Source organism: Heptranchias perlo, chromosome 29 (genome assembly GCF_035084215.1).
Source record: "Heptranchias perlo isolate sHepPer1 chromosome 29, sHepPer1.hap1, whole genome shotgun sequence".
Taxonomy (NCBI): domain Eukaryota; kingdom Metazoa; phylum Chordata; class Chondrichthyes; order Hexanchiformes; family Hexanchidae; genus Heptranchias; species Heptranchias perlo.
Window position 1 is genome coordinate 6221744 of NC_090353.1, and position 72089 is coordinate 6293832.

The 72089-nt window shown below is 43.9% G+C and overlaps 1 protein-coding gene across 2 annotated transcripts; it reads left to right on the top strand.

Annotated features, from left to right (window-relative positions):
* The first annotated feature begins 11017 nt into the window (after positions 1-11017).
* rad23ab (RAD23 homolog A, nucleotide excision repair protein b) lies at positions 11018-49718 on the top strand. 2 transcript variants are annotated; one of them, XM_067968025.1, is made up of 10 exons: positions 11018-11272; positions 22385-22466; positions 24868-24947; positions 28246-28592; positions 30168-30223; positions 32076-32197; positions 36651-36744; positions 37061-37188; positions 41563-41706; positions 45616-49718. In XM_067968025.1, exons 1-10 carry the CDS (start codon positions 11207-11209, stop codon positions 45727-45729), a joined length of 1233 nt encoding a protein of 410 aa, XP_067824126.1. In that variant the 5' UTR covers positions 11018-11206; the 3' UTR covers positions 45730-49718. The 2 variants fall into 2 exon arrangements, with proteins under 2 accessions (XP_067824126.1, XP_067824125.1); XM_067968024.1 differs by having other exon boundaries at positions 11020-11272; positions 32070-32197.
* Positions 49719-72089: the final 22371 nt, after the last annotated feature.

The following is a 72089-nucleotide window of genomic DNA, read 5'->3' on the forward strand; positions in this document are numbered from 1 at the left end:
ATGTGGGCCACTGAGAACCAATCAACGAAGTAGTTTTGAAGTGTAGTCTCTGTTGTAATGTAGGAAACATGGCAGCCAAATTTGCACACATCAAGGTCCCACAAACAGCAATAAAATAAATGACCAGGTTATCTGTTTTAGATGTTGGTTGAGGGATAAATATTGTCCAAGACAGTGGGTAGAACTCCCCTACTCTTCAAAATAGTGCCATGGGATCTTTTATATCCAAGAGGGCAGATGGGGCCTTGGTTTAATGTTTTATCCAAAAAAAGGCACCTCCAACAGTGCAGTACTCACTCAGTACTGCACTGGAGTGTCAGCCTAGATTTTTTTTTGCTCAAGCCTTTAGTGGAGTTTGAACTGCCTAAGTGCTACCACTGAGCCATGGCTGACACTGCACTAGGTTCTGGGGAAACAAAGTGCTGAGTGCACACATGAAGATGTTGCAAAAGGGCAGAGCCACAGTGATCTTTGCCCTGGGAGTTGCCAATTTGTGGGGACAGGAACTGCAGCATTTTGGATGACTGCTGAGGAAAGGAAGGCAGATGAGAGCCTCAAGGTGATGAAAGTATAGAGGAGGAGAGGCTGGATGGAAGTGAGCAATGTTGGAGAGGTGGAAGAAAGCCAACTTGGTAACAGAAATGTGGAAGAGGACACTGAACTCCAGGCTGAGCAGTACACCAAGGTTCAGTACCTCCTGACTCAGTGGGACGTGACAGCCAGGGAGCTTGATGGAGTTGAGATGAAAGGCATACAGACAGTAGCCAAGAAGGAATGGATTTAGTTTGGAGGAAATTTTGGCCCTTCTTGCTTACGCTGATTTAATCTCTTGGGGCTCATTTTATACTGTTCCATTTTCCTGCTTTCTTCTATACCCTTTTATATTATTTAATATCCAGTACAGGGTCATAGAATCATATCTTAGAAAGTTACAGCACAGAAGGAGGCCATTCGGCCCACCTTGTCCATGCAGGCCGAAAAAGAGCTATCCAGCTTAATCCCACTTTCCAGCACTTGGTCTGTAGTCCTGTAGGTTACTTCAAATGCACATCCAAGTACTTTTAAATGAGTTGAGGGTTTCTGCCTCCACCACCCTTTCAGGCAGTCAGTTCCAGACCCTCACCATCCTCTGAGTGAAAATATTTCTCAGCTCCCGTCTAATCCTACCAATTACTTTAAATCTATGCCCCCTGGTCACTGACCCCTCTGCAAAGGGAAATAGGTCCTCCCTATCTGCTCTATTTAGTCCCGTCATAATTTTATATACCTCAATTAAATCTCCCCAAGCGTCCTTTGCTCCAAAGCAAACAACCCCATCTTTTCTCATAGCTAAAATTCTCCAGCCCTGGCAACATCCTCGTAAATTTCCTCTGTAGTCTCTCCAGTGCAGGTCATTGTGACCTCTTTGCTTTTGTATTCAATCCCTATCAATTAAAGCCAAAAATCCTATTTGCCTTCTTAATAGCTTTTTTAAAAAAACCTGTCCCCACCCATTTTTAAGGATTTACATGTTTGGTCCTTTTACTCCTCAATTGCAAGCAGTAATTTACCATTTAAGCTCTATTTCCTTTTATTCTTGTTCCTAAAATGTACTACCTTACATTTTTTAGTATTAAACTGTAACTGCCACTCATCTGCCCACTCCCCTAGCCTGTTCATGTCCTCATGCATTCTGCATTCTTCCTGACAGTTTGCTACTCCTCCCAGTTTGGTATCTTCAGCAAATTTTGATATTCAGCCCTTAATGTCTAAGTGCAGATGATTTGTATATGGAGACCAAAGGTGGCGCCAACACTAATCTCCAGGCTACTACACGAGATACCACCTGCCTGTCTGTGCAACATCCATTTACTACAACACTTTTCGTCTGTCTTTCAGCCACTCTCTATCCACACTGCCATTTTAACTTTTATGTCGTGGGCCTTAATTTTCTTAACCAATTTCTTATGCAGCACTTTATCTGGACTCCTAGAAAGCATTTGATAAACGACATCCACCACATTACCCCATTTATACTTTCAGTTCTTCTCTCCAAAATGTTAGTCAAATACTCACTTCACAAATCCATGTTGCCTAACTCTGATCAGTTTGTACCCTTCTAAATACTTTGGTTCCTGTTAATTTTCTCACCACTGATATAAAGCTAAACACTCAATAGTTGCCTTTGACGTTTTTTGAACAGACATATCTAGACGTCCAGACATAGACGTCTCTAATGAATTTTGAAAAATCATAGTCAGTCCCTCTGTCATTTCCTCACTAACATCTTTCGATATCCTGGGATGCATACCATAAAACAGGTGCATGAATAATACTGAATACAGACAGTGGGTTTACAGTAAACACAGACTAATCTACCCAGAATGAGAACAAAGGTGCTTCTCCTCCCCTAACTGTCATCATAAAATTAACCCTTGAAAAATGGCTGCTTGCTTGTGTGTGATGGGCATCCCCAATCTGCTATGACAGCATTCTCTGATTATCTCTATCGCTACTGACTTCAGACTGGCTGCTGTCTGGTTACAAGGTTACATAAGAACATAAGAAATAGGAGCAGGAGCAGGCCAATCGGCCCCTCGAGCCTGCTCCGCCATTCAATAAGATCATGGCTGATCTGATCCTAACCTCAAATCTAAATTCATGTCCAATTTCCTGCCTGCTCCCCGTAACCCCTAATTCCCTTTACTTCTAGTAAAGTTTAGCTACTAAATTCGATTGAACATATCCCAGACCAAACGAAATTTAAAACTGTACTTCTCTCATCTACATTTAGCTGGTTGGATGTTCATAGGATACAAAATGGTGCCTGCTTACACAGATACAGCTTCCTGTACTATGATGTGGAGATGCCGGTGATGGACTGGGGTGGACAAATGTAAGGAATCTTACAACACCAGGTTGGACTATAACCTGGTGTTGTAAGATTCCTTACATCCTGTACTGTGATCAGCCCTGCAGGATGCTTGTAATTGTATGGTATGGCTTGACTCCTTCCTAGGAAACCCACTGACCTGTTAAACACATTTTGATTTTTAAAAATCCCTCCATGACCTCGCTCCTCCCTATTTCTGTAAGCTCCTCTAGCCCTACAGCCCTCTAAGATCTCTGCGCTCTTCCATTTCTAGCCTCTTGGACATCCCTGATTATCAATGCTCCATATTAGTGGCCATTCCTTCAGGTGCCTAGGCCCTAAGCTCTGAAGTTCCCTCCCTGAACATGTCCGCCTCTCTATCTCTCTCTCCTCCTTTAAGATGCTCCTTAAAACCTACATCACCTGTCCTAATATCTTCTTATGTGGCTCGGTGTCAAATTTTGTTTGATAATGCTCCTGTGAAGTGCCTTGGGATGTTTTATTGTGTTAAAGGTGCTATATAAAGGCAAATTGTTGTCGAATGGCCTGTTACCATTATAGGGCAATGGCAGCATTTAAGGCCTTCCTGAACTATGTGTTGCCTCTGTCTTAGTCTGAGGTGTATATATAGGCCAAACTGGGCCATACAAAGGTGAACTTGGGTTCTAACACTCAGTACATATTACGACCAGCAAGAAAGAATCCAATAAATGATGCATCATTGACATGAATGCTTCATTTCTCTCACAGCACCTTTCAATCAGGTACTAACTGATAGCATATACAAGGCTGCAACACAGATCATTCATCACATATTTACTAAACATTAATGCCTAGAGTTAAGATCTGTCCTGACAGCTGGTGTTAAGCCTCCTATGCAGGCCCCACCCTCCCCTCCTAAATTGTCCTACTTCGTCATGTTCCTATGGCACAGGGCGGAAGCAGAATTATGGGTACACATCCTCTATAAAGCATGATTGCATCCTTCCATCGCAGCAGGCCTTGGGGAGGGGGTTAGTGTTAAGTGATAGTTTGTGTCAGTTTAGCATCGGGTCAAACAAACTGGCACAATGGCGCAGGCTCTGGACCTTTATACCCCGTGCCAGTAGGAGTCCACAAGAAGTCTTTTTTTTATTCATTCATGGGGTGTGGGTGTCGCTGGCAAGGCCAGTATTTATTACCCATCCCTAATTGCCCATGAAAAGGTGAGCCACCTTCTTGAACCGCTGCAGTCCGTGTGGTGAAGGTTCTCCCACAGTGCTGTTAGGTAGAGTTCCAGGATTTTGACTCAGTGACGATGAAGGAACAGCGATATATTTCCCAGTCAGGATGGTGTGTGACCTGGAGGGGAACACAGCGATATATTTCCCAGTCAGGATGGTGTGTGACCTGGAGGGGAACGTGCAGGTGGTGGTGTTCCCATGCGCCTGTTGTCCTTGTCCTTCTAGGTGGTAGAAGTTGCGGGTTTGGGAGGTGCTGTTGAAGAAGCCTTGGCGAGTTGCTGCAGTGCATCTTGTAGATGGTACAAACTGCAGCCACGGTGGTGGAGGTAGTGAATGTTTAAGGTGGTGGATGGGGTGCCAATCAAGTGGGCTGCTTTGTCCTGGATGGTGTTGAGCTTCTTGTTGCAGCTGCACTCATCCAGGCAAGTGGAGAATATTCCATCACACTCCTGATTTGTGCCTTGTAGATGGTGGAAAGGCTTTGGGGAGTCAGGAGGTGAGTCACTTGCCACAGAATACCCAGCCTCTGACCTGCTCTTGTAGCCATAGTATTAATATGGCTGGTCCAGTTTAGTTTCTGGTCAATGGGATGTTGATGGTGGGGATTTGGCGATGATAATGCCGTTGAATGTCCAGGGGAAGTGGTTAAGACTTTCTCTTATTGGAGATGGTCATTGCCTGGCACTTGTCTGACGCGAATGTTACTTGCCACTTATCATCCCAAGCATGGATGTTGTCCAGGTCTTGCTACATGCGGGCACAGACTGCTTCATTATCTGAGGGTTGCGAATGGAACTGAACACTGTGCAATCATCAGCGCACATCCCCATTTCTGACCTTATGATGGAGGGAAGGTCATTGTTGAAGCAGCTGAAGATGGTTGGGCCTAGGACACTGCCCTGAGGAACTCCTGCAGCAATGTCCTGGAGCTGAGATGATTGGCCTCCAACAACCACTACCATCTTCCTTTGTGCTAAGTATGACTCCAGCCCTCGATTCCCATTGACTTCAATTTTACTAGGGCTCCTTGATGCCACACTCGGTCAAATGCTGCCTTGATGTCAAGGGCATCACTCTCACCTCACCTCTGGAATTCAGCTCTTTAGTCCATGTTTGGACTATAGCTGTAATGAGGTCTGGAGCCGAGTGGTGCTGGCAGAACCCAAACCAAGCATCGGTAATCAGGTTATTGGTAAGTGCACTTGATAGCTATGTCGACGACACCTTCCATCACTTTGCTGATGATTAAGAGTAGACTGATGGGGTGGTAATTGGCCAGATTGGATTTGTCCTGTTTTTTGTGGACACGACACATCTGGGCAATTTTCCATATTGTCGGGTAGACACCAGTGTTGTACCTGTATTGGAACAGTTTGGCTAGAAGCCCGGCTAGTTCTGGAGCTCAAGTCTTCAGCGCTACAGCCGGGTTGTTGTCGGGGCCCATTGCCTTTGCTGTATCCAGTGCATTCAGCCGTTTCTTGATATCATGTGGAGTGAATCGAATTGGCTGAAGACTAGCTTCTGTGATGGTGGGAACTTCGGGAGGAGGCCGAGATGGATGATCCACTCGGCACTTCTAGCTGAAGATGGTTGCAAACGCTTCAGCCTTGTCTTTTGCACTCACGTGCTGGGCTCCGCCATCATTGAGGATGGGGATGCCCACGGAGCCTCCTCCTCCCGTTAGTTGTTTAATTGTCCACCACCATTGACGACTGGATGTGGCAGGACTGCGGAGCTTTGATCTGATCCATTGGTTGTGGAATCGCTTAGCTCTGTCTATAGCATGTTGCTTCCACTGTTAACATGCATGTAGTCCTGTGTTGTAGCTTCACCAGGTTGCCACCTCATTTTTAGGTACACCTGGTGCTGCTCCTGGCGTGCTCTTCTACACTCCTCATTGAACCACGGTTGATCCCCTGGCTTATTGGTAATGGTAGAGTGAAGGATATGCCAGGCCATAAGGTTACAGATTGTGGTGGAATACAATTCTGCTGCTGCTGTTGGCCCACAGCGCCTCATGGTTGCCCAGTTTTGAGCTGCTAGATCTGTTCTGAATCTATCCCATTTAGCACGGTGGTAGTGCCACACAACACGATGGACGGTGTCCTCAGTGTGAAGACGGGACTTCGTCTCAACAAGGACTGCACATTGAAGTCCCCCACCCAGAGTACATTCTGTGCCCTTGCTATCCTCAGTGCTTCCTCCAAGTGGTGCTCAATATGGAGCAGTACTGATTCATCAGCTGAGGGAGGGCGGTAGGTGGTAATCAGCAGGAGGTTTCCTTGCCCATGTTTGACCTGATGCCATGAGGTTTCATGGGGTCCCGAGTCAATGTTGAGGACTCCCAGGGCCACTGCCTCCTGACTGTATACCTACCCTAAGGTAGCATAGTGGTTATGTTACTGGACTAGTAATCATGTACAGCATCATGACACCATTGTTACCTGCATATATAGTTTCCCCACTAGACCATACTCCTATAGTATATGGAGGATCATATTGTTCAAAGAATGAAGACCACCTTACCGATCAGGCATTTTTTTTCTTTTCTTATGGTATCAGCAGGATGGGAAGCAGAGTGCTGATGTTTCACAATTTTTTTTTATTCGTTCATGGAATGTGGGTGTCGCTGGCGAGGTCGGCATTTATTGCCCATCCCTAATTGCACTTGAGAAGGTGATGGTGAGCTGCCTTCTTGAACCGCTGCAGTCCGTGTGGTGAAGGTTCTCCCACAGTGCTGTTAGGTAGGGAGTTCTATGATTTTGACCCAGCGACTGTGAAGGAACAGCGATATATTTCCAAGTTGGGATGGTGTGTGCCTTGGAGGGGAACGTGCAGGTGGTGTTGTTCCCATGTGCCTCCTGCCCTTGTCTTTCTAGGTGGTAGAGATCGCGGGTTTGGGAGGTGCTGCCAAAGAAACCTTGGCGAGTTGCTGCAGTGCATCCTGTGGATGGTACACACTGCAGCCATGGTGCGCCGGTGGTGAAGGGAGTGAATGTTTACGGTGGTGGATGGGGTGCCAATCAAGCGGGCTGCTTTGTCCTGGATGATGTCGAGCTTCTTGAATGTTGCTGGAGCTGCACTCATCCAGGCAAGTGGAAAGTATTCCACTACGCTCCCGACTTCTGCCTTGTAGATGGTGGAAAGGCTTTGGGGAGTCAGGAGGTGAGTCACTCGCCGCAGAATACCCAGCCTCTGACCTCTTGTAGCCACAGTATTAATGTGGCTGGTCCAGTTAAGTTTCTGGTCAATGGTGACCTCCAGGATGTTGATGGTGGGGGATTTGGCGATGGTAGTGCCGTTGAATATCAAGGGGAGGTGGTTATACTCTCTCTTGTTTGAGATGGTCATTGCCTGGCACTTGTCTGGCGCGAATGTTACTTGCCACATACCGTGAACCAAACAGCTGAATACCGATTATACCATTTATATAACGGGTAGTGGCTATGCCATTATAATGCTGAGTTCCCTGTATGCTCTTTAGTTGGAGCATCAACTGGTTTTAAAGAATGGAATTGCACTGTTCACCATTAACTACTCTGCTGATTTTCATTATTAATCCTCTATGTCTATTACTGATGGCATTTTTGGGAATAATTCCTGACATTTCCTAGAATGTTTGCAAAGTAAAATTTTAGCCCACAGTTAGTGTACCTAAAACCTTTAAAGCTCTAGATTTGGATAGTGATGTGTCATTTGGGTACCTATGGGTATGGTGGTATAATTCACTAAGTGTGAATTATTTTTTAAACAACAGGGCCGGAATGGCCTCAGGAATCTGTGGACAGCCCATGGCTTCTACCAATCTCTTTGGAGCAGGAATTTCAGGCAGGTAACAGTCTGGATTATTTCAGATTGAATCAGTTATACTGTGCTTGACGCAGGAGACAATAAACCATGAAAAATACAAATCTTAAATTTGCAATAAGAGTATTTTTAAAAATTTTGCTTCTTTTTGGATTTCTCAAGTTTGGATTGACGAATACAACACAGTTCCCTTTTAAAGTCTCAATCGCAAATTCACTCCAATTCCGCAGCAATACGGACTTCCATTTCCCACAGCAGCCATCCTTGCAGTCTCCCTGATAATGTTTGCAATTTAATGACTATTTGTACCTAGTTGTGAGCAGTTTTTGTCTTGTGGGTCTAGGAACTAGATTGAAATTTGCCTAATCTCATTTTGTTTGTGAGTGAGAAGACCAGGCTACTTGTCTGATTTTTCATTATTGATCCTCTATGTCCATTTCTGATGTCATTTTTGGAACAATTCCTGACATTTTCTGGAGTCTGAGGCTGTAAGTAAAATAACATTTTAGCCAAAAGTTATTGTGCCTGACATCTTTAAACCATTTGAGCTCTCGATTTGATGGTGATCTGTCATTTGGGTACCTTTGGGTGTGATAATATAATTTGTCTCTAAGTGCGATTCCTTTTTTAAATTACAGGGCTGCAATGGCCTTCAGGAATCTGTAGACAGCCCACTGTGGGTTCTAAGCATTCGGGCAGTACCTTTCATGAGTACCTTGGACAATCCTGTCACATTGGATAGCTTAACATTTGAAAATTTGTATTCTCAATATCTCCCCTACTTTCTTGAAGGTACTGAATCTTGCTGGATTGCAGCTCTGTGGGAATCAGCTTCTCTGGTACCTTGAACAAGTGACTATTGGTACTACGTGAGCCTAGATAGTGAGTCACAAGAGGCTATTCAACCTCAAAGGGCATCGCAGTCATACTCGATCCTGTCCTTGTCTGAGGTTCATGCATGCACTTTTGAACAAGAGTCAGGGGATTGTCTAGGGTTTCATTTTAAAATAAAAGCGATTCTTAACATTTCAAAAACAGCACTGGCATTGCAATACAAACAGCCTAAGTCAGAGGAGGTGGTAATGAAATTTTATAGATGTTATCTTTGACTTAATGTTAGCACCCATGCCTCTAAGTTGAAAGGTTGCGGTTTCAAGCCATATCCCAGGGACTTAAATAGTTAATCTAGGCTAATATTTCAATGCAGTACTGAGGGAATGTTGCATTGTCAGTTTGCTGTCTTTTGGACAAGGTGTTAAATCAAGGCCCTCTCAAGTGGATGTAAAAAAATATTGTGGCACTACTGTATTTGAAAAAGAGCAGGGGAGTTTTCGTAGTGTTCTGTCAAACATTTATCCTTCAACCAACATCACTAGAAGCAGATTATCTGATCAATTATGGTGTGCTGTTCATGGGACCTTGCTGTGTGCAAAACTGGCTGCTCAATTTGCTACATTACAACAGTAAATATGCTTCAAAAGTACTTCATTGGCATTGAAGTGCTTTGGAATGTTGTGAGAGGTGCTGTATAAATGCAAGTTATATTTTATAGTGCTCTAGTCACCTTGAGTATGTCTAGTTCTGAATTTTCAGACACACAGGAGACTATTCAAGTGCGGGAGGCAGTGCAAGGAAGAGCCATGAGTTTGATCCTAATGTCAGGGGTCTGGGTTTTGAGCAAAGACTGGAAAAACAGACTTTTCAGCCAAGAAAGGAGCCATCGGAGAGGTGATCTTACAGAGGTATATAAGCATATGGAAAAAATAAACCCAGAATGTTACTTTAAATTAAATTATAGTGTAGGTCAAGTTCAAACTAGTAAAAAGGTCATCAACCTGAAACTTTAACTCTTTTTTTTCTCCACAAATGCTGCCTGACTTGCTGAGTATTTGCGGCATTTTCTGTTTATATTTCAGAATTCTAGCATTTGCGGTATTTTGCTTTTGATTTACTAAAAAGGTAATTTTAGTACGTTTTTCTTCAACCAATAAATGATTAACACATGGAATGGACTTCCAGATGGAGTAATGGAATTATTTAAGAATGTGATTGCACTAGAGAGGGTTCAGAGGAGATTTACGAGGATGTTGCCAAGACTGGAGAATTTTAGCTTTGAGGAAAGATTGGATAGGATGAGGTTGTTCTCTTTGGAACAGAGGAGGCTGAGGGGAGATTTAATTGAGGTGTACAAAATTATGAGGAGCCTAGATAGAGTGGACGGGAAGGACCTATTTCCCTTAGCAGAGGCCAATAACCAGGCAGCATAGATTTAAAGTGATTGATAGAAGTTGAGGAGAAATGTTTTCACCCAGAGGTTGGGAACTCACTGCCTGAAAGGGTGGTACAGGCAGAAACCCTCAACGCATTTAAAGAGTATTTAGATGTGCGGTGTTGCAACCTACAAGGCTACGGACCAAGAGCTGGAAAGTGGGATTAGGCTGGATAGCTCTTTTGTGGCCACTGCCGGCACAGGCACGATGGGCTGAATGGCCTCCTTCTGTGCTGTAAATTTCTACGATTCTATGATGAATCAATTGGATGCTGCAATGGGGACAAATTAAGCCTAGCCAAATAGCTTGCCTCATCTGTAATTACCTTGTGATAGTCCAGCACTCCAGCTCCACATACAGTACTGATGGCATGCGGGCGACGAGACACTTGGCATAACCAGCGTCTGCAGCCCAATGACGTCAGCTCAGCCCCAGGTGATCTCATGCCTACATGACGTCACACATAGACGTGACGTCACGCCAGCCGCCCGCGTACAGGCGGCGGTGAACGTGCCGAGAGAAAATGGCCGAGAGAGTGTTGTCGAGTTCGTTTAACGGCTGAAGCTGCCATTCCTGGTGGTGGAAAGAGCGGCCGGTGCTGATTCCCTCAACACGGTTTAAAAACACCGCGTTTAATTCACGCGGGCGGACGGGCGCGCCACAAACACTCTCTCCGTCACCAATATGGCGGCGGCGGCGGCGGCGCGGCGATCACGTGCTTCACCCAGTCTGAGGAGAGGCGGGTTGGGCCGCTCGGTCTGCGTCTCGAAGCCGCCGTTGCTTCTGGCGGAGGTGGAGCCTCGCACACCTAAAAGGTCTTATCGTGCTACGGCCGCTTCGCCTGCGTGCGAGGAGTGCGTACCCTTGCTCGCTTCGCGTGGACGGCAGGAGGCTCTCGTGGCGACGGGAGGCGGTTCACGCAGCGGCGCGAGGGCCGAGCGTGATGACGTAGAACTTTAGGCGCGAGGACGCGTGGACGCACCGGGGGCGCGCACGTTGACACACTGAGTGACTGAGCGGCTGTAAGGGGTTAGACGGACCGAGAGCGGGAGACGATGCAGATCACGCTGAAGACCCTCCAGCAGCAAACCTTCCGCATAGACATCGACTCCGACCAGACGGTGAGTCTGTGCGGCCGCGCTAGGCCCAGCCGGTTCGGCCTTCAGACACTAGGGAGGAGGAGGAGGAGAGGGAGGGGGGTGGGCAGGCAAGGAGAAAAGAGAGACCGCGGTGCATTCGGACCAGGCCGCGGGAGCAGAAAGGAGAGCGGCGATGTAGGCCCAGGCCCTGGAGCAGAAGCCGAACCCTAACCCTGAAGGAGAAGCCTGCTCGCGCCGTGCTGGGCGAGGTGGGCTAAAAGTGGGCCTTCGCTATTCCTCGGGATCAGGTCGGCTTCGGTCGCGCTGTGGCCCTAGGAAACCCCGGGGATCCTGGCGGCATTAGGCCGCCGATAGCCAGTCAACAGGGACGTATTTGCCCTGCCCCCATCCGCTGGTGTTAGTGGCTCCACGGGACGTTCCCACTCGGCCCTCGCCGCCTTTGGAACCGATTATTTACCTCCCTCCCCCCCCAAAAAAAATACCCGCTGGGCTCACCGTCGGGGCAGCCCAGCTCCCGCTGAGCGGCTGATGACTACACGGAATGGCCTTTAATCGGAGGGAGAGAACTTTCCATGTTTGGTCGGTTTAGTAAACCCCTTTCTATGTGGCGCTGGCCGAGGCCTCGGCACAGAGGACAGTGGCTAGGAGGACCGGGCATGATGCATCAAATTAGAAAGAGTAACGTAAAACCTGCACTGGGAGCAGACCCAAAACAACCATGACACAGCAGTGCTATAATACAGTTGTCAGTGAGAAGTGTGCAGGGGCAGTGCTGCTGAAGACTGCGATGTTAAATTTGCGTGAGAAGTGCTCTCCATTCAGAAGCCTCCCCCCCCCCCCCCCCCCCCAAAAAAAAATCTTCTGGAGAGCTAAGTTCAGCTTCTGCTCAAATCATCATAGTTTTAAAAAAATTGTAATGCACGCATACTCTTGTGAAAACCTTCAAGGCTGGCATTTTCCCTTTATATCGAGAAGTTTGTTGTCCCTTTATCAAGTATCGTCTTCAGCTGCTTTTTTTTTTGCGGGGGTGGGGGGCGCTGGTCCTACAAGACTGCCCTCCAGGGCAACCGTGTTCCTGAGAGGCCATTTTTTATAAATTTACTTTGATGCTAACGAGTCATAAAGCTGCTCAAATGCTTTATTAATGTAGTGGAGTAACTTATTGTAATATTTGCAAAGTAAAAAAAATGATTCTAAGTAGAAATAAATTGTAAGGAGAGGAAGTGTGTGCTTAGATGAGTAAAGCAGTTTGTGGCATGCTAAGGGTACAAACTGGCCAGATGTCGTTGCCATGGGGGGAGGGGAACTGGTGTTTCAAGAAATTTTGGATTATTTACATAAAAGTCTGTCTTAAAAGCAAAATTGCAAATGGTACAAATCTGAAACAAGTCAGAAAATGGTGGAAACACTCAACAGGCCTGTCAGCATCTGTAAAGATGCCTTGCTGTCCTGAAGGAGTGAGAATGGGCATGGGGAACATGGGGGAAATCAAAACCAATTACAAAAGTTTGAGTTGGAGCCAGGTGAAACAAGCCAAGCTTGGAAGCACCTTAGCCTTATTTTCTGCCAATAACCTGTTCAGTACAGATGAGCTCCAAGTTCCAAATCTGACGTTTTGTCTTTGATACTGTAACAAGCACTAACTACAGTAATACTGAACTTACTGAGTATTGTGGGGATTAGCTGTTGTATAATGCAAACGTGGTTATGCATAGTCTGTAAATGGATGAATGATCGAAGGTAATGGCTACTGATATTCTCTAACAATTAATGGAAAATTGACAGTTGTAAGTTGTTTGTAAAATGCTGTTTTTAGCTCTCCCGGTTGCTTAGTTGATAGACAGACCATGGACCATATTGAGCCATTCAGAGCAGACACTCTCCTGTAGTTTAATCCTGAGCCTGTGCTTTAGCTAATCTGAGCCAGAGCAGCATTTGGGGTCCTATTATTGATCTCAGCCACTTGGGGCTAGGGAGGAGAAAACTTGAGCCAGGGTTCTGCTTGATTGCTGTTCATTGACCCCTGCTGGAAAGTGTGCATCTGTGAACAGGTTTGTGCTCAGCTCTGGTGTAGGTTTGACTCACTATGCAAGCTCGTGAGATGAAGAATGACCATTTCAGCAAGGTACTGGGGGGTCTCTGGTGACCATGGATTCATATCTCAGCAACAGTTGATGCCTGGCACCTGTGAAACTAAGCCCCAGCAAGAGACAGCACTTTCAAGAAAAATGGGACATGTTTTAGTTTCTAATGCTGCCTCATTGTATTTGTGTATTGCTCTTTGTCCGTTGACTCTGTGCACCTTCTGTAAAATATGTAAAATAAAAATTCTCCATCTTTGACTAGTTTGTACACTATGACCTGGAGAGTGGGGTAGTCTGGGTCAGAGATTTCTCCAGCAAAGAGTATTATCCAGGCTCTTTGAGGTTATTCTTTTATATTTCTTCTACCTGAGGTTGACAACCATGCTTGGTCTAGTGAATGAAAGCCCTGTGGCTTGAATTCTTTATATTTTATGCCTGGTAGTCACTGTGACGCTCTTGAATCTTGAGTTAGTAGGGATAGAGAGGTGTGTATTTTTATTTAAACTGTTCCCCTTGTATCACACACTTACCCATTACTAAGTGGATGCACAGGTAATCTCTTTGTGGGTTTGTTAACCATGTCACCTTTGTCTTAATTTAGGGCAGGATATATGTGAGTGATATATCTTTCCCTGTTGGGTAGGGTCTGGCTGCTAATGTGTGCACTCAGGCATAGTAACAAGTTAGCTTTTTAAATACACTAACTCCAGGGTAGCTAGCATGTTTACATAGTGGAGTCTAGAATATGTTTCCCTTTTTCACTGTCCAGAGCAGTTGAAGAGGTAGCTACATCTTCATTCAGACTTAAAGCTGGCTTCAACTGCTCGTGTGTGTGCAATCAGGTTGTCAGAGTGTATGTACATACACTTTCAGGTTACCCCAGAGGAGATCTAATCTCAGTAGTCCAATCTAGTGAATGTGGAGGCCAGATGTGCCTTGTAATTACTTGTTGGCCTTCAGAGAGGGAGCATCTTAGAGGGGATTTATCTTGCTTGTGCAAGATGTAGTCCACCATTTTTAAAAGACTGTGTAGACAACTCACTTTTTTTGCTGAAAAGGAAGAAAATGTATGCTTTTTGCTTTGGTCACTTACTGAATCCCTTTGAAATTAAGAGATTTTCAGGTTGATTGTACAGATGCAACAGCAATAGCGTGAATGCTTGGGGATGAGTTACAGGTAGTAAGTAATCTGAGGGATCTGGATGATTTTATATATAGAAAGAAAGATCTTGCACTTATATAGCGTCTTTCACGACCTCAGGATGTCCCAAAGTGCATTACAGGCAATTAAGTACTTTTGAAGTGTAGTTACAGTTGTAATGTAGGAAATATAGATAAGTGTGAGGTGGTGCATTTTGGTAGGAAGAATAAGGAGGCCACATATGGCTTGGGTGAAATGGGGCAGAGGAGCAAATGGATCTAGGGTATAGATACACAAATCACTAAAAGTAGCGACACAGGTTAATAAGGCTGTAAGAAAAGCAAACCATGCGCTGGGGTTCATTTCTAGAGCGATAGAATTTAAAAGCAGAGAAGTTATGTTAAACTTATATAGAACCTTGGTTAGACCACACTTGGAGTACTGTGCACAGTTCTAGTCTCCATATTATAAAAAGGCTATAGAGACACTGGAGAAGGTGCAAAAATGATTCAGAACTGAGGATATGCTTATCTGGAAAGACTAAACAGGCTGGGGCTCTTTTCTCTAGAAAAGGGAAGGATGACCTGATAGAGGTCTTTAAGATAATGAAAATGTTTGATTATAGTAGATGTAGAGAAAATGTTTCCATTTGTGGGGAGTCCAAAACTAGAGGTCATAAATATAAGATAGTCACAAATAAATCCAATAGGAAATTCAGGGGAAACTTCTTTCCCAAAGAGTGGTAAGAATGTGGAACATGCCACCACAAGGAGTAGTTGAGGCAAATAGCATAGATGCATTTAAGGGAAAACTAGATAAGCACACAAAGGAGAAAGGAATAGAAGGGCATGCTGATAGGGTTAGATGAGGGAGGAGGCTCGTGTGGAGTTTAAACATTGGCATAGACCAGTTGGGCTGAATGGCCTGTTTCTGTGCTGTAGATTCGATGAAACATGGCACCCAAGTTGCGCACAGCCAGGTCCCACAAACAACAATGAGATGATGACCAGATAATCTGTTTTTAATGCTGTTGGTTGAGGGATAAATATACAAAATAATGGATACCCAGGGGTGAATTACAGGCTAGAATCTAATCGAGAGGTTCAGAATTTGTATATATAGAATAATGGACACCTGGGAGTGATTGCAAGCATGAATCTGAGGGGATTCCAATGTTGTAAACTGCATTCTTTGGTTTTCAAGTGCTGGCTGAACCTTCAGATCGGGTTACAGCCTTGTGATTACTCCTTGGCATTTTTAACGCATGCTATTTCTGTACTAATAGAGGCTGCTGAAACTGCTGTCATTGCACTTCGCTGAAGAAGATTGATGATTCCTACATTATTGCAGATTTATCAGTAAATTGCAATATTGATGTGGGAAATTGTAAATATAGCCTGTGTTGCTACTTTCTGCACTACGTAGTTTCACAGGGTCCACAAGTTTGTCCGCTCATTAGTACAGCTGATGGATTTTTCTTTTTAATAAACATTGTTCCAGTCAGTAATGTTTCCCAAAAGTGCCATAATTAATTGAAATGCTACAGGATATTTGTCGTCCTGTTCATACTATCTGCATTCTGATTCAGAACCATTTTTGCTAGTGACATTGACCTATTAGAAAAGTTAAATTCAAGATCTTTAATGGTACCATGTGTTGGTTTGGTGCCATGGAATGGGTAGTGCTATCAATTGTACGGAAGGTATGTCTACTTTTTGAGAGCCATTGGGGGAGATTCGACAGCAGGCTGCTCAGTATCTTGGCTGAAAATGGTGTATGGAGTGGAGAAATAGTGAAGTGAGAGGAAAATACCTCTTGGGAGGAGCAAGTCCCGCCCTCTGGGGGTTTGAAATTCCTTTTGCTAGCATAGCTGAGGGGACAGTTGGCAGCTGGAAGGGAAAATGTAGGGTAGTGGCAGTAGGAGCATGTTCTGTGTTCTCCTTTTGCATGGAACTGCCCTGGAAGCAAGATAGTTCAATGAATGAAATTGCCCAAAAACACAGAAAAAGGGGGAAAGAAAAGAGGTTTAAATAGCTTTTAAATTTTCTGCGGAACAACCTTGCAGGAAAAAGTCAATTGACCAGCAGAACATGCCCTGGATTTGTGCATTTTTGGCACATAAGGCAATGATGTTTTAGTTTTCCAATCTGTTCCTGCTGAGGAAGAACAGGAATTTTTACTCTAAAATAGCAGGAGTGTTGCAGAGCGGCACATCTTTTTGTGAAAGAAGTAGGTGTGCTGTTAATGAAAATCATTGGAATTTTACAGCACAGAATGAAGCCATTCACCCCATTGTATCTATGTCAGCTCTTTGAAGGAGCTATCCCCTGCCCTTTCCTCATACCTTTTTAAAATTTTACTTTTTAATATAATTATCCACTTTCCTTTTAAAAGCTTTCTGGAATCTGTTTATACCACTGTTTTTGGTAGGGAATTCCAAGTTCCAATTACCCCCTGCTTAAAATAATTCTCCTAACCTCTTTGTTCTTTGTTACTAACATTTTAATTATTTAAGGAGTATATTACACATTTGTTCTTCTGCAGCGACCCTTTCGATTTCAGAAAATTAAACATTTTGATTAGAGGTGCTCCAACAGACCTCTGTCCCTGCTGCTCTCAAGATCAGCCAGAGTATAAAAAAGGCACCGAGCCCTTTGTATCTGTTGGTGTCTAGGGAGCAGAGTTGGTTTGCAGATGGATGGGGGTGTACAGTTGCAGCATGCCCATGATAATATGGGACTCTGGTAGGAGGTACTTGATGTTAGCTGATTTTAGATGGAACAGCAGCTGCGTGCTGCATTTGGCCTCTGCACCCTTGGGTTACAAGTGGAGCAAATCCGATAGCGCTTCTGCTCCTTATAGCTATCCAGTGACCGCTGCTAGAAGTGCATGTGTGCTGACATCAGGTGAGGACAAGATTGAGCCTGTCTGATTCCTCTGCATTCGAATGGTCTGCTGACACTGGCTAGGTGCTCAAATGTGTGGCTCCAGTAAAACTGCACTGCAGCAAAGAGTCAGTATCTTCAGGGGAGCTAAGAAAGGAAAAAATTCAGTTGGTAGTTTCGGGGTTTGCAAGCTTACAAACTGTCGCTGGATGTAAGGAACCGGTTGATTGTTGGAATTTAAATAATGTTATAGGGTCTGGGTGTTTTTTTTTGATAATTCAATATCTACTCAAATAGTTGCAGTAAAGTTGCAATCTTTCCAGGGAGCAGGCACTACAATGAGAATGATTCCAAAGGCACCTATGTTGACTGCGTTTTGATTAAGTCCATTCCTTTCAGTCCAATTTCTGCCCTGCCCCAAAGCACAGACTGCCCTTGTCAAAAGTCACCAATAAGATCCTCTGATTGTGATACATTATCCCTTTCTGTCCTCTTTGACCCCTCTCGCATTCAGTATGGTCAATCTCACCATTCTTCTTTACCACTTCATTGGGACGGTTTCATTCCTAATGCAGCCTGTGCATTTATAACAACTGTTTCCCCTCTAATTGTGGCATTGCTTACCTTAGAAGTATCCATTCATGGCCCTTTTCTCTTCCTTATCTACATGTTGTTCTTTGGTGACATCGTCAGCAGACATTGGATCAGCTTCCACGTACATGCTAATGACACCCACCTCTACCTCCGTCTCCCTCGTGCTGTCAGACTGCCTGCCTGATATTGTCATGGATAAATCAGAATTTCCTTCAATTGAACATTAGGAAGACTGAAACTATTGTTTTTGGCCCCCGCCAAAAATTTTGTGCTCTTGCCATTTATTGCATTCCCCTTCCTCGCTGTTCCTTCAAGACTAAGGCAGACCGCATGTAACCTCACCATTTTATTTGACCTACCCACCTTCAAGACCACTTGCTTCCAACATTGTCCACCACAACAGTGCTACCTTTATCACTACTAGACTCGACTTCTCAAAAGTGCATCTAGCTGACCTTCCATGTTCCACATCCATAAACTCCTAACTCTCCAACACTCTGCCACTCATCTTATCCCACAGTAAGCCCTGCTGACACATCATACCACCCTCACTGGTCTTCATCGACTTGATGTCTCCCAACAGATTGACTTTAAACCTCTCATCTGCAAATTCCTCCACAGCCATCTCTGCAACCTTGCATCCCCTTCTGTGTCCATGAGTGCTCTTGTTCTGGCCTTTGGTTTATTCTCACTCTCCTCCACACCCCCCCCCCCCCCCCCCCACCCCAATACCTTCGGTGGGGATCCTTCAGCCATCTCGGTCCAACTGTTTTGAACTCTGTCCCTATTCTACCCTTTCTACCTCCATTCCCACCTTTAAAAGCTATCTTGGGTCTTTTCAGCCTGGTCACCTCACCTAACATTTCTGCAAAAATTTGTTGTGCCTGTGCCACTTCTCCTGTGAAGTGCTTGGGATGTTAAAGGTGCTATATAAATGTAAGTTAATTTCTCATTAGTTTGAATATTGACTCAGCCACTGTACTTGCTGTATGTTGAATGGTAAAGTCTCATGGGGCATTGGTGAATAATTGGTGTCACTCCATTGACACATGATTCAGTTGCAAGGGACCGGCTAGGCAGAAATGAGGAGCTTCCCCACAGGGAGATAAAATTGGAGGACTACTTTTGTCCACCTTGTGATTGGTAAGAGTGGAAGACAGCCTGGACTAAGTAACTCTTCTTCCTTGCTTGCTTAAGCAAGGAATGCAGTGTAACAATGTGCATTTGCTGACATGGTGATCCCACTGCAGCTGTTTCCTTAGTGCACCAGATTTGTCACAAGCTGCAACCTTTTTTTGTAGCTTGTCTAGCCAGGGTAGGAATATTTATGTGAATATGATCTGCTAGTGTCAGGAATTCTGTAATAGGAGGGGCGGGGAAGAAAAGGAACGTAGTGGGTGTAGCGTTTCTTGATGCTTTTCTGGTGAAAGCAATGCTAATGCCCACTGGATCTTTTTCGCTGTGTCACTATAGCTTTCTGTAGTATGGACAGATTGCTTAGCATGTGGTTGGTGTTAGTTATTATATCCATGGTAGGTGGGAGATTGTCATCCTATCAGTTTGAACCTCGAGGTGAAAGCACAGTGCTGTAACCCACTGCGCTGCCCTGTCTTCAGCATAAAAATCATTTTGAAAAATAAATCTCCAGCTCGCAGAGGTAAGTATTTGACTAACAACTTCCTCTTTTCAGACTTATCTAAAGCCCTGAGGTATTGATTGAAGTTTTTTTGCCCCAAATGTAGATTGCATGTACTCGCTTGGGATAGACACACAATGGTGTCTTATTGTCAGTTCTTATGAAAACTGTAAGATATTGCACTAGTCATGAGTGAGTATGCTGTTTGTTAAAGTTCACATGTACATTTATCTCCTGTATGTGGACACTTGATTTCTTGGAGACAGGGCACATCTAATGCAAAGTACCAATGTAGCCAATTGTACAGCAATATGATGTTGCTCAAAGTTGGTCGGTAAATTTCAGGTGGTCTTGTGAAACACCGATTGCACGGCCCATTTTGTGCTTTAAACTGGCCTGGAAGAAACATTGAAAGGTCACAACTGAGTGAGATACATTTTTCACTAACCAAAAGCTATCTTTTTAACAAGAGAAGAAAAACAGCAAGAAGTTGTTAAATACATTAATATGGGCAAGGAGGTGGTCAGCAGATCAGTGCTGCTGCAGCAGGTCACAAAGGATCAATGGCAACAAGGAAGCAGGGAAACAATATGAAGGATTAGGTCCAGTGAAGAAAGAATGAAGTGTTGGTTGATTCAATATTTGTACAGGAGCCTAATGGTTCTGCTACTAGACTAGTAACCCAGATGTCGTGAGTTCAAATCCTGCCAAAGCAAGTTGTGAAATTGTATTCAGTAAATCTGGTAATTTGTGGACTGGCACCAGAAAAATGACTCTGAAAGCTGCTGGATTGTTGTAAAAACCCAACTGCTTCAGTAATGCCTTCTGGAAAGGGAGGGAACCTGCTACATCTACCTGGTCTGGCCTACATGTGACTCCAGTCCCATACTGTGTAATTGAATCTTAGTGCCCTCAGGGCACCTAGAGATGGGCAGTAAAGAATGACTTGCCAGTATTGCCCACATCCTGAAAACACATTTTGAAATAAAGATATTTGTAATTATAGACCAGTTCATGCTGCACCACACATTGCCATAATGGTTGATACTTTGTCTGATCTCCTTAAATTCGATTGAATGTTGGCCTGCTTTTTCTGTTTGTTAGAGAGATAAATCATTAATGAAGAAAAAAGATAGTAAAGGATTGGCGATGTCAGGATAGATGTTCCAGGTACCTTGACTAATTGTTTTGTTTGTAAAAAGCAAAATACTGAAGGTGCTGGAAATCTGAAACAAAAACATACCTGCTGTGCGTTTCCAGTTTGTTAAGTCTGCATCAGTGGAGAAAACAGGCATTCGATACTTAGGGTGGTTACCATTCGCCAGCAGTGACCTCGGTTCTGATGAAGGGTATATACCCGAAATGCCAACAGTCTGTTCCCTTCACAAATGTTGACCTGCTATAAATTGCTTTCTCTGCTCCTCAGAATAAAGTAGTAGCTCATGCCAGGCTAGTTGACAAGTGCAGTTTTTAGGCCTATGTATAAAATGCTGTTAAATACTTCGTTTGCAAGTCATATTTTCTTAGCTTGGTCTGTTGTGAGCAGTATTGTGAGGGACATGGACTTGAAGGCGCCCACTTTAGGGTCTGGCAACTTGCTGTATTTTAAATTCATGGTGCATGACTTAAAAGTTGAGGTATTGGGGAAACTTTCTCTTGTAATCAAAATAAACTAACAGTTCCAAGGTGCTAAGCCTAGTTTTAAGTGGTGAGCAGCATTCAGAAGAAACTTTACATAAAAATGCTGTTATCAAAGGCTTCTGGGTGAGAGTATGCTTGAGGTATGTATGGTCGTGGTATACATGTATCAGGGAGGGTGAAAGGGGTAAATCTATTCCTAAATAAAGACGTGAGCTTCTCTAGGTTTTTTCTGCCATTTATTCCTGTTCCGATTGTCATACCACCCCAGGCGGCCTAAATGTTTTTCAGTAGTCATTGGGTAGAACTGGCTGGACTTGGGTTGGATTTCTCAATTGATCCAGAGGCTCTGAAGCTGATGTGATTTTGCAGCTATCCTGTGTTCTGGGTTGACGTGCCAGTGGTGTTGGCAGTACAGTGTTGCGTAGTACAGTGCTATCTGATGAAAGCGTGCGATTGACGCATGAGAGAGTGGGAAGAGGTTAATCTGTAAACGGTTTGAGTTGGTATTTGCATCATTAGTGTAATCATTCAGATGATATTTCTGAAAAGCATTAAACTGAACCATAAAACACCTGAATCTTGATGGAAAGTGTAACTATTTCCTGCAAATCTTATGATCGTTGGATCCATTGCTGGTTTTGGCTTATTGGAGTAGTTGTAGTTTCAAGCCTTATCGCGTCTTTGGAAGATATGATAGGATTGGCATTGTTTTGCATAGTACCAGTTGAGTGTGCTGGGCCGAATTTTCCCCTGATTCACACCAAGGCAGGGTACTATGATTGTATTGTTGAAAGGCATTTCTGTATAACACAATAGCCACAGTGTCTTCTCTCTCTTATCCAGTGAGCACCGGTAATGAGAGATTAACTTCCATTCAAAGAACCACAAATATGATATAAAAAGAATGTATGAGCTACTGACTTTGGCATGGGGTAGTTGGCAAAAGGCCCAGAGCAGTATGTACAGTGGCGGGATCTCCCTCTCTGGCTGTAACACATGGTGGGCCTGTAGTGTTGGTTTTATAAATCAAAACCATGTTTCTAACTGACTGCTGAAATCAAAATGAACTAATCCATTACTGTACAGTTATCTTGGAAGTTAGAAGCAGCAAAGAAACTCGCAGGCTGACCTCTTCTGTTATTTATCCTTCAGGTAAAGGCGCTGAAGGAAAAGATTGAAGCAGAGAAAGGAAGTGATGCTTTTCCAGCTGCTGGGCAAAAGCTAATATATGCAGGTAAGGTGCAACTTGTCTAGTTTGTCGAAGCATAGTGTGCACCAAGGCTCGAGCTATTTAGGCGTTCATGGGATGCATTCACATTAGTGACAAACTGACATGCGAGTGAAGTTGTACTGAATCCAGGAATCTCGCCGATGTTTACACATAAGGTGTGTGTGTGTGTGGTCTGTCATGCCAAGAGCCCCTAGTGCTCTACATTTGTTTTTTTTAAAAAACATGGGAATATCTCTCTACTGTATTTATCTCGTTTCCCATCCCCCAAATAGATTTCCCTGTTGTAATTGTATTGGAAGAAATACATCTTGCCTCAATACCAAGTGTTTGGAGTCCAAGTTGTCAGTTGGCACCAGTCTTCACATCACCATTAATGTGCAGTTCATTAAACCTCATGCATTTCACACCTTCTGGAATTGACCTGCAGGTGGTGTGAAATACACATAGGATATGTAACTTCATTAATTTTTAGCTACTTAATCAGCTGGTTTTGCAGAAACTCGTGTCCAGTTTAGCAAGTGTGAAAGTATGAGTATTAATGAGCTGCAAATCAATGGGAATTCGAAGATTGAGGATGATCAACTGACTCCAAACAATTTTGGTGGTGGTTATGTGCCACTTAAGTGAAAAGTCAGGTGAGACAATTTGGTGTTAAGTGATAATGTGAGTTAACTATAGTAAATTGCTCTTAAAGAATTTAAAATGCACAATTTTTCCAAAATAAAGCCATCGCTTTGATGCTGTTTTTAACTCTATTTTAAAAGCTAATTATATTGAGATGTCCCCCAAGCACTGGCCAGGCTTATCCCAGAATCTGTCTATCTTTTGCCACAGAATTGGTCTTGAGTTGTTGTTGAATTCTAGGAGCTCAGCCTTAACAATACTCCTGGTTGTAGCTTGGTCAAAGTTCACCTCTTAAGACCTGTTGAAGGCTGACACGGACAGCAGTTACTGAACTGTGGCTATGATTTATTTTTGTGTGTATAGAGCATGTAGTATTTGTTTCTACTTTCCTGACTGAGGGCAGGTTGTTTGCTCCCTTAATTTTGTGTGGTGTGACTTTTTTTTACTCTTCTCTGAGGAAGTGTCTAGCTTCCTTTGTGCCTTTATTTCCTCTGGATAGTAAAACAGACATTGGAGCTCCATGCACAGGAATCATTGTCACAGCTCTGTGTCTTATCATTCCTGTAACTTTGAACATTTGTCAAGTTATATGGTAACCTGGGAGAATGCTTTCTGTCCATATGGAAATGGCCCGGGTCCCGTGACTGCCTGGAGGAGTTGCATGCCTTCATTTTGTCATCCATCTGCTGGATGAAACGATTGCTATGACGAAGCACACTATTTCAAGGAGGGATAATTTCAACCATTGCACTTTGCAAGATAACATGGGTTGTCACACTGCAAGAGTCAGTGGTCAAGTCCCATTGCTTTAGTGACTGAGGAAGGCTACGTTGTGCCTATTTAGGTGGAGATGGTTCTAATGTACAAATAGATTCTCAATATAGGTGAAAGAGGGAGGAGTAGATAACAGACCAACACTGACCTGGAAGAAAAAAAACTTGCAATCCTTGTTCTGTGTTTGTGTCTTAGGATCTGTCCTTTTCTCAGCAATTTCTGTTTGAACAATGCAATTTATCTTTGAGACTAAGCCGAATGCAGACAAACAGTAAAATCTCACCAGAGCTCCCAGGGCAATTCTTATGATGGTTCACATGATAAATTTCTAAAATGCATGGGAGCTATGCCAGAGCTTGCTGGCTGTAATTGCCAAAGTTCCTCTTGTCCTCCACAGCAGTGCTTGCACAGGCATGACCACATGTTGCTTACTGACCTTATGGGATCATATCAATTTTATTAAAGATTGGCAGCTGTGCATTATCATCATTTTTGCCCCTCTTGCCATCAATTGCTGAGACCAATTGTAGTGCTTCCACCACTTCCCTAGGTAACTCCACAAGAGCCTTCCTGATCTGTACAATCTCTTTTATCTATATACTTCCTCCTATGAAGGACATCAGTGAAGCAGTTGGGGTTTTATGACAATCCAGCAGCTTTCATGGTCATTTTTCTTGTGCCAGCCCACAAGTTACTGGATTTATTGAATTCAGTTTAATTTGCCATGGTGGTATTTGAACTCATGGCCTCTGTGTTGCATGTCCACTATAATCACTAGGCTACTGTTCCCTATATATTGCACTACAGTGTAATTACCCACTCATAGCTCCCCTTAATAATCTGCACTTGTGGTATACATAGATTTTGAGTGTAATCCTTTGTAGGTGGTCATTTGGAAACTGGTTGTATCCTGCTGATACACTACAAAAAACAAGGAGAATTATCTGCCTTGGTTCTGTAATGTGTGTCCATTAAGGCCCAAGCTCACGCTCACTATTTGTTGCAGGTAAAATCCTCAATGATGACACGCAACTTAAAGATTACAAAATTGACGAGAAGAACTTCGTAGTGGTAATGGTAACAAAGGTAAGAGATTTGATGGGGGTAGGGTCTGGGCTGTGATGTGCGGCACATAAAAGGTCATTTACGTATTTGTGTCAGCGTAGCTCAGACTACTAACTTGGATGTATGGTGGGCCACAGGTACAAATCCAATTTGCACCCATCAGTGGTGCTGCCGTGAGGTTCAATGTGACCATGCTGCATAGTACATGTAAAGTACATTCTATTCGAGGGAAGCGAATACAGAGCTAAACTAACGGCTTTATTTCTATAGCGTTCCTCACATGTAGATAGCCATCTCAACATTTTGTTGGGTGTTGGGCAGTAAGTGGATAACAAGCAAGAGGAGAACCTGATGGGAAGGGTCTTTAGCAGCTTCTTGAAAGTAGAGATTGAGGTGATGAGGTAGAGAGAGGGAGTTCCAGTGAGCGAGGGCAAAATGGGTGAAAGTACAGTTGTCAATAGAGTGTAACAAGCCGGGAATGATAAGTGAGAAGAACGAAGAGGGCATTTAGGAACTAGAAGAGAAACCAGACGTAGGGAGGGGCATAGCCATGGATGGGATTTAAAGAGAGGCCAATGGTTTTAATATCAATCCTCTGGGGCATCTGGAGCCAGGCAGGAATGGGTGCGGGTGAGAATATGGGCCATGATATTCTGAATAAGTTGTTTACGGAGGGTGGAAGTTATTCCCTCATCAATCTTGGTGCTTCTTGGGGGAGGGGGAAGGAGGGGAATCTCTGAACCATCCACATGTCAGCAAGAAGTGATTGTCATTTAAATACATTTTTTAAAAATGGTCTTGAATGGTTATGCACATATTTAAAACATGTTATAAACAGTGTTATGATTCTGTGGCTGTGGATCTAGCTGTTGGTGGGGCAAAAATAAATTGAATATATTGGGAAAACTGTTGAAAGAAGCCTGAACAAAAGTGCTCCACATTAGAGCTCCAGCTCAAGGTGCTCCTGAGTGTTGGCTTCCTGTCTGCAATTTTCCCTTAGGTAGGGAAGGAAATTGGGGAGAGAGTCACCTCAGGCACTCTTGGAGTTCTTCCTGACGCCCAACTGAAGAACAGTATTGGCCTACATCTGGCAGCAGGTTTTCAATCTTCTCAAAGATGATGCTGAGAGTAGAAGTAAAGTGCATGGACCAGGGGTTAGCTGAATTTGGATACTCTGCATAAATGAGTGGGCGAGTTCATGGGGAGGTGAGCGACTCTCTCCTTATCATGTGGAGTTTTATTCTCAGTCATGCTCTGAATGGTCCGTACTCCATAAAGCACCTCTAAACCTTCACTTTAACGGCTGTAAACTCAAAGCTTTTTGTTTTCTTCACTAATCTTCTTTGTGTGCTAATATCACTTGAGTTTTTGGGAAAGGACAACTATATTATGCCTCCTTATGGATTAGTGTAAGCGCAGTACAAATTAAATTGATAATAAAAATTGCAACTGAGTTCAGCTGCTTTTATGTTGAGTTAAGTGCCGTACTAAGGTCACCAGCTCCCAATGTGTGGGTCACGAGCTGCACGTTGGGAGCCAGTAGCATTAGAACAGATCTGGCATAATATAAACACAGCTCATCTCTCAAAGCACTTTTAGACAAAAAAAGCCTAGCATCTGTGAGCTTGCAGGTTTGGGACCTCCAGTTTATGCCTGATGTTAACTATCTCCACACGTGCTTTTAAGAGACCTTTACAACTAGGATTAAAATAGCACAAAGTTCATGGCCCAAAAGGCCAAAACACACATTTTGTCCTAATGCTAAACTTGTGAAACCTTTTTTTAAGTTTGTATATGGTACATTAATCTTGTATTATGCTCACATTTAGGTTTTCACAACACTTTTAATTGATATATTTTGCAGTATTCTTTGAGTGTGCCTCTTGTTTCTGGTTTTGATTGTGAAACTCAATAATTTCAACAACCTCAACCTGTACAATTGTAAAATGCGACTGGTTACTTATTGCCTCAAGCTTTGGGTTTTCAAAATGCCCACTGATTTTTTTTCTGTTACCTCAGCAAGGGTTTCTGAAAAAAAACCTACAAAACTACAGTGCAATCCTTGATCCAGATTCTAGTCGTCTTAATTATTTGGGGCTGAAATACAGCAATCAATCCTAAAAGCTGCATTGCATATTTTCTTTCCCCCCTCTTCCCCGTTTTTGTTTTTTGGGAATATGTTGCCCTAGATTTTTTTCTTTCTTGTCACCACATGCTTCTCACCCCTTGCTACCAAGAAGGCAGGTGAGATGTTCAAGTCTCTCCGATGCTGCTTTTGAGTCAGCATGAGACTCCCTCCAGTATTTCAATTTTTAAACAGCGCAGATGCTGCCGCCCGCACTGTCTAAACATTAAAAATCTAACTGCTGGGAGAGGAGCTGTGCATGTGGCTGACGTCATGCGTGGAAAGTGCTCGCTCTGGCAACAGAATGGAAGTTTGTCAGGCAGGATGAACAGAATGCTACCTGGCTGAAACCTGATTTGCACCTACCAGTCCCAGTCCAGTAGCTGCAGTGAAATGCAGCCTTAGTCTTGCTGGATAGTCAATCCCATTCTTTTTCTTTAAACCTCTCTTCCCTCCCCCATGTATCCACCCTGCAGATGGGGATGGACTAGACCATAATTACGACGAATTTACAGCACAGAAACTAGCCATTCGGTCCAACTGGTCTATGCCGGTGCTTATACTCCACACGAGCCTCATCTCACCCTATCAGCATATCCTTCTATTCCTTTCTCCCTCGTGTACTTATCTAGCTTCCTCTTAAATGCTTCTATGTACGATCTATTGGAAGGTGCCCTTGTGCAGTAAGGGAAGGGAAACTGGAAAAATATGGACTCTGGAGGAAGCTTGAGTGGGAATATCGTAAGAACATAAGAAATAGGAGCAGGAGTAGGCCATTCGGCCCCTTGAGCCTGCTGCGCCATTCTTAAGATCATGGCTGATCATCTACCTCCACTCCACTTTCCCACCCAATCCCCATATACTTTGATTCCCTTAGTGTCCAAAAATCCATCAACCCCTTGAATATATTCAACAACTGAGCATCTACAGCCCTCTGAGTGAAGACATTTTTCCTCCTCTCAGTCCTAAATGGCCGACCCCTTATCTTGAGGCTATGACCCCTCGTTCTAGTCTGTCCAGCCACGGGAAGCAGGCTCTCAGCATCTCCCCTGTCAAACCCTCTAATTTATGACTGGGATTAAGCTCTAGGTGTCTTGGTTGGATGTGCAGTGATGCTTGAGTATGCTTGTCTTTATTATTCAGTGCAGCTGACCTGTCACAAACTAATATTTAACTTTTTTTCTTTATAAACAGCCTAAAGCAGCTCCTGCACCTGCACAACCACCAACACAGCCTGCTCCAGTGTCTGCTTCAGCGAGTATCACAGCAGCTGCCTCCACCTCAACTGCAACTCCAGCTTCTACTGCAACTCCAGCTTCAACTGCGATTCCAACTTTGATTGCAGATTCCATTTCACCTTCAAGTCAAACTTCCACCCCTAACCCCACCCCAACCTCAGCTGCAACGGCTCTTGCCCCTGCTTCACCGCCAGCTATAGTTCCGGCGACGTCCGATCCTTCTAGTACAGTCACAGAGGAAAAGCCAAAGGAAGAAGAAACAAAAGAAGAAACCAGTGCCGCTTCTGAAGCACTTAACCCAAGGTACAATAAAATTGGATAGGGAAGAAGCAGGACATTAGTACATACCGCAAGATGTGCTGAAGTTAGGGAGGAAAGCAGCAGTACCCTGGGGGAATGTCCTTTTGGGGCGATTCATTGAATTTTCATTTTTTTTTCTTGAGTTTGAAGAGCTGCAATTGTTTTTTTTCCTCTTCTGGGAATTGCTCGATGTGCAGCTTCACCCACTAAGCAAATGGGAGAAGGAAGAACAAATCGCCTCAATCTCCCTGGATGTATCTGATTTTTCAAAAGATGCAATCAGGCTCATGAAGAATTTTTGTCTCGAGCTGCTGTGAATTTTTGACTCCTGGAAGCTTCTTGGTTTATGGAACTGCATGTGGTTTGCATTAAAACTGCAGGATGTGCACATACACTGCAGTTTTATGTATTAACGGATTGATGACTCGCGTTCCAAAATATGAATTTACCAGGTTTTGTTTGTAGAAGATTTGTTGATTTAGGGTTTTCCTTTTTTTGGAAGTTTAGCACACTCCAAAACATTTTCTTTTTATTAGTGGGACTTGCATTTTTACCCTTCCTCCTTTTGTCTTTTTTTTCCCGATTGTCGTCTTAAGCCATCCCCAGCCAACAGATAGCCCACTCTCAGCCGACCATAAAATGACATGGCCGAGTTTGGGAGCTCTGTGTGTAGTATTGTGAGCGCATGCCCATATCTTACTGTTTTAATACATTGGGAATCCCAACACTTTATGCCATCCTCAGTGAGGTTTTAAGCACTGATGCCACTAATTTCTAGAAGAAGCTCTTGGTATTTTTATCTTGGAGCAAGCATTACAATTCTACTGTGAGTGGGTAAAGCAGAACATCGGTGCTCTGTAGTTTCCCATTTAATACGTCTTCAGTCCCAGCCATGCCATCAAATGGAAGTACTTGACTGAAGTTGCAAGCTTCATTATAGGGATGGGAAATTCAGGCAGCTTGCTCTCGTGCACCTCTTGGATGTCGCATTCGAGAACAAGACTTGGCAGCAGCTGAGGAATAGGCCACCTGTCTGCCCTGCCATGAATGGTGCATGATGCAGGGAGAAAATAAAATGGGAGCCAAAAGTATTTGTGGAAATATAATTATAACTGGTAAAGAATGTCATTCTTTCAAATATTTTTGCATTTTATTGCTCGCTCAAGTTTGCAGGTTACGCTGTACTTGATGGCAATGACTGTTTATTGCAGTTTTATTGAGAAGTAATTTCCAGTGATTACTAAGAAATACTCTGCAGTGTACATTATATGTAAACTTGGTGTAAAGTCTTACCCAGCAAACATTCAAGAATGAAGTTTCATTCATTGTTGGGACATCAAGAATATAATTTTCTGCTGCATTAAGTTGAGTGAGCCCTCAGCTATTAAGTCACAGGTTTTGTGTTGTTAAAAACACAAGCCTGCAGCTCAATACAAACTTTGTGGTTCAGTGTGTAGAAAATCACTACATTGTGGGTACCTGCATTGTAACATTGGAGCCATGCTCTGATCTGATTGCTGTGTTGATGTGCCAGTATGATGGGTTAAGCATCATTGTATAATTGTGATTTTGTTTTAGATCTGCGGCTGAAGAAATTGACTTGAATCTAGTGGAAACAGCCTCCTCTACATTAGGTAAGTTTGATCCAGTTTAATAGGAAGGATTTGTATCACTATTGAAATATTAGTCATTGACACCCATGATTTATTTCACTATGTATTTCTGTATTGATAATACATTGCACGCTGAAATTGAAAATTCTACTCCCTATCTATATTACAGAATCACTAGGTAAAAATATGGCATACATGATACTAGAAAGGAAAGGTGACTTAATGCTTACACAGGTACACAACTTGGTATTGTGATGGCAAAGGAAAACGCACTATCTTCTGTAGTTCAATGGAATTTTCTGATTTTTTTTTTCCTTGCAAACCTTTCCTTTAAGGATTTTCCATGTTTATATTCTATTCTTCAGCCAAAGGGATCAGCAACTGACCTATTCCTAGGCTGCTGCCAGTGCCTCTATTGCAAATGAATGCAATTGGCTTGTAATTAAATGTTTTTCTCCATTTGCTTTGGAGTCAGTGTTTTAGTGGCACCTGGCTGCTTGTACTGCTGATGAGTCATGGGTGCTTGGAATAATCTACGGGTTATGAATGTTGTGCCAGTTGCTCCATTGGCACAATCAAATCCAACTACATTGGATCTTCTGATTGGCATCTTTGGATTCAATATTTAGAGGAAGCAGAGAAAACCAGATAGGTAACTTAAATTATCCATTAAAATTTTCACTTCTATTGAAACTGAAATTTAAGTAGTGTAAAGTAAAATTGGTTAATGTATTTCATGAGTCAACACAAGCAATCATGTGCACCTCCTATTAACTGGTCATAGAGGCACTGGCAGCAGCTGAGGAGGTCAGCTATTTAACAGCATGGAGACGCCATGAAGATGTAAGTGGGCGGGGGAGCACAGAAGATTTTCAGACTGCAGAAAGTATGTATTTTCCTGAACTCAACTTGATGCCAGGTTACCCACTGGGCAGGCATTACATTACCTTTCCTTCCTAGTATCACGTATGCAATATCTGCAACTCAGTGTCTGATGTACAGCAAAACAGTAAATATAAAAGAAAATGGGGATGAGAGGCAAAGACGGCAGGGCAGTTGTAAATAATTTTAATTTAAAATATATTTAAGGTTAATAAATAGAACCAAATTGGTTGTTAAGATATAAAAAAAGGTGTAGCTGTAACATTTGTAACTCAGTTGGCAATACTCAATCCTCATTTATCAACATCTTGATATCGATGGGCATTCCACAGGAAAATTTAGATAAAGCGGATAAACTGTAGGAAAATTGGGTTGAGAACATGTGGTGTCATCAGTAGCCGGCAGTGAAATAAACAAACTCCACAGGGAGCACGTAACTAATTAGGCAGGAAAAGTGCATCCTGCACGGGACTGTAACTGGGCCACCACCACCACTGCCAATTTTGGATCCCATTGTGGAAGTGGCAGATCTGTCCTTTTTTCCAGTTTACTCCCCTCAAACTCCTGATTTATGCTGTGATGCAGTTCCTTGTGCTGTAAGCACCCTATTGGCTGATGATATCCCAGTGGGAATTCCTAGCTGTGAGGAACAGACAAATTGAAGGGCCAACATGCTTTGGTTTGACTTTATCCCATCATGTACTCTACACTGGCTGCATGAGATGGAGACGTGCTGTAAATGGAAATATTAAAAAGGAGCAGAAATATATATTGCTAAGGAGGAAACTGGGTGGAACTCTGACATTTGCCCAGAGAGTTAATAACAGACTGACTGGTATCCCGACTGCGAAGTCCATTTGACAAAGACCAGCTGGTTAAAAAGATTCAGGAAAAATCCTAGTGTTGTCCGTTGAAACTTTATTCTGTTAGTGATTTGGTTTCATGTTTGGAGCTGAATAACTTCAGTTATGAGGATTTACTCTAGTTACAGGACAGGCTTATGAGAATTTGGTGGCAGAGATCATGTCAATGGGATATGAAAGGGAGCAGGTTCTTGCGGCGCTACGGGCAAGCTTCAACAACCCAGACAGAGCTGTGGAGTATCTTCTGACGGTGAGTCGCAAGTGGACTCTGGGATGTTTAAAGTATTGAAGTATTAATTCTCCCCTGTAGAGGGTGGCACTGGCTTATTGCCAATGTAGGAGAGAGATGCAATTGATCTGAAAGATCATGTATATGACTGGGGTGAGCGAAGTGAGCTGAATGGCCTTTTTCCCCCTTTCCACCTTCTTGTTAGTGGCACGAGTTTCACAATCTACAATGGGCATTGATTTTTTTTTTATATTGATTTTTGTCCCACCCTTTTTTTCCATTCTTCTTAAGATGCTGACCTTTATTGGAGTACACTTCTATTGTTACTTCGCCCAAATGGCTATTTTTCATGTGTACGCCTGAACAGCTTATTCGTTCTTGGAGGGCATCACAGCCATGACCGGTCCTGTATTTGCCAGGAACAGGATCCTCAGCTGAATATATTCCCTTCCTGGCCTTGAAGCCAGCTGTAGTACCCCATTTTCTGAGCTCAGCTAGAATCTGGGACCTACTGGCTTAGTATTACACAAGACGGTGCCTGTGTTCACTAGACCATGAGGGAGATGAGGTATTATAGTAGTATCATAGTATGACACAGTACAAAAGGAGACCTTTTGGCCCATTGTGTCTGTGCCGGCTCTTTGGTAGAGCTATCCAATTAGTCCCACTCCCCTGCTCTTGCCCCATAGCCCTATAAATGTTTTCCCTTCAAGTATTTATCCAATTCCCTTTTGAAAGTTAACATTGAATCTGCTTGTATCAAACTTTCAGGCAGTGCATTCCAGATCATCATAACTTGCTGCGTTTTTAAAAAAATAAATAAAATTTCTCATGACGCCTCTGGTTCATTTGCCAATCACCTTAAATCTGTGTCCTCTGGTTACCTCCCCATCTGCTACTGGAAATATTTTCTCTTTATTACCTCTATCAAAACTGTTCATGATTTTGAACACCTCTATCAACCTCCTCTTAACCTCTGCTGTAAGGAGAACAACCCCAGTTTCTCCTATCTCTCCATGTAACTGAAGTCCTTCATCCCTGGTACCATTCTGGTAAATCTCCTCTGCACCCTCTCTAAGGCCTTGACATCTTTCCTAAAGTGTGGTGTCCAAATTGAATACAATACTCCAGTTGAGGCCTAACCAGTGTTTTATAAAGGTTTAGCATAACTTCCTTGCTTTGTACTCTATGCCTCTAATTAATAAAGTCAAGGATCCCATATGCTTTTTTGAACAGCCTTCTCAACTTGTCCTGCCCCCTTCGAAGATTTGTGTACGTACACCGTCAAGTCTCTCTATTCCTGCACACCTGTAAAATTGTACCATTTAGTTTATATTGCCTCTCCTCATTCTTCCTACCAAATGTACCACTTCACACTTCTGTTAAATTTTATCTGCCATGTGTCTGTCTATTTCACCAGTCTGTCTATGTCCTCCTGAAGCCTTTGTTTCCTACATTTGAGTTTTGTGCCATCTGCAAACTTTGAAATTATACCCTGTGTACCCAAGTCCAGGTCATTAATATATATCAAAAAGAGCAGTAGTCCTCATATCTACCCCTGGGAAACACTGCTGTATACTTTCCTCCAGTCTGAAAAACAACCGTTCACCACTACTGTGCTTTCTGTCCCTTAGCCAATTTTGTATCCACGCTGCCAGGCTTTAATTTTGCTTACACGTCTATTATGTGGTACTTTATCAAATACCTTTTGAAAGTCCGTATGCACCTCTTCAATCCTCTTCGTTATTTCATCAAAGAACTCAATCAAGTTAGTCAAACACTATTTTCCTTTAACAAATTTGTGCTGACTTTTATTTGCACATACTTTTCCAAGTGCCAATTAATTTTGTCCTGGATTATTGTGTATCATAGTTTCCCCACCACCGATATTAGGCTAACTGGCCTGTAACTGCCAGATTTATCTTTCTCCCCCTTGAACAGGGGTGTAACATTTGTAATCCTCCAGTCCTCTGGACCACCCTTATATCTAAGGAGAATTGGAAGATTATGGCCAGAGCCTTCCCTCAGTTACCTCTGATGCATCCCACCTGGACTGGATGACTTTTCTACTTTGAGTACTGCCTTTTATGTACCTCCTCTTTACCTATTTTTATCCTATCTGATATCGCTACTACATGCTCCTTTACTGCTACATTGGCAGCATCCTCTTTGGTGAAGACAGATGCAAAGTATTCATTTAGTACCTCAGCCGTACCCTTTGCCTTCACAAGAAGATTTTTTTTGTCTCTAATTGGCACCTTTGACTGTCCTTTTACTATTTATATGTTTATAAAAGACTTTTGGGTTCCTTTTTATGTTAGCTGCTAATCTATTCTCATACTCTCTTTGCCCTTATTCTCTTTTTTTAGATCTCCTCTGTACTTTCTGTATTCAGCTAGGTTCTCTACTGTATTACGAACCTTACATGTGTCATAAGCCTCCTTTTTCTGTTTCATTTTAATCTCTGTATCTTTAGTCATCCATGGCGCTCTAGCTTTGGATACCCTTCCTTTCCCCCTTATGGGAATGTGTCTGCTCTGTACCTGAACCATCTCCTTGAAGGCCTCCCATTGTTCAATTACTGATGGCTACCAATTTTTGATTCCAATCCACGTGGGCAAAATCCATTTTTAACTCGCTGAAATTAGCCCTCCTCCAGTTATGTGTTTTTACACTTGATTGTTCCTTGTCTTTTTCCATAACTAAGATCCAGCCCTGCTTCCTTCCTCATTGGGCTGGAGTAACACTGATCAAGAAAGTTCTCTCGTATACACTTAAGGAATTCCTCCTCCTCTTTGCCCTTTACACTGTTACTATCCCAGTTTATATTGGGATAATTGAAGTCTCCCATTATCGCTACTCTATAGTTCTTGCATCATTCTGTAATTTGCTCCTCTATCTCTTCCCACTATTTGGTGGCCTATAGTATACACCCAGTAGTGTAGTAGCTCCTCTATCATTCCTTAATTCTAACCAAATAGATTCTGTCTTTGACCCCTCAACTACATCATCCCTTTCCAGTGCTATAATAGTTTCTTTGTTCAATTCTGCCACCCCCCTCCTTTCTTTCCTTCTCTATCTTTCCTGAATACCTTGTAGCCAATCCTCCCTTTCTTTGAGCCAGGTCTCTGCTATTGCCACTATATAATAGTCCCATGTGGTGACTTGTCCCTGCAGCTCATCAACCTTATTTATGCACATGCATTCCAAACTCATCTTAGACTGCCTCGCAATAGCTCCCCTAAATTATTCTTTACTCTCGTGCCTTTTGTTTCTCCCAGTCCTTTGCACACCTAGTTTCCCCTCTCCTGTTTCATCCTGGTGCCCATCCCCCATTTTAAACTCATCCCCCACTTTTTTTCTGAAGTGCATTACCTAATGGAAGGCACTTCAAATAAAATATGTTGTGGAAAATGTCAAATGAGGTAATTCTTAATGCAGTGGTGAATTGATGTTATCCAATAGTAATAACCCTTTCTCGGTCAACAGTGAGTGCTCAAGTAAGAGCAGAGTGGCAAAAATTTCTGATTTTAAAAAATAGTACTCCCTAAATGGGGCTCTAGGAGAATACATGAATTATTGGACTCTAAGTAGAACACCTGATCTGCAGCACCCACACCCCATCCCATGTTGTTTGATTGTCGCCGCCCAAGGGTTTAATCAGTATTTGAGTAGTGTGATCATCTGTCAGGATATTGAGGTTTCATTGTGTTGCACTTTGGATTAGCCGGATCTAAGTTTGTATTTGTGATTCCTCAATGGCAAATTTTGGACTGGGAAAATGGGGTCTTTGGAGTTTGTCTGTACTGTACAAGGATGCTGAATTAGTGCAAACTGTTAATAGCACCTTGCACATTGGCTTTCTTCTGTTAAACCCCTGTAAGGCAGTTCTTCTGGTCTCCAGGCTTGCTGTTTTGAAACTTCCCTGCTAAAATGAAAATGCCAGAATTGACATTTTTTTAAAGAGTACCGATGGCAAAGCTCCCTCTTTTAAACATGGTATTAATTGAGATTGAGGCAATAGCTTGCTAAACTTGGCCTATTAATGCCTTTTCTTTTGTTGTAAGTAAAACTAGGCTGACTCCATTACCATTTCTTCTTCAGGGGTATTAAAGCTGTGGCCAGGGAACTGTGAATACCTCTTCCTGGCTAAGTCAGGGAGTAACCAACCCAAGTTTGAAAAATTGTGAAAATTTTATTCTTGTTATTTGTTCAAGAATCATGTTTAGCATTTTCTGACCTCTGGGTTGTGTTGCTCTGGTTTTGAAATTCCAATTATTTTAGTGGTTACGTTTGGGGGAACTCCATTTAGTTTCTTATCTTACTCTACACCTTGAAGGACCTGTTTCATTGGGTGGGGGGGGGAATTGCACAGATTGTTTCATATTATTTGGGCTGGTTTATAGTGTTGCCTTTAGTCTGTGCGGTTGAATATAAAGGAAGGTATGTAATAGGTGTTTTGCTCTTTATTTAGGGAATCCCGGCAGAGCCGGAAGTCCCAGAGGAACCACAACCTCGAGTCACAACACAACCACCATCACAGCCGTCATCACAGTCTACACCAAGCAGTGAGTGCAATCTCTTAATGTGGGTAACAGAGCAGTGGGAAACTCTGCTGTTAATGTGGGTAGCAGAGCAAGCAGTCACTATAAACTGTGTTACTGTGGGGAATGTAGCACACAGTCATACTGGTAGTGTGGGTAGCATGATGAGTAGTCACTATATGAAGTGCTCTTAATTATATTGGCTGTAAACTACTGCGCAGGAATATGGAACCATAGAATGCATATATAATGCATAAAATTGTACAGGTTAAATTCACTTAAATGTAGGTCTTGGTTTTGGTTTGTGTAGGTTGCTAATTTTATTGATGGTCTCTTCCAGGTAACCCACTGGAATTTCTGCGAACTCAACCCCAGTTTCAACAGATGCGTCAGATCATACAGCAGAACCCGGCACTACTGCCGGCCCTGCTTCAGCAGCTCGGTAGAGACAACCCAACGCTCCTACAGGTATGCCGCCCAGTATTACTCTCATCAGTGCCACTGTCTGCAAAACTGCTGTAAACTGCTTTCTTTACAGTTTTATCTCTTCCTCTTGTATGGTTACTCTCGCTGGGGTACAGTTCCATGGCTGCCAGCAGCACCTTCAGTAGCTCACCCCAAGTGGACTTTCTTCATGTGTATACCCAAACTGTAAGCCTCAGCAGGCTGTTTGATTGTGAGGGACATCACAGCAGGCCTGATTATTTCTTTGCTTGATGTCTGCACAGCTGTACTTTCCAGGAGGTGTCACTGGATAGCAATGAAGAGTGGAAGTTGTGATTTATTTCCTCTCCCCAGCATAAACAATTCAAAAGAGTATAAAGGGCAATAGTTTTTGTTTCTTTTTTTTTAAACTTGCCATGACTTGCAAATAACCCATCATCCTATTTTTTTTTTGCTGCAGTTCAACCAGACTGATGGGATGCAAGTCTCACTGTTGGCTGTATGAGTCTTAAATGAAATGAGTTTGGGCTGCTTCAACCTAGTTCTTACAGGATTATAGCATAAAACTGTCCATCATTTGGCACAAGATCAGAGATCATTATGGGAAATAGAAATGCTACACTAGTGCAGCAAGGGTTTTTTTTCTCTAGTACTGAAGGTAAGACACATTGTTGATGTAGAATACAGGAGCCTTTTCTGCTGTTTGACCTGAGTGCTTTTTGCTGACAACGGGTGCAAAAGTGGCCAGGTGTTCTGTTTCCCAGTATTAAACTGCTGGCATATTTTCATCCTTTAGTTCAGAACAGCGAGTCGTCTTTCATGGGTCAGAGGATTTGATCAAAATGTTTATTTGGCAGCTTGCCCAAAGGCAGGTTAAGAGAGCTTTTGCCAGAGGCCCATAAGATAGGTTTAGCAATTATTTTGCAAGGATTCTCCAGATGCCTTTTTGGTTCTCAATTGAACAATGTAGCATCTCTCTCTTAGCTCCTGCCGGTTACCTTTCTCCAGCCCCCATCCTGCTGTGTGTGTACAGTGCTTGTGCAGCCTTGGTTAAAGTAACAGAGTAAGAATTTGTTTTGTTCCTCATGGATTGTTGTATCTTTTTCAATTTGGCAGTGTCTGTGGAACAATCTGTTCAGAGAGTAATCGTGGGCTGCTGTTCTTCTTTCAGCCACTGGCCAGTATTTGCTCCAATGTAGACAGTCCTGGATTGGTCTCTGGATGAGTGGATATTGTCCAAGGGCAGCTCCTTGGCTTGCTGTACCAGTGCATCTTTCCTTATCAAAACCCACATTACTAGTAAATATGAACATATGGTTTTCATAGAATCTTACAGCACAGAATCTTACAGTTGCCAGTGGTGTTCCGCAGGGGTTGGTGCTGGGTCCCCAACTCTACAATCTATATTAACGATTTGGAGGAGGGGACCGAGTGTAACATATCAAAGTTTGCAGATGATACAAAGTTGGGAGGGAAAGTAGAGAGTGAGGAGGACATAAAAAACCTACAAGGGGATATCGACAGGCTGGGTGAGTGGGCGGAGATTTGGCAGATGCAATACAATATTGGAAAATGTGAGGTTATGCACTTTGGCAGGAAAAATCAGAGAGCAAGTTATTATCTTAATGGCAAGAAACTGGAAAGTACTGCAGTACAAAGGGATCTGGGGGTCCTAGTGCAAGAAAATCAAAAAGTTAGTATGCGGGTGCAGCAGGTGATCAAGAAGGCCAACGGAATGTTGGCTTTTATTGCTAGGGGGATAGAATATAAAAACAGGGAGGTATTTCTGCAGTTATATAAGGTATTGGTGAGACCGCACCTGGAATACTGCATACAGTTTTGGTGTCCATACTTAAGAAAAGACATACTTGCTCTCGAGGCAGTACAAAGAAGGTTCACTCGGTTAATCCTGGGGATGAGGGGACGGACATATGAGGAGAGGTTGAGTAGATTGGGACTCTACTCATTGGAGTTCAGAAGAATGAGAGGCGATCTTATTGAAAGATATAAGATTGTGAAGGAGCTTGATCGGGTGGATGCGGTAAGGATGTTCCCAAGGATGGGTGAAACTAGAACGAGGGGGCATAATCTTAGAATAAGGGGCTGCTCTTTGAAAACTGAGATGAGGAGAAACTCCTTCACTCAGAGGGTGGTGGGTCTGTGGAATTTGCTGCCCCAGGAAGCTGTGGAAGCTACATCATTAAATAATTTAAAACAGAAATAGACAGTTTCCTAGAAGTAAAGGGAATTAGGGGTTACGGGGAGCGGGCAGGAAATTGGACATGAATTTAGATTTGAGGTTAGGATCAGATCAGCCATGATCTTATTGAATGGCGGAGCAGGCTCGAGGGGCCGATTGGCCTACTCCTGCTCCTATTTCTTATGTTCTTAGAAGGAGGCCATTTGGCCTATCGTGCCTGTGCCTCTTTATCTCCCCTCATTCTTTTGCCAATTACCTTAAATCTGTGTCCTCTGGTTACTGACCCTCCTCCAATGGAAACAGTTTCTCCCTATTTGTTCTATCAAAACCCCTCATAATTTTGAACACCTCTATTAACTCTTAACCTTCTCTACTCTAAGGAGAACGTTCCCAGCTTCCCTGGTCTTCACATAACTGGAGTCCCTCATTCCTGGTATTACCCTAGTAAATCTCCTCTGCACCCCCTCCAAGGCCTTGATATCCTTCCTAAAGAGTGGTGCCCAGAATTGGACACAATGCTCCAGCAGGCTTAACCAGTGATTTATAAAGGTTGAATATAGCTTCCTTCTTTTGTACTCTGTAAAGCCAAAGATCCTGTATACTTTTTTAACAGCATGTTAACAAGTTTTGTTGATTTTTTTTTTTAATTACATTTTTAAAAGAAAAACCGTGCTTCCCTTTTCAGTTACTTTAGTCTGGTGTTTAGGAGTGGCACATACTGAAAACTGGTGGTAAAGACAAAAACAACCCAATATTTTAAAAATCCTGCCACAGTGAAGAGATAGTGAGAGATTGTATGACAGTGGGTTAGCACCCTGTCCGTTTCACCTCTGGATCTTGGTTCAGATCCCATCCAGATGGAAGAGATGAAAGTATCGGTTGTATGAGTCATAGAATTACAAAATTTCACTGCAGAGGGAGGCCATTTGACCCATTACAGCTGTGCCATCTCTTTGAAAGAATTATCCACTTAGTCCCTTTTCCCTTACTTTTTTAAAATTTTCTTTTTCAAATATTTATCCACTTCCCTTTTAAAAGCTATTATGGCTTCTGTTTGCACCACTGTTTCTGGTTGGGCACTTCCATGTCCCAACAACCCTAAGTTTTAAAAAAAAAAAAAAAATTCTAACCTCTCCCTTTGTTTGTTTATACCTTCTAGCTACCAATTCACTGTGCAGTGGAAAAATAGTTTCCTGATTTACTTTTAACAAAATCCCTCTTAATTTTGAGCAACTCTGTCAGATCTTATTTTTAGCTTTTGTTCTAATGGAAAGACTGCCAGTTTTTCTAGTCCCTCCTCAAAACTAAAGCCTCTCATCCTTCGCGGCATAGTGAATTTCTTCTGCGCCCTCTCCCTGGCTTTGATGTCTTTCCTTAAGTACTGCGTTCAAAACTGGACACACTATTCAAACCACAGCCTAACCAATGATTTGTACAAGTCCTATGTGGGATGAGTTGGCCAGATTGTACCTGGTTCTAGTCAGCATTGGTCCATAGCACAAAACTACCCCTAAATTAAGTATTTGGGCCACAGGTTGATGGTTTGGGAAGTTGAAATTGGTGCATTGGTGTTTATCTTCAGAGGTGATGGTAGAATAGATGGAGCTTTATTTGCTTTCTATCTAATTATGATACCTGAGCCAGGAGTGTTTGATACTGACAGTGGGTGTCTGACACAGGAAGATGTTCCATTTTCCAGGTTCATCAAAAATAATTATTGAGAAACTGGGTGGTGCAAGGGGTCAGATATTATTTCTGGTACATGGGTTCAAATCCACAATTGGATAAAGTCTTTATCTGCTGTTTTAAGGGTCCTATGTGCAATGAGTTTGGGCACTTTCAATCTAGTGGTGCAGTAGGGGGTGCTCTTCTGTGGTTGGGGCTAAAGCAAGTCGTGGGGGCAGAGTAGAGGGATCTTTATTTTGTATCTAACTGTGCTATACCTGGCCTGTGGCTGCTTGATGCTGACATTCAGCACTTGAAATGGAAAGTGTTCCATTCCCCAGTACCAACATTCCATCACCTTGATGAACACAAAGTAAAAGTGCAAAATAGTAACATTTTCTCGGGTTTAATTTTTTAAAATTGTGTACTTTGCAGTGCTTAAAAGTGCTGCACCTCCTGTACACAGCTTCCAAGGTCATTGATCGAGCCAGTTCCACCAATAACCATTTATAGTGTTTCTAATTGTCTTCCAGCAAATAACTCAGCACCAGGAGCAGTTTGTTCAGATGCTGAATGATCCTTTGGGAGAGGCCGGAAGTGAAGGAGCAGAAGGTCACGGGTCACCACACACTAACTACATCCAGGTTACACCCCAGGAGAAGGAAGCAATAGAAAGGGTAAGTAAATTTTGTAAACTGAGATGTAATAAAGGGAGTCATGTGAAATAGAAAATTTAGCACTAACAAATCCAACTTTCAATCTGCATTTCAGGGCCACCCATGCAGTCTGAAACCCTTCCTTAAAATGCGCATTATGATGTTTGTGGGATAATTGAGACTAATCGTTAAAAACAAAAACAGATGTTCTAAAGCTGAAACAAAATGGGATCTACAGCTTTTTGTATCTAATTACACTGTTGATTCTGTAGTATGTATCTAAATAAGGCAATCTTCCCATCCTTAAAGAAGTACTGTGTTTTTTCCAAAGGTTAAACTCTATCCAAGGCAAATTTTGGATATGAAATAACAAGTGTGGTAGCACAACTAAGTTTTCAAAGCCCAGATCTTCCTGGATTGATTCCTGTAGCCCTGAGAAAACCCTTCCCTTGCTGCTTGGCTTCCTCCATGCCAGCACCAGAGAAATGTGGCCTGACTGTGGGTGTGTACAGTCCTAAAACTGGAACAGCAGCGCAAGAGTTGCGCGTGCATAAGGCAGACACATTTATGGCAAGAACATAAACTGCTCAACTGCTCCTTGAGATTTAATCTGTATAAATCCAAACCGTATGCACAGCGCTCTAGTGGTGAAGCTTCATGCACTGCTACTCCTGCCTGTAGAACACTCTCCCAGACTGTTACCTAGAACTTGTGCAGAATCAGGGTCACCAGAGCATGTATTCAGCTCAAGCCCTTTGATACTCCAGCACAGTTTCTCCAGGCCTTTCTCTGCTCCCAGCAATTATCGGGGTCCATTTAATGAAGCATTTGTCTAATGTAAGGCATCTAATGTACCAAAATGAAGTGAAGTCAGCAGACAGTTAGGAATAGGGAGCCTAGTTCAATTTATTCTGACAATAGCTTTCATTTTGGTTAAGGGTAGATAGTGTTGTGTGGCATGTAGCATGAGCAATATGGGAAGCTACAAAATGATAGGACTTGGGTTCAAATCTGTAACCCTCAAATCAGCAGTGTTGCTCATCTAGGGGAGGTGGTGAGCAGAGACAAGATTCTTCATGTGTACACCAAATGTCTGGCATATCTCCAAGTGACCAGCTGCACAGCACTGTTGGCAAAGGCTTGGGAAGCAGGCTTCCAGCTCACCCTCTCTAGCAGAGGTGATGTGGGAAAACTCTCCAGAGGAAAGGACACAAAATTACTTACCAGAAAAGTTATTGGAAAACTAGCATTGTCACAAAGGGGCTACGTGCTCAGATGATGCACAAACAACTTGTAACTGCTGCTCTAAATCGTGCAAGTTTGGAAAAAGTTTTCAAAATGGGTAGGGGAGGAGTAAAGTACTTGGGTAAAGAAAAAGATAGAGTACAGCCAGTCTCCTAGTAGGGTATGAACTATACAGTGGAATTTCTCCCTCCCCCGTCAAAACAATTGATGCCCCCACCTCCTAGAAACTAGGATAAACAAAAGCCAATTTAATTTAATGGATTGGGGGCATGTTTTGGGAATGTAAATGTTGAAGAATAGTCTGATTCTTCTTGGCTGTCAATCACAGCAGCACGCCTGTACACTCTTATTAAAGATTGGTGCCATAGGGGAGCCAGCAGCTACTAGCTCTTCAGCGTTACTGATATGGAATGTGTCCTGTAATGCCTAGAAAGGGTCATTTTTGCATTGTTTTACTATTTGTTTAAAATATGTGCATTTCATTCCTCCCCCCACCCCTGCAATTTAATACAAAATGTAAATACCTTGTCTATTACCATGACAATGTAACTCTGCTGTGCTTTTCACAAGTATTTTCATCCTTAGCCTTCGTGTTGTAAAAACATTCAGGTCCCTTACTGTTGCCCCCACCGTGACAGCTTGTAACTGTCTCCTGTAGCAAGTCTGTGTCCCTCTTGATTGTTAGAATGATCGTGCTTGGCTGTCTGTGTCTCTTTCTTCTCCTGCTCCTGTTGCAGGTGCTCATGCTGGGGTACAGTTCCGAGTAGCAGCAGCTGTCCATCAACTCTCTCCCAAGTACCCAGTGTGTATCATAGCAAGAAATTTGGAGAAGAGTGGAGAGTTGAAAACTTGGTGATGGCTCGTTAGGATCATAGGAATTGCTAGACAAAAGTAGACCAAGGTCCATCTAGTTCGTCTTCTACCATCCTGGTAGTCACGTGATACAACGATAATGGCGATGTTGACTAATCATAGCAATCAGTCTCAATCAATTAGTCTACAACAGACCCAGACATGACAAGAGAAAAACCCCAGTAGTGGAGAGTTTTGGGAACTATAGGTCCAAAGTCACCAGTTCCCAAGCCTGCTGTACACTTACCTCATGTCATGTCTCAAATTACTCATATTCTGTATTCCAAATTGTTATTTTCTGAAAGAAATCTCTAATTTCTATATCTAATATCTCAGCGTCCTATTTGGCCTTGAGCTGAGCTTCCTACCCCATATCCTCTCCACTAAGACTGCCTACTTCCACCTCCGTAATATCGCACACTTCCACCCCTGCCTCAGCCCATTTTCTGCTGAAACCCTCATCCATGCCTTTGTTATCTCCAGACTCGACTATTCCAATGTTCTCCTGGCCAGCCTCCCATCTTCCACCCTCCATAAACTTGAGCTCATCCAAAACTCTGCTGCCCGTATCCTAACTCGCACCAAGTCCCATTCGCCCATCACCCCTGTGCTCGCTGACCTGCATTGGCTCCCGGTCCACCGACACCTCAACTTTTAAAATTCTCATCCTCATGTTCAAATCGCTCCATGGCCTCGTTCCTATCTCTTTAACTTCCTCAAGCCCGACAACCCTCCAAGAACTCTGCATTCTTCTAACTCTAGCCTCTTGTGCATCCCCCACTTTCTTCGCCCCACCATTGGCGGCCGTGCCTTCAACTGTCTAGGCCCTAAGCTCTGGAATTTCCTCTCTAAACCCCTCCTCCTTTAAGACGCTCCTTAAACCTCCTTAAACTTTGACCAAGCTTTTGGTCACCTATCCTAATGTCTCCTCCTTTGGCTCAGTGTCTATTTATGTCTGATTAAGCTCCTGTGAAGTGCCTTGGGACGTTTTACTGAGTTAAAAGCGCTATATAAATGCAAGTTATTGTATGCAGTTGAATGAATCAGTACTAACTGTTTCCACCGTCTCCCTAGGAAGTCTGTTTGACAGAATGACCACTCGCTCACTGAGATACTGTTTCTGCAGATTAGTTTTGAATTTGCCCCCCTTCAAGTGCAGGCCGTGTCCTCTGGTTTTGCTGTTCTGGAAAAGGTGAAATAGCTTGTCATGGTCTATTATTTAGAATCCTAAAAACAGCAATCATTTCACCTCTTAATCTTTTTTTTGAGTACCTGCCCAATTTACAAGATTGCTTTGGGTAACTGTATCCTCGATTTGTTTTTTCTCCCTGTAGGGAAGTTTTTAGTTTAAGCTCGTTGCATGTTCTTTGTCAGCACAGTTGAGATTGGAAAGTCTCCATGTAGAATCATAGGCACAAACCAACATCCTATCACTTGGTGACAAACTGTTGGGCCTCCAGTACTATGGTGTCTCTTGTTAATAACTGAAAAGAATACTCATTTACTGCTCTCATTTCTCTTGCAGCCTTCACCCTCAGCAGCTTTTGGGTGTCTCCGGATGGTGATCTGTAATGGGCTTCCCCCCCCCCCCCCCCCTCTTAGAGTGTGATTTCTGTTCAGTGCCACCTCCTGTCTGAGATCAGAGAGTTGATGGGCATGTGCAGATATGGCACTGTGTGGCCTGGTGCATACAATGTCATTCCTCTCCTGTGCCCTTATTACCAGCAGGGGTTTGTCTACTTACTGTTTTTATTTTTGGACATATGTCTCTAGTGAAGAGAGAGAAAAAAATCAGTAACTTGCTAAAGTTAATATTTTGTTTTCTTGTTTCAGTTAAAGGCGCTGGGTTTCCCTGAGGGACTTGTCATTCAGGCCTACTTCGCCTGTGAGAAGAATGAAAACCTCGCCGCGAACTTCCTTCTCCAGCAGAACTTTGATGACGAATGATTTTTTTTTTTCTCTCCTTACCTCCCTCCCTCCCCCCTCCATCCCCTCCCTTCCCCCATGCTTCTTTCCAGAACCCAGCTCACTTTCTGTATCTGCAGTGGGTGGTTTTTGGTGAGGCCAGGCCTAGTGTGCATTACCTGGCCTTATCAGCATTGTGAAGTGCAGCACTGGAAAGCACATATTTAAACAAATCAAACACAGTATCCCTTTGGTCAGTCTATACTAGGTGACAGTTGACAGCTCATAATGACTAGCCAGTGGGTGGGGGGAGGGGCCTGTATTCACAAAAGTTTATGCAATATATATATATATGCGCCAAAAATTCCTAGCCCCTGAATTTTAGATACAAATTTTTTTTGCATTTGTGCCTTTTGTGAATATGGGCCTGGATTTGGATTTGGAAGAGGCCGAAGGTCAAAGTGCTTCTGCAGTGTAATGTTTCAAACTTGCCTACAATCAGAATTTTCAGCAGATTTTTTTTCTTTGTATGTTTGTGTTGTGGGGGGTGGGGGGGAGAGGGAGGGAGGGAGGGGCTGGTGGTCAGAAATGTACAATCATTTAAGTAGTAATAGCAGACATGAGATTGCCATTCTGGAATGAAGCTGGCAGCTGTTGTGATGCCTGATAAGATATTGCCTGGTTTGTGTCTGCCAACCACTGGAAATGCAACCATACCCGTAGTAAGATGGCAAAATGTTTTTACAAAAAATAAAAACACAGAATTTCCCTTGTTGAAAACTGCTGTGTTTAAAAAGCAGCCTGTCTTGCATCGCTGTTTAGAAAGTGTGTGTTGCTGTCTGTATCTTTATTTAAAAAACACTGAAGCACGGTATTAAACAGCAGCTTGCAATTACTGCAGGAATCTTTAGCTTGTCTAAGTAGCAGCAGTTTAAGTTTGTTAGAGCTCACTCTCAAGTACTGCACGTAGCTGTTTCTTAATGTTATACTACTTTGTGGCATCAATATTCTTAATAGCACTAACTGGCCCCAGTTTAGAGAGTCAAATGGATCATCTACAGGCTCTAACCAAGGGCAGCACACCCAAATGATTCCATAGCAATAGGCTTGGAAAGGTAGTCAGAAACTGAGCCTACGCAACACTGATGCATCCCACAGACTATTGAATGCAGCATATTCATGTTCAGTTAAATTTGGGTAGGGGGGGGGGGGAGGAAGGGAGAAGAGAGAGATTGTAGCTGTCCCCTAAGACAAGTTGTAGAAAATGATTATGTACCTGTCCTGGATGCAGGAGTTAAATAGCATTTTGAGGTGCACAGATTGGTTGAATAGTTATTTTCAAAATGTGCTGAAGCACCTTTGTAAATCACAATGAAGTGTCATTTCTGAGTGGATCAGGAGGGGGATTGGTCATAAGTTGGTTCAGGCCGTGAATATTTTAATGTATTTTTTTTCCAGGGCCCCAATCGTGCTTGTCATGATGTATGCTTTGCTTATCCTGACTCGGGTGAGGTGACTATTTACTGTTAAAGGACTGGAATAATTGTTCTGTCGCTGGTCCAAGACCAGCGGAGCGTAAAGGCATTATGTCATCAGGGAAATGGCATTGGTCATTGAGGGATGCAACAGAAATGGAAATCTGTTTGTCTTGTAATCGTTTCCAGTTTGCCCCAGATGATAACTCAAAAGATTAGCTTTGAGGTGCTTCAAAAAGCAAAGTGGATTTGCATTTCTGTTTCTCTGTACTGAGCCATTGCTGTGGTAATGGGCTGTGCTGAGCAAATTACCACTGTTGTGCTTTCTCATCTGCCTGTAATCCAGTTACCTGCATCTTTTCCCTTGGAACTTAGTAGCTGTGTGTTAGCATTCACGATTGGAATCATTCACAGTTACTTTGTGCAGAGTTTCACAAGAGGCACAGTTGAGCTGATTCAATTATGTTTGAATAATATTGGCTAGGTGTACTTGTCTGAGGCGCACGTAATAATACTATTGTGTCTCACCTGGTAGGCAGATGACTTTTTGTTTCTCTTGCTGTCTCACTGCAGTTACCTGACTCATGCCTCGGGAATTCATTATAAATGAAACCCAGAATTTTTTGACCACTGAAGTTCATTTAATTTTATATATGTAATCTGCGTCAAACTTCTTTTTTAAAAAAAAAGTGCTTGAGTAATTTTCATTTGTGACGACCTTGAATTGTTCCCTGGATAGTCTGACGAAAAGCGATACTGTCTCATTTTTAAAAAGGAACAAAATGTCTACCGCTTATGGGTTGTTAAGAAAAAACTTCAAATGCCAGCTTTTTGACGGTAGCCTCCATCATTGGCAGTTTAAAATAGCAAAAAAGCTTTTTTTGTTCACCAAATGGATATTATCTGTCAGCGTTTTTAATTTAAGCCTTCTGCTATTTTATAGTTAGCTTTCTGAGGGGACTTCACTAATTCAAATAAAAAATCTTTCATTCACAAACTTTCCAACATGTAACTGTTCAGAATGTATACAGGATGCACTTTACCTTTCAAGGATATAAGCTAACAGTGAGAGCCCGACAACCCCTCCAGTTCATCCTGCCCTTTTTTAACGTCCACATTTAGCATCCAAGCTCACTATTTTCACCCCCTTCCTTCCCCCAGTGCCAAGCTCTTATTCCTCTATTATGTGGAATCTGTCCATTCTTCTGCTGAGCTTGTGGTCACTGTACTCTGTTATGGTCTGTACCATAAGTTACCTACTGAAGTGACCCTTGCTGAAACAATGGTCTGAGAATATTACAGTTGCATAACTGCTAATGTTTTTTGTTATCAAACATTTAAGTCTGGGGTGGAGGTTTGCCTGGAGATTACCAGGCTAGCAAGCAGAATTGTTAACTTCTGTGACCAAATAGTGTCCAACATCCAGTGTTGGTACAGCATGAGGAGGGGAGGGTGGGGTTGGGCAGGGAGAGGAGGAAGAGGGAGTAGTCACTACTGGGAATTCTTGTTCAGGCTCTGTGCTTCATTTAATGGGGCATCAGAAACCCCTCTTCTACAATTTTGCTGTTAATACCATTAACGTAGAAGGGATCGGAAAGGGTTGACACTAAGTTGATTTTTCTTTGGTTATTTTTCTGATGGGTTTATTTTGTGCTACTGATGATTTGGAGTGGGGGTGAAATGATGGTTGTTCACAGTCCAGCTCCGTTCTCAGCAAAGCAGGTTTTGGAACAGTAACTAATGATAGTTGCTGGTTACAGCCTTTCTCTTTTTCCCCCCCGCCCCTTTCCCCCAAAATGCCATTGCTGACTGACACAGATCTAGGAACAATAGAATTGAATAAAGCAAAGCCCAGTACAATAGAGTTCAGTTCTGCTCACTTTAAACGCCTTGCAAATTCCTCCAGTCTGGTCGTGTATCAGTTCCAAACCAGAAGCTAGTCTCTGAAAGGTAATTGCAAATGCAGCTTGAAAGGGGGGTGGGTGGGGGGTGTGATTACCTATTTGGTACTGGTGCTGTTTCCCTCTTCTCTCCCCTTTCCTTTCCCTCCCACCCGTCCATCGGTTTGGTGGTACAGGCTGTGTACTGGTCTGCTGTTGCTGAGGCACAAGGGCACATTGCTCTGCCTACTGCTGTCTCCCACTCTGTTCCTTCAACTCTCCAGAGCCATTTTGTTCGAAGAAAAAAAAACGATAACTTCTTGGAGAGCAGCACAGCCCAAGACTGGGATGAGATGCAATTGGTGCAAGTCTATTGATCATACCCCTCTGCCGATCAGTTAATTTGTCCTGTTGCTCTCATTTTGATATTGGATTAATTTACCGATGGACCAGTACAGGCCCATAAATCAAATTTTTACACTGGTGATCTTTGCAGTTAACTTCTATCTACAGCCTATGACTCAATTTGCCCTTTTAACACTTTCTTGAGTCAGAATGAATTGTAAGCCCCAGTCATGCATCAGGTACCTTTGACATTAGAGCTGATTTGCTGAATGTTCCTGGGATTCACAATGTTTCAGTGTTAACTACAATAAAGGCTTTTTACAAAGCTTTATTATAGTCGTTTGTTTCTTTCTGTCTGCATTTGGAACATATTTTCATCATTTTGATTTTTACTCATTGGTTATAACATACTGAAGTTGAATTACTTCGCTGCTTATAAAAACTGTGCTTCAGATACTAGCCTTTCATCTCTGGGCATCTGGGTTCAAATCCGGCCCAAGCTGGTGAGACAGTTGTTTCCTCTGGCTAAGGATCGTACTTAATCCTAGTAAAAGGGTAGTCAAAGGAAGGGTAGAGATGAGAAAGATCATCTTGTGGAGGCAGAGGGCATAGCTGAGATACTAAATGAATGCATCGCATCGGTCTTCACTAGAGGAGAGGATAGCAGTGATATTGGATAGGATAAAAATAGAGGAGGTGCTTAAAAAGTTGGCAGTATCCAAAAGCAGAAAAGTCACCAGGTCTGGATGAAATGCATCCTAGGTTACTGAGGGAAGTAAGGGTGGAAATTGGGGAGGCTGTGGCCACAATCTTCCAATCCAACTTAGATGGGTACGGTGCCAAAGGACTGGAGGATTATAAATGTTACTCCCCTATTCAAAAATGAGGAGAGGGATAAAACTGGCAATTACAGGCCAGCCTAACGGTGGTGGGGAAACTTTGAGACAATAATCTGGGACAAAATCAGATGGCACGTGGGAAAAGTGTGGGCTAATAAATGAAAGTCAGCACGGATTTATTAAAGGAAAATAGCGTTTGACTAACTTGATTGAGTTCTTTGATGAAGTAAGGGAGAGGGTTGATGTGTATATGGACATTTAAAAGGTATTTGATGAAGTACCACATAATAAACTTGTAAGCAAAATTAAAGCCTGTGGGAATAAAGGGACAGTGGCAGCGTGGATACATAATTGGCTAAGGGACAGAAAGCAGAGTATGGTGAACAGTTGTTTTTCAGACTGGTGGGAAGTGTACAGTGGTGTTCCCCAGGGTGGTATTAGGACCACTGCTCTTTTTGATGATCTGAAATTAGGTATAGAGGGTATAATTTCAAAGTTTGTAGATGACATGAAACTAGGCAATATAGTAGACAATGTGGAGGGTAGTAACAGACTTCAGGAGGACTTAGACTGGTGAAATGGGCAGACACATGGCAGATGAAATTTAATGCAGAGAAGTGTGTAGTGATACATTTTGGTAAGAAAAATGAGAGGCAAAATAAACTAAATGGTACAATTTTAAAGTAGTGCAGGAACAGAGAGACCTGAGGGTGTATGGACACAAATCTTTGAAGACGGTAGGACTGAAGTTAAATCCATTGGGTGAAATGATAGACTCAGTCCTTCATTTCTTGTCTTGCCTTTATTTCAATGTTACAATGCGATGAGCAGGATACAGTCAAGCCTAGGCATGAGCTCTTCAGACAGTACCATAGCTTTAATCAAATCAGCCCTTTTTATACATTCAAATCTCCTGCTTATTTTCCTTAACTCTGTGATTGGTTATAAGTTTGTGCATTATATGGTGCATCACCCTCTTCTGTTTGTGCTACCCTCAGCTGCTCCCAGTTTCAGCCTGTGGTAAATGAGTTTTCAAGCTGCAAATTTAATCAATTGCTGAGGTGATCAGGGCCTTTGTCTTCTGCTAATTTAATCACGCACACATGATATGTCCCAACTGTCCTTTCTGCTCATTTTCAATTTAACTCCTTCCCATGTCTCGACATTCCTTTTTTTTTCTTGTTCCCTCTCTCAATATATTCTCCCCCTACTGCCAAGCATGCTTTTCCTCCTTCCCCATTCTTGCTACCTCTGATCTTTTTCCTTACTGTGCATAGGGCTCTCACCAACGTTACTAGCACGACTAGCTGAGCAACTACGAGCCCCATCTGGACCAGCCTTGCCCAAGGATGTAGTTCTACATTGGTGGCAGTCTCCCACCATTCATGATTTCCCAACTCCTTAATTCCTGCCTCAATCTTGTTACGAGATAATAAGATGTGCACGATATGTTCGAGGGGTTCTAGTTCAGCGGAATATGGATTTCAGACTAAGTGACAACGGAGGTATGTAATGCCTGATGTGTGGGATGGCCCGCATAGCTTTGTCTTCCAGTGGCATCGTTATTTGCAGGTTTGTCACATTGTGATGGTGGACAGGAACTAGGGCCTTGCCTCCTATTTTTATATTTCCTCCCACTGGCTGCGTGCAAAACGTCATCTGTGACATGGCATTCGATTGTCCCTACCGTCATGCTTGCTGCCGTGGTTGTTACACAATATTTTCCTTTACCTTTGTATGCTACGTTCATCCTTTCTCCTGTAGTTCTAAACTCATCTTGCAGTTTCGTGATTCTTCATCTAACATGAATCTACAAGCCAGAATGTGTGTTGTCACTACACCATACCTGCCGGTCCAAGCCGTCCCTTTCAGGTTACAACACTTCATGTCTGGTGCGATCCATGTACTATTGTTCTTTATCACATCGCAGATACTCCTTGTATTGCTTATGTACCAGCCCAATTCCCAAATCCTCAATTATTTACAATCTATATTAATGACTTAGATGAAGGGACAGAGTGTAATGTATCCAAGTTTGCTAACTATACAAAGCTAGGTGGGAAACTAAGCTGTGAGGAGGACACAGTCTGCAAAGAGATAGAGACAGGTTAAGTGAGTGGGCAAGAAGGTGGTAGATGGAGTAAAATGGAAATGTGAGGTTATTCGCTTTGGTAGAAAGAACAGAAAAACAGAAGGAAGTCTTACGGCAATTGTACAGGGCTTTGGTGAGATGACACCTGGAGTACTGTGTACAATTGTGGTCTCCTTACCTAAGGAAGGATATGCTTGCCTTAGAGGTGGTGCAATGAAGTTTCACTAGATTGATTCCTGGGATGAAAGTGTTGTCTTATGAGGAGAGATTGAGTAGAATGGGCCTATACTTTCTGGAGTTTAGAAGAATGAGAGGTGATTTCATTGAAAATGCAAGATTCTGAGGGGGCTTGACAGGATTGATGCTGAGAGGCTGTTTCCCTTGGCTGGGGCGTCTAGAATTAAGGGGCATAGTCTAAGGATAAGAGGTCGAACATTTAAGACTGAGATGTGGAGGAATTTCTTCAATGAGGATTGTGAATCTTTGGAATTCTCTACCCCAGAGGCTGTGGATGCTCAGTCGTAGAGTATATTCAGGGCTGAGATAGACAGATTTCTGGACTCTTGGGGAATCAAGAGATATGGGGAACGGGCGGGAAAGTGGAGTTGAAGTTGAAGATCAGCCATGATCTTATTGAATGGCAGTGCAGGCTCGAGGGGCCCGATGGCCTACTCCTATTCCTTATGTTCTTAATATTCCGATCGGTTCTACCTGGTACACCTTCCAGAGTTGGCCTCCGTTTGTCCCCAGTAAGGGCAAGGCCAGTACCATCGGGTACAGTAGCATAGTGGTTATGTTACTGGACTAATAATCCAGAGTCATGAGTTCAAATCCCACCATGGCAGCTAGGGAATTTAAATTCAATTAAATAAAATCTGGAATTAAAATACTAGTATCAGTAATGGTGGCCATGGAATGACCGCATTGTCGTAATGCCCTTTAGGTAAGGAAACCTACCATCCTTACCCAGTCTGGCCTATATGTGACTCCAGACCCACAATGTGATTGATACTTAATTGCCCTCTGAAATGGCCTAGCAAGCCACTCAGTTGTACAATCTCGCTTTTAAAAAAAAGTCACAATAAGAATAAAACCGGACGGACCACCCGGCATCGGACCACTAGGCACCGGACACGACAACGGCAAAACACCAAGCCCAGTCGACCCTGCAAAGTCCTCCTCACTAACATCTGGGGACTTGTGCCAAAATTGGGAGAGCTGTCCCACAGACTAGTCAAGCAACAGCCTGACCTAGCCATACTCACAGAATCATACCTTTCAGCCAATGTCCCAGACTCTTCCATCACCATCCCTGGGTATGTCCTGTCCCACTGGCAGGACAGACCGACCAGAGGTGGCAGTACAGTGATATACAGTCAGGAGGGAGTGGCCCTGGGAATCCTCAACATTGACTCTACACCCCATGAAATCTCATGGTATCAGGTCAAACATTCAAACATGGGCAAGGAAACCTGCTGATTACCACCAACCGCCTGCCCTCCCTCAGCTGATGAATCAGTCCTCCTCCATGTTGAACACCACTTGGAGGAAGCACTGAGGGTAGCTAAGGGCGCAGAATATACTCTGGGTGGGGGACTTCAATGTCCATCACCAAGAGTGGCTCAGTAGCACCACTACTGACTGAGTCCTGAAGGACATAGCTGCCAGACTGGGCCTGCGGCAGGTGGTGAGCGAACCAACACGAGGGAAAAACTTACTTGACCTCGTCCTCACCAATCTACCTGTCGCAAATGCATCTGTCCATGACAGTATTGGTAGGAGTGACCACCGCACAGTCCTCGTGGAGACAAAGTCCCGTCTTCGCACTGAGCATACCATCCAACGTGTTGTGGGGCACTACCACCGTGCTAAATGGGATAAATTCAGAACAGATCTAGCTGCTCAAAATTGGGCATCCATGAGTTGTTGTGGGCCATTAGCAGCAGCAGAATTGTATTCCAGCACATTCTGTAACCTCATGGCCCAGCATATTCCTCATTCTACCATTATCAACAAGCCAGGGGATCAACTCTGGTTCAATGAGGAGTATAGAAGAGCATGCCAGGAGCAGCACCAGGCTTACCTAAAAATGAGGTGCCAACCTGGTGAAGCTACAATTCAGGACTACATGCATGCTAAACAGCGGAAGCAACATGCTATAGACAGCTAAGCGATTCCACAACCAACGGATCAGATCATAGCTCTGCAGTCCTGCCACATCCAGTTGTGAATGGTGGTGGACAATTAAACAACTAACGGGAAGAGGAGGCTCTGTAAACATCTCCATCCTCAATGATAGCGGAGTCCAGCACGTGAGTGCAAAAGACAAGGCTGAAGCGTTTGCAACCATCTTCAGCCAGAAGTGCCGAGTGGATGATTCATCTCAGCCTTCTCCTGATATCCCCACCATCACAGAAGCCAGTCTTCAACCAACTCGATTCACTCCACGTGATATCAAGAAACGGCTGAGTGCACTGGATACAGCAAAGGCTATGGGCCCCAACAACATCCCAGCTGCAATGCTGAAGAACTGTGCTCCAGAACTAGCTGCACCTCTAGCCAAGCTGTTCCAGTACAGCTACAACACTGGCATCCACCCGACAATGTGGAAAATTGCCCAGGTGTGACCTGTCCACAGAAAGCATAACAAATCCAATCCGGCCAATTACTGCCCCATCAGTCCACTCTCAATCATCAGCAAAGTGATGGAAGGTGTCGTCGACAGTGCAATCAAGCGGCACTTACTCATCAATAACCTGCTCACTGATGCTCAGTTTGGGTTCCGCCAGGACCACTCGGCTCCAGACCTCATGACAGCCTTGGTCCAAACATGGAGAAAAGAGCTGAATTCCAGAGGTGAGGTGAGAGTGACTGCCCTTGACATCAAGGCAGTATTTGCCCGAGTGTGCCACCAAGGAGCCCTAGTAAAATTGAAGTCAATGGGAATCAGGGGGAAAACTCTCCAGTGGCTGGAGTCATACCTCGCACAAAGGAAGATGGTAGTGGTTGTTGGAGGCTAATCATCTCAGCCCCAGGACATTGCTGCAGGAGTTCCTCAGGGCAGTGTCCTTGGCCCAACCATCTTCAGCTGCTTCATCAATGACCTTCCGTCTATCATAAGGTCAGAAATGGGGATGTTTGCTGATGATTGCACAGTGTTCAGTTCCATTCGCAACCCCTCAGATAATGAAGCAGTCCGAGCCCGCATGCAGCAAGACCTGGATAACATCCAGGCTTGGGCTCATGAGTGGCAAGTAACATTCGCGCCAGAAAAGTGCCAGGCAATGACCATCTCCAACAAGAGAGAGTCTAACCACCTCCCCTTGACATTCAACAGCATTACCATCGCCGAATCTCCCACCATCAACATCCTGGGGGTCACCATAGACCAGTAACTTAACTGGACCAGCCATATGTGGCTACAAGAGCAGGTCAGAAGCTAGGTATTCTGCGGCGAGTGACTCACCTCCTGACTCCCCAAAGCCTTTCCACCATCTACAAGGCACAAGTCAGGAGTGTGATGGAATACTCTCCACTTGCCTGGATGAGTGCAGCTCCAACAACACTCAAGAAGCTCGACACCATCCAGGACAAAGCAGCCCGCTTGATTGGCACCCCATCCATCACCCTAAACATTCACTCCCTTCACCACCGGCGCACAGTGGCTGCAGTGTGTACCATCCACAGGATGCACTGCAGCAACTCGCCAAGGCTTCTTCAACAGCACCTCCCAAACCCGCGACCTCTATCACCTAGGACAAGAGCAGCAGGCACATGGGAACAACACCACCTGCACGTTCCCCTCCAAGTCACACACCATCCCGACTTGGAAATATATCGCCGTTCCTTCATTGTCGCTGTGTCAAAATCCTGAAACTCCCTTCCTAACAGCACTGTGGGAGAACCTTCACCACACGGACTGCAGCGGTTCAAGAAGGCGGCTCACCACCACCTTCTCAAGGGCAATTAGGGATGGGCAATAAATGCTGGCCTTGCCAGCGACGCCCACATCCCACGAACGAATATAAAAGAAATATTCTTTTCGTCCTCTATTTAGGGGGGCCAAGAATGCCATCCCCATTTGACTCATTATCATAATCAAACTCCTCCGTCCCTTTGAACCATCTCCTTAATTGTTCTTCATGGATAAACGATGGAATCCGGTTGCTCTCTGTCATCTAGGCCTTTCTGGACCATGTTCATCACAAATGCTGCCGAAAGGCTGCACATAACACCTCTAGTGAAATTCTGGTTTTTATTAGCCTCATGATTCACCTGTATTGATTCATTTATTGTGTCTTCGATCCCCCCAAGATTTCTCACCAATTCCTTGCTGGACAATAGAGTGTTCTGGTGTTCCCTCAGATTGTCCCCTTGTTGGTTTACGTTTACCAATAATCCTTTTAATTGTCTTCTCATCACCTCATTGTGCCTCCACATGCTTTCTATGTATATCTGATTTACGTAAGGACTTACACAACACCAGGTTATAGTCCAACAGTTTTATTTGAAATCACAAGCTTTCGGAGCTTTGCTCCTTCGTCAGGTGATGAAGGAGGTAAGCTCCGAAAGCTTGTGATTTCAAATAAAACTGTTGGACTATAACCTGGTGTTGTGCAAGTCCTTACATTTGTCCACCCCAGTCCATCACCATCTCCACATCATATCTGATTTACCCCTGCGAGTCCTGCTGAGCTCCTGTCCCTGGCCATTCTGCTAGACCTCGCTTCCTCTTGTTTACCTTCTCACCTTTTTCCTCAAGTCTTGTCGTCTCATTTTTTACTAGTAGTCCCTTCACTAATTCTCCTGTCATCTATAATTTGTGAATAATTCCTTTCACATAATTCCCCAGGTATATTTAAATTCATATTTAGCACAACCGGTACAATTTCGAAACACACATCATTATACAGTTCAGTCCCAAATTCAATCACTTCCAGTCCATTTTTACTCTGGTTGTCTGCTTATTTCGGGCATTAGTTTTTTTTCTTTACCTTCTTTCTTTCCCTCGTAACCTTGTTTTCTTCCTTCATGTCTAGCGTCATGACGTTGCCCCCTTTTCGACCTATTTTTCTTTTCCAAGCCCTTTTTGTAGGGCTTACATTGATCACCATGATACCATGTATATTGCGTTTTCTTTCCCTGTTTTTGAATTGCCAATTTCAGATTGGTTTCTCCTAATTTATCCATAATCTCATATGGACCTTCCCAGTGAGCCTCCCATGCCCCCACTTTTAAAAAAAATTTCGAGCATGACTTGATGAACTATTGAATAGATGTCTCGTTGGGTGGGGTAGATGTCCTTGGCGGTATTAAGGTGAGCCGCCCCCATGTTTTCCGCTGCTCGTAGCGGTGTGGACTCAAGTGTCTGACGTAAATTCTGAAGGAACTGGTCATGTGGCTGGCGAGCAGTGATGGGAAGTGGCGCTCTCATTGGGTGGCAGATCTGCATCTGCCTCCTTGTCAAGTTCAAATGGGCTATGGCCCGTTGAGCTGACATGTGTAGCTCTGATAGCCATCAGGGCACCTGGCAAGGCCATGACCCAGTCCGTACTAGTCTTGACCAAATCGTCTATTCCTTTTATAATCGTTTTTTTAAGTCCTGCATGCGGTTGAACCACCCCACTGGACTCTAGGTGGTAAGGGATGTGGAAATGTTCCATTGCAACCAAACAGCACAGATGTGTCATCACATCCGCCATGAAATGTGATCCGTTATCACTCTCTATTCTCTTTGGGAAAACCCCATCCGGTAAAAATTTGTTCCCACTGAATCTTAGCCATGGTGGCTGCATCATTTTTCCATGTGTGGAAGTCCTCTATCCAGCTGGTGAACGTATTGATAAGCATTGAGATGGACCTACACCCACCTCTGGCTGTGGGCAATGGTCCGGTTTAATCAATCTGCAATGTTTCCCAATGATAATTGTTTAAGTGGGAGGTTCCCATTGGGACCTTTCCCTTTGCGGGGGCCGGGTTTATCTGGGCACAGAAGAGACACAGGCTTAAGTGATGTTGCACATCCGGGCGCATTTTCGGCCACCAATAGCAACTGTGCAACATCTCCATGACCCGTGATGCAGAGGCATGTCCTCAATTCTTTCCTCAAACATAGAGGTGTGACCCATGTCAGGGGTTGGTCATTCTCATAATACAGGACCTCTCCATGTAGGACGAGTGAATCTTTGCTTGGTGCAAAGGAAGGTGGAAGGTCATTACCCTGCCAGATGGCACGCTTGGCCATTACATTGCCATGGTCTGTGGCCTGGCAGGCCTTCATGTCTAATACTATCGGAGTCCTTTTGGCTGCGGCCACTGGCTTCCACTCCGGAGGAACCTGTGGATCTCCAGCCGAAGTGTCCTCTCTAGCCAATTGGTCAGCTAAATTGTTGTGATCCCCTACTGTGCAAGTGCCCCCCATTCTGGTGCGCCTTCACTTATCAAATAGCAATTTGCCCCGGTCGCTCCTGCGCTATATCCCAAATCATCTACAATTCTGGATGGTATGCAAGTTGTTTACCCTCCGCAGTGCAGAATCCTCATTTTTGCCAAATCAGTAGATACCCGGTTAAAGAATTACCATTGGAGTGTTTCACTATCCAGTGGACTCCCAGAATTTGCTTAGTATGTTAGTCACAAGATCTCTCTACCGGGTGGAGAAAATATCCCACTGGAGTATATTTCCCATGTACCTCCTGTATTACCACCGTGCAATTGTACTGTTCCGACACCACAACTTCCATTATAAAGGGCCTGGAGATAATCAATAGTCGGCCTCCAAGAGCCATCTGGTTTCCTTACTGGCCAAATGGGTGCATTATTTCATGAGGCGCATTCCCTTAGGGTCTCTGTTGGGACAAGGGATACTATCACTTCTCCCTTCACTCGTTCTGCATCTTTTGGGTATGGGTACAGTCTCTGGGGTGGAGGTTCATCACCATTTACTGCCACCACCATATTTGTCACCCTTCCACAGTCATGCTTATGCTGTGCCCAAACCTTCTGGTGTTTCCAGAGAATTCCGCAAGGACATTGGTCAGACGTCTGCAACAGCTGGTATGCGTCATAGGTCCCTGTCCCCCTGTCCCTGTCCCCCTAACGGGCATTGTGGATCACGGTCGGCACATGGGTATCGTGGGGTGGGTCGGGTCCCTGCCAAATCATATGGTTTGCAACATCAATAATTAATCTCCCCTTTCTAATCCCGACTGATCCTAGAATTGACCCCTCGTGTGGAAGCCATGCATAATAGCAACTCAAATTCCGCATCTCCAATTTTCAGCTAGAGGGGAACAGTCATCTCAGCCGAGACGCTGTCTCTTCCTACCCCCATAAGTTGGAGGTGCCTCCCACTAGGCGGGAGGTCTTTATGGTGAGTGATCGAACAGGCGGCTCCTGAGTCCACTAAAAAGTCGCCTCTTACCAGGACTGGGACACATGGTCTACCTTCCCTGTCAAAGTTGAGCCGACTCACCGCGGCAATGGAGGCAGGGCCCTGTCATTCCTTTTTAAAGGAGTTATGGTTACCGTCCTTACAGCAGTACCCCCTTTCTCCACCATACTCTGGAGCATTGTAATAGCTTCAAGGTATAGGTTATGCTCGTCCGGGAGAGGTGGGGCCGAGGGTTCAGATTTCCCTTTCCGCTTGGGTCCCTGGCCATGTGCTTCTCCCCCCACTTCGCCCAGCACTGTCCTCTTACATGTCCTGACTTTCCACAGACCTTCTGCTGGCTGAATTCTTTTGAAAAATGTCCTTCTTTGCCACAATTATAACAGACTTTTCCCCGTGCGCCCTCATTGGTCACAACGGCTGCTGTTCTCTTCTGGATCGTTTGAGGTTTCCGGTCCTGCTTGGACTCGACCTTGTCAAGAGGGAGGCCTTAACGTCCTCTCTTATCCTTGGTCGGGGCAGTGTTGCAGTCAATTCCATGGCATATTGGCGGAGCACGTGCTCGCATGCCGGGTTAACAATCTTTTTATACTTGTGATTCACCAAGCCCCAAAATGTGGGATCGTTCCCATGGATTTCCGCACGTTGGTTCTAATTGTACACCTCCAAAAAAGTCTTCAGGTACTGAGTCGGGTGCTTGTCCCGTGGTTTGTAGTCTAGCATCTTTCCCTTATCTGTCGCTACCTGATACCCAATCGCTTCGCATACCAGCGCTGTCCGGGTGTCATGTGCCAGGAAGTCTGGTCTGGTGGAGAAGGCATCGGCCAATACCACAATTGGGGGTAATGCGGCTTGCATCGATCAACAGGCACCTTTGTCCATCAGGACATGGGTCCACTGCAGCGACCGTACCTTATTTAGCACTTGGGTGGGGCCCCAAACCCTGTCATACTGAGGTATCTGTTCTCTAAGCATGCATTTCTTTTTTACTCATCCATGGGATGTGGGCATCACTAGCAAGGCCAGTGATGCCCACATCCCATGGATGTGGGCATCACTGCCCATCCCTAATTGCTCTTGAGAAGGTGGTGGTGAGCCGCCTTCTTGAACTGCTGCAGTCCAACTGAGTGGGTTGCTTGGCCATTTCAGAGGGCAGTTAAGAATCAATCACATTGCTGTGGGTTTGGAGTCACATGTAGGCCAGACCGGGTAAGGACAGCAGGATTCCTTCCCTAAAGGGCACTAGTGAACCACGTGGACTTTTACAACAATCTGGTAGTTTTATGGTCACCATTACTGATACTAGCTTTTTATTCCAGATTTTTAGTTTAATTAACTGAATTTAAATTCCCCAGCTGCCTTTGTAGGATTTGAACTCATGTCCCTGTTTTATAGTCTTAGCCTGCTGAATTACTAGTCCAGTAACACAATCACTATGCTACCGTATTATTGACCTGTTGGGCCTTGTATTGGTAAACGGTCTGCCCCGCCGTGTCTGTGTTTCCTCCTATCCGGACCCATTTGGTGTTTCCTCCCATCCGGACCCATTTGGTCGTGAACGGTACTAGATTCACGCTCCCCTCCCCATCACGTCTACTCCGAGACTGAGTCCTGCCAGCCATGTTACCTGGTGTGCTAGTTGTGCTCAACGGGGGTGAGGCACCCTCGTCCTCCTCGCCTTTTCCTGTGCTCCCAGAACCCACCCAGGGACATCACCATCATCCTGTGTTTCTGATTCTATCTCCTCTTTCCTAAGTGATAATGCCGCTACTCGGATTTGAAGTTTTTTTATTGTTTTCTTACTCGCTTTTCCTGGCCCTTCTTTCCTCCCCATCTTATTTTCCTGGGATACGTCCCTCAACTCTCGATAGGCCATTTTAATATCATCCAATTTCCCCTGTGTTTCAATCAATGTTTCCGTAGAGTTATGTAGTTGGACCCTCATCTGGGTCATTTCCTGGTGCATTTCCAGCTGTTGGATGGCGGCTAATTTCCTTTCTGCTTGAACAGCCCCTAACGCATTGTTCAGGCTCTCTATTTCACCCTTTTGTTGCTTATTCTGTTCAGCCTGCTTACTACATTCTTCTTTACATTTGGCATATCGATCGTTTAAATGTACAGCAATTTGCATCAAAGCCATTACACAGGTCGCCGGTCTAATTTTTTCCTTTTTCTCTTTTATATTTCTATCCTCACATTTTACAGTGAATTCCTCGTACGGGTTGTTTGTTTTGTCAATATTGAACGGACCCTCCCTACGATGCTTTTTGTTCAATTCTTTAGCTCGTGGCATCCAGCCATCGCTATTCTCCTTCTCGACCATTTCTATGTTTTTATCTGTCATCCTGACGTTGTTGCCCTTTCCTTCTTGGATTCGGCTTATTTGGAGGTGATCAGCCCCCTTTTTAATTATCCTTTACAAGAACCTCCCATTACCGTGGGTACCTGTAAAGGTTGAGGTCTGTATAACTGGCAGAGAGGTTTCCTGGCCACTGTCACTTTATAGCGCTGTACAACTTTCTAAATAATAACTACTTATCCACCACTCCCAGATTATACTCACAAATGTACAGTGGTTTACTGCTGTGCCTTGTTGATCGTCTGTCTGTGGGTTGGTTGATGGGTTGGAAGCAGTCTACGTCTGTAATCTGTCCCCGTCTACAGTCAGGTCTGCTGATTCAGGCTTCACTTCAGTCTGTTCACGACCATCCCCAGTTTTGTGTTTTTGTCATGACTGTTCAAGTGCAGTCTGTGGCTGGCTCGCCAGTGAAGTTAAATCCATCGGGTAAAACGAGAGACTCGGTCCTTGTTTCTTGTCTTGCCTTTATTTCAATGTTACAGTGCGATAAGCAGGATACAGTCAAGCCTAGGCACAAGCTCTTCAGACAGTACCACAGCTTTAATCAAATCAGCCCTTTTTATACCTTCAAATCTCCCGCTTATTTCCCTGAACTCCGTGATTGGACGCTCCTGATCTTTGGCCGCCCGGTGAGGAGGGGGGCGAGCAGGTCGGTGGACGTCCTCGTGGGCCTGCTCCTGGGCCTGTCCAAGGTGGCTATCCACAGGTCCAGGATGCTCGCGGTCCGTGGGGGCGGGCGCTCGGCCTGTCTGCCTCTCTTTCGCGGGTTGCTCCGCGCCCGGGTGGCCCTGGAGATGGAGCACGCGGTGTCTGCCGGTACGCTCGAGGCTTTCCGCGACCGTTGGGCACCGCAGGGGCTGGAGTGCATCCTGAACGAGGATAATAAAATTTTGATTTGAACACTTGGTTTTGGTTTGTTTGGTTTTTAGTTGTTAAGCACACCCCACACCCCCCTTATAAAAGGGGGGCCTAATTTAGAGAAAAAAAAGAGGAAAAAAAAAGAAAAAAACCTTTTGATTATCTTTTAAAAAAAGAGAAAAAAAAAGCTACTCCAGGAAACTTCAACAAAAAAAAGAAAAAAAAAACTCCGTGATTGGTTATAAGTTATATGGTGCATCACCCTCTCTTCTGTTTCTGCTGCCCTCAGCAGTCTTAGTCGCCCCCAGTTTCAGCCTGTAGTAAATGAGTTTTCAAGCTGCTAATTTAATCAATTGCTGAAGCGATCAGGGCCTTTCTGCTAATTTAATCACGCACACATCATATGTCCCAACTGTCCTTTCTGCTCATTAACTCCTTCCTTCCCATGTCTCAACAAGGACAAGTTGATACAGCTGTTAAAAAAGCATATATGGGATGCTTGGCTTTATTAAATAGAGGCATAGAGTACAAAAGCAAGGAAGTTATGTTAAACCTTCATAAAACACTGGTTAGGCCTCAGCTGGAGTATTGTGTTCAACTCTGGGCACCAGACTTTAGGAAGAATGTCCAGGCCTTAGAGAGGATGCAGAGGAGATTTACTAGAATGGTGCCAGGGATGAGGGACTTCAGTTATGTGGATAGACTGGAGAAGCTGGAGTTGTTCTCCTTAGAGCAGAGAAGGTTAAGAAGAGATTTGATAGAGGTGTTCAAAATCATGAACGATTTTGATAGAGTAAATAAGGAGAAACTGTTTCCAATCGCAGAAGGGTCGGTAACCAGAGGACACAGATTTAAGGTGATTGGCAAAAGAACCAGAGGCGACATGAGGAAACATTCTTTTACGCAGAGAGTTATGATGATCTGGAATGCACTGCCTGAAAGGGTGGTGGAAGCAGATTCAATAAAAACTTTAAAAGGGGAATTGGATAAATACTTGAAGAAATAAAATTACAGGGCTATGGGGAAAGAGCAGGGGAGTGGGACTAATTGGATAGGTCTACCAAAGAGCCAGCTCAGGCATGATGGGCCGAATGGCCGCCTTCTGTGTTGTATCATACTATGAGACATAAAATGTGTTTGGTTAGCCACAATCCAGTTCCTATTGGACTGGACCTTGTGGCTACATGCATCCTCTTACTTTCCTATGTCCTTAAAATCTTAAAAGATTAGAGAAGCAAAGGGATCTTAATGAGCAGATGTACAGATAGGCCACACAAAAAAAGGCAAAATGAATCCTTGGTTTTGTATCCAGGGACACAAAATACAAAAATGAGCTACGAGACCGTAGCTACGGCCACAGTTTGAGTATTGTGCACAGTTTTGGGCACCCTATTGTAGGAAGGATCTGAAGGCAATAGAAAAGGTCCAGTATATATTCACTAAGATGTTACTAGGGATGAGGGATTATGAAGAGAGACTTGGGGGCTTTTTTCTTAATTAGAGCTAAGAAGGTTAAAGGGTGACCTGCTGGAGCTTTTCAAAGTTTTTCATGGTTGTGATAAGCTAAATAATTGAATTATAGGAGAGGGTTGGAGAAAAGTCCACACTGAGGGTTGAAATTCTGCCACAAACCATTGTTGAAACAAAGTCCGTAAATTCTTTCAAAAGGAAATTAGGAAGTTATTTGAAAGAGAAATATTAAAGGGTATGGGGAGTGAGCACGAGAGTAGGATTAGATTAGGTGGCTCATGGAGAAAAAGACGGGCACATTCTTGATGGGCCGAATGGACTGTTTCTTTGCTCTATCATTCTATGATTCTATCTCAATGGAAATCAGGTAACGGGGAAAAAAAATCTCTCCACAGTTGCCATTTTGCCATCAATAGGCAAAGCCCCTATTGTTCTTGACATCCAATGGCTTTAATTTTAAAATTCTATAACCCTCACTGCCCTGCTGCGCTCCACGCTCTAACCCGCCCACCCCCAGGCTACGCCGTGCTCTCCAGTTCAGAATGGGACCACACTAATCACAACTGCATTCCAGACCTCAGACTACCCGAGGACAAGGCCATGGAAGATCGACTAGTTGATCAAAAGCGAGAGCAAAAAGAAAATCAAAAGGATAAGATAGCAGAAAAAGGTAAATGTTTTGCTTGTAAGAATTTTTATTTTGTTCCTCCAACCCTTCTTATTCGTTGCCAAAGGCCTTTTAAAATTATGTTTTTCCACCCCCCCTGTTAGTGTCGGTCACTCGAAGATCAGGTATAGTACAGGTTTGAAGCCCCGCCCCACCAATGTGCCTCGGAGAACAGTGCCTTTCCCCTCCTGCACCAGTGTTATACAGTCACAGACCCACAATCCCGTTTGAATGCAGTTGGGAAATAAGGAGCTAATTGAGATCACTGGAGGAGGTTGGGGAGTTGGCCAATGTCTACAAGATTCTGATCTTCAATAATTAATTGATCAGGCAGCTGAAGTTCAGAAGAACTTTCAGCAGTGATGCAAGGGTAGTTCTAAAAAAACAAGAAAGAACTTGCATTTATATAGTGCCTTTCACAACCTCAGGATGCCCCATTGGAATGCTTTTGAAGTGTAGTCATTGCTGTAATGTCGGCAATGCAGCAGCCAATTTGTGTCCAGCAAGGTCCCACAAACAGCAATGTGACAAAGACCAGATAATCTCTTTTGGTGATGTTGGTTGAGGGATAAATATTGGCCAGTATGCCCCTGCTCTTCTTCGAAATAGTGCCATGGGATCTTTTACATCCACCTGAAAGGGCAAATGGGGTCTCGGTTTAACGTCTCTTCGGAAAGGCGGCTCCTCTGACCTGTAGCACTCCCTCAGTACTGCACTGGAGTGTCAGCCCTAGATTGTGTGCTGAAGTCTCTGGAGTCGGACTCGACCCACGACCTTCTGATTCAGAGGCAAGAGAGCTACCACTGAGCTGCAGCTGACATCACCCACCTGGTAAATGCACAATGTGAGTGGAACCAAATAAACAGCGGGGTTCCAGCTTTGATCCCCAAGCTGTACCATGGGGGTCGGTTCCAGTCAGCTGAGCAGTTGGGGTGCTACAATTATCTTAGTCCTTCCCGTGCTTGGGAGGGGTACATCAGCCACTGATTCCAGCTTCTGGTTACTATCCAGTGATTCCTGCTAGAAGTGCATGTGTGTGGACATTGATCAGACAGGGCTATACTGCCGCCATGTTTCAATTGCCTGACAACAACTGCCTTCTAGGCTCATCCAAAAAGTACAGTCATTTGAGCAATGCCTCAGAAGGCTTCCGACAGCCTTGGAACTGCAGCCAGCAAGAGTTCGCTCCTTGGGGATGAAATGGCATTTTCCTCCAAATTTATTTCCTTTACCCCATGAATGGCTGTATGGGAGCAGGAGTGAGAATGCTTCTGGTGTGTGATTTTATTGAAATTGGGTTGGGAATAGAACTCAGTCACTGGATGTTGCTTGAAGCCGGGGTCTGTGACTTTTATCTCATCAGTGAGTGAGATCTTCAGCTTCATTGATTAAAATCTGGGAGGTGTGCTGGCCCCCATTTGAAATAAGATGGGGTTGGCTCAACCCAATTGCTGGTGGGCATAAGCTCACAGTACAACAGTGACCATAATTTGGTACCAAATTGGCAATTTACTCAGAGACCATAGGATGCCTGGTGAGGAAAATGGAAATACCGCACCAACGTATGGAGATGTGGGGCACTTTTCTGAGGCTGAGTCTGGGGCACGTCATTGGATTAGAGTAGAAGAAGCTTTCCTCCACATCAATCCATACTGTATCTGACCTTAGAGTGATTGGTGGAGATGTGAGAAAGTGTTCCATACACCTGCACTCATCTCCCTTACCTTAATGGGTAAGAGCATAAGAAATAGGAGCAGGAGTAGGCCATACGGCCCCTCAAGCCTGCTCCACCATTCAATAATATCATGGCTGATCTTCAAACTCAACTCCACTTTCCAGCCCGATCCTCATATCCCTTGATTCCCCTAGAGTCCAAAAATCTATCGATCTCGGTCGTAAATAAACTCAACGACTCAGCATCCACTGCCCTCTGGGATAGAGAATTCCAAAGATTCACAACCCTCTGAGTGAAGAAATTCCTCCTCATCTCAGTCTTAAATGGCCGACCCCTTATCCTGCGACTATGCCCCCTAGTTCTAGTCTCTCCAGCCAGGGGAAACAGCCTCTCAGCATCTACCCTGTCAAGCACCCTCAGAATCTTATATGTTTCAATTAGATAAACTAAAGTAAAATAAATTCTCTCTCGTTTTGGGATTTAGAAGGCTGTACACACCTTCTGGAGAAGTGTTAACACAATTCTCCCCCTGTCATCGTCTAGGACAGTAGACCAAGGGCAACTTGCTCCAGTAGGATCCACGCTTGCAGCAGATGCAAGGGTGGAAAAGAAAATCGGGCGGTTTCTTTAAGGGGGGCCTGCCCCGTAACACCAGTTTTATGCTCCAGTGGTAAGTTGGAAATTATTCCTCACATCTTTACGAGTGGAGGGAAGGAGGGGGAAAAATGGTGAAGAAAAATTGTCTTGTTGAGAACTTCCATGGTGTTTCCTTAAGCTAGATAAGTAGATAGAATGATGAGGTCACTTGATCTCGGTTCACTCTGCGCAGGTCCCAGGAATGTCCCATTCTCACACTTATTTTTATCTGAGATTTATTGATTGATGGTGGTGTTTAGAATGAGCCTGTCTGGGTTGAGTTAAGAAATAATAAGGGATCTATTACCATGTTGCAGAACACTATAAAGGATGGGAAAGAAATTGAGGGTGAGTTTTGCAATCAATTCAGAGAGGTTTTCAGGAGTAGCAGGGTAGTAATAATATCCTAAGAGAGACTGGGATGAGTAAAATGTTTGTTATAAAATTGAGGCGAGGTCCTTAGAATGCCTCAGGATTGTTTCCTTAATTAGCGTGTCGCTGGTTCAAGAGGAAAGATGCTTTCTAGACTTTGCTCAAGGTAATGAAGCAGGACAAGCAAGTGACCTGAAAGTAGGAGAAGATTTGAGAAATAGTGTCCAGAACTAAAAAATTACAGAACAAGCTGGACAAAATGGCAGATGAAATTTAATGTAAATAAATACAAAGTACTGTAGATATGAAGGAAAATGGGGGATCCACATATTCCATGATAAATGAGGTTGAAAAAACCTAGGGGTCATAGTAGACTCAATGTTCAACACATCCAGCCAAATCAGAGCAGCGATCAACAAGTTAGAGCAAGTCAAATGGTTCATTCTTCTGGTCAGCCTGCACTTTGTGCACTGGTCACTGAGACACAATGGAGACGTTGAATGTGCTGGACGCAGTGAAGGGAAGAGCCAGGAGACTGATCTCTAGTGTCAGGGGTCTGAGTTATGAGGAAAGACTGAAGAAATTTGGTGTTTGTCAGCCTGGAATGGAGGAATCTGAGAGGTGATCCTATAGAGGCATACAAGATAGTTAGGGAAATGAAAAAGGTTAATCTGGAATATTACTTTAAATTAATTTTCAAGAATAGAACAAGTGGAGTGGGTCTGTAGGAGTACCTGAGGGGGGTGTGGAGTGGGTCTGTAGGAGTACCTGAGGGGGGTGTGGAGTGGGTCTGTAGGAGTACCTGAGGGGGGTGTGGAGTGGGTCTGTAGGAGTACCTGAGGGGGGTGTGGAGTGGGTCTGTAGGAGTACCTGAGGACAGTGAGGAGTGGGACTGTAGGAGTACCTGAGGGGGGTGTGGAGTGGGTCTGTAGGAGTACCTGAGGGGGGTGTGGAGTGGGTCTGTAGGAGTACCTGAGGGGGGTGTGGAGTGGGTCTGTAGGAGTACCTGAGGGCAGTGTGGAGTGGGTCTGTAGGAGTACCTGAGGACAGTGTGGAGTGGGACTGTAGGAGTACCTGAGGGGGGTGTGGAGTGGGTCTGTAGGAGTACCTGAGGGGGGTGTGGAGTGGGTCTGTAGGAGTACCTGAGGGGGGTGTGGAGTGGGTCTGTAGGAGTACCTGAGGACAGTGAGGAGTGGGACTGTAGGAGTACCTGAGGGCAGTGTGGAGTGGGTCTGTAGGAGTACCTGAGGACAGTGAGGAGTGGGTCTGTAGGAGTACCTGAGGGGGGTGTGGAGTGGGACTGTAGGAGTACCTGAGGGCAGTGTGGAGTGGGTCTGTAGGAGTACCTGAGGGGGGTGTGGAGTGGGACTGTAGGAGTACCTGAGGGGGGTGTGGAGTGGGTCTGTAGGAGTACCTGAGGGGGGTGTGGAGTGGGACTGTAGGAGTACCTGAGGGGGGTGTGGAGTGGGACTGTAGGAGTACCTGAGGGGGGTGTGGAGTGGGACTGTAGGAGTACCTGAGGACAGTGAGGAGTGGGTCTGTAGGAGTACCTGAGGACAGTGAGGAGTGGGTCTGTAGGAGTACCTGAGGACAGTGAGGAGTGGGTCTGTAGGAGTACCTGAGGACAGTGAGGAGTGGGTCTGTAGGAGTACCTGAGGGCAGTGTGGAGTGGGTCTGTAGGAGTACCTGAGGGGGGTGAGGAGTGGGTCTGTAGGAGTACCTGAGGGGGGTGAGGAGTGGGTCTGTAGGAGTACCTGAGGGGGGTGTGGAGTGGGTCTGTAGGAGTACCTGAGGGCAGTGTGGAGTGGGTCTGTAGGAGTACCTGAGGGGGGTGAGGAGTGGGACTGTAGGAGTACCTGAGGGGGGTGTGGAGTGGGACTGTAGGAGTACCTGAGGGGGGTGAGGAGTGTGTCTGTAGGAGTACCTGAGGGGGGTGTGGAGTGGGACTGTAGGAGTACCTGAGGGGGTCTGGAGTGGGTCTGTAGCAGGACATGAGGAGGCTGGGGAAGAGCCTGTACTGAAGATAAATATTAAAATAGAAACTGTATCAAAAAAGGGAATGGGGCAGAAAGTAGAAAAGTGACTAGGCCCAGGATGCAGAAGAAGGTCGGGGAGGACATGGCAGAGGCCTCGGAATTACTTAAAACATCTTTGGAAATGTGAATTGTGCCAATGGATGATGGGGAATATTACACCCCCCCTTCCCCCCTTCCCCCCCCCCCCCAGTTCAAGAAAGGGGAAAGGGATAAGCCAGAAAATTATAGGCTGTTAGTCTTATCTCTAACAACTTGACAGAGCAGCTGGATTTGCTCATGTCCAAGGGGCCATTGGTGGTACACATGTTACCGTGCATGGGTCCTTTCTTACCCAGTATGTGAGAAGCCCAACAAGAGAGGAAGCACTGCTGGATCTAGTAATGGGAAATGAACCAGAACAGATAGAGAAGTAAGTGTAGGGAAACAGCTAGGCAATAGCGATCACAACATAATAAGGTTTAAGATAAAGATTGAGAAGGACATAAGTAAGACAAAGACCAAAAGTAATAAATTGGAATAAAGCTAATTTTCAGGGATTGAGACTGGAACAAGGGGAAAATAAACTGGAAAAATTTACTGATAAATAAAGAAATAGAACAGTAGTGGGAAACATTTAAAAAGGTGATTTATAGAGTCCAGGAGAAATATATCCCAATAAAAAGCAAGAACAAACTAACCATTAATGATACATCATGGATGAATAAAGAAATAAGGGCAAAATTGAAACTAAAGAAAAAGGCAGACACTAAGTACATAGACAATAAAGGAGAGGATGACAAAACAGAATATGAAAAGGTTAGGAAAGAAGTCAAAAAAACAATTAGGAAAACAAAGACAAACTAAATTAAATTATCAAGGAATATAAAAAGAAATAGTAAAGTATTCTACAGACACATAAATAGCAAAAGACAAATCAGCATAGTGATAGGGATAGGGCCAGTAAGGGATACACATGGCAAACTCACAGATAATGACAGCAAAATGGAGAAATATTAAAAGTTACTTTGCCTCAGTATTTACCAGGGAGACTAACATGGTGAGCATGACATTATATCTTTTTTGATCCCTTCTTCTAAAGACATTTAAGATAGAAAGAGGGGAGATAATTGATAAACTATTCAAACTTAGAGAGGATAAAACCCTTGGTCCAGATGGATTGCATATTAAAAGAAGTTTGGGAAGAGATAGCAGAGACACTATTGCATATATATAAAAATTCATTAGTAATGGACTGGCAGACAGCTAATGTGATTCCTATATTTAAAAAGAGAGATAGAACAAGTCCAGGGAACTATAGACCAATTAGTTTAACATCGGTGTAGGAAAGATAATGGAATCCTTACTCAAAGATGTAATAGAAAAACATCTAGAAACTGAAAATATAATAAAGAATAGTCAGCACGGATTTCAAAAGTGAAGGTCATGCTTGACCAACCTTATTGAATTCTTTGAAGAAATAACAGACAGGGTAGATAAGGGTAACACAGTAGATGTAATATATTTGGATTTTCCACAGGTCTTCGATAAGGTACCACATTGTAGACTCATGACTAAGTTCAGAGCAGGTGGCATCAGGGGACAGTAGCAGAATGGATAGCAAGCTGGCTACAAAACAGAAAACAGAGGTTTGGGGTTAAGGGTAGCTATTCAGAGTGGCAAAAGGTGGGAAGTGGTGTTCCACATGGATTGGTGCTGGGACCACTGTTGTTAACCATTTACATAAACAATTTGGACTTGGGAATCGGAAGTACAATTTCAAAATTTGCGGATGACACCAAATTGGGGAATGTAGTTAATACTGAGGAGGACTGCGACAAAATACAGAAAGACTTTAATAAACTTGTAGAATGGGTGTGTAATTGGCAAATAAATTTCAATATAGATAAGTGTGAAGTGGTACATTTTGGTAGGAAGAATAAGGAAGCCACATACTGCTTGGAAAATAAGAGTCTAAATGGGGTAGAGGAGCAGAGGGATCTGGGGGTAGAGATACACAAATCACTAAAAGTATTGCACAGGTTAATGAAGCCATAAAAAAGCAAACCAAGCACTGGGGTTAATTTCTAGAGGGATAGAATTGAAAAGCAGAGAAGTTATGTTGAACTTCTATGGAACCTTGGTTAGACCACACGGAGTACTGTGAACAGTATAACAATCCATATTATAAAAAGGATATAGAGGCATTGGAGATTCACTAGGATGATACCAGAACTGAGAAATTATACCTACCAGGAAAAATTGAACAGGCTGGGGTTCTTTTCTCCAGCAAAGAGAAGACCAAGGGGTGATCTGATAGAGGTCTTTAAGA

Excerpts from the sequence above, each read along its gene's own strand:
- rad23ab (XM_067968024.1), top strand. The coding sequence starts at position 11,207 with ATGCAGATCACGCTGAAGACCCTCCAGCAGCAAACCTTCCGCATAGAC. Across the intron at positions 30,224-32,069 it reads AACAGCCTCCTCTACATTAG|TTACAGGACAGGCTTATGAG; the intron begins GTAAGTTTGATC and ends GATTTACTCTAG. Across the intron at positions 32,198-36,650 it reads CTGTGGAGTATCTTCTGACG|GGAATCCCGGCAGAGCCGGA; the intron begins GTGAGTCGCAAG and ends CTCTTTATTTAG.